Source organism: Glycine max, chromosome 15 (assembly GCF_000004515.6).
Source record: "Glycine max cultivar Williams 82 chromosome 15, Glycine_max_v4.0, whole genome shotgun sequence".
NCBI classification, from domain to species: Eukaryota; Viridiplantae; Streptophyta; class Magnoliopsida; order Fabales; family Fabaceae; genus Glycine; species Glycine max.
In genome coordinates this window covers 33,086,133-33,158,221 of record NC_038251.2, presented here as the reverse complement: position 1 = coordinate 33,158,221, position 72,089 = coordinate 33,086,133, and the positions used below count along the sequence as shown (strand labels likewise).

General features: G+C 33.8%; 2 protein-coding genes across 10 annotated transcripts in view; one reads left to right on the top strand and one right to left on the bottom strand.

The window, feature by feature from the left end:
* Nucleotides 1-1,940, top strand: part of LOC100785885 (trifunctional UDP-glucose 4,6-dehydratase/UDP-4-keto-6-deoxy-D-glucose 3,5-epimerase/UDP-4-keto-L-rhamnose-reductase RHM1) — a 3,457-nt gene extending 1,517 nt beyond the window's left edge. For all 3 annotated transcript variants that reach the window (XM_006597913.4, XM_006597914.4, XM_003546580.5), the window contains exons 2-3: nucleotides 1-1,059; nucleotides 1,139-1,940. The exon at nucleotides 1-1,059 is cut by the window's left edge. In XM_006597913.4, the coding sequence (XP_006597976.1) occupies nucleotides 1-1,059; nucleotides 1,139-1,582 (1,503 nt within the window). In that variant the 3' untranslated portion in view covers nucleotides 1,583-1,940. The remainder of the gene's footprint in view (nucleotides 1,060-1,138) is intronic.
* Nucleotides 1,941-21,458: 19,518 nt separating this feature from the next.
* Nucleotides 21,459-56,116, bottom strand: LOC100797320 (alpha,alpha-trehalose-phosphate synthase [UDP-forming] 1). 7 transcript variants are annotated; one of them, XM_041010114.1, is made up of 21 exons: nucleotides 55,961-56,116; nucleotides 47,048-47,145; nucleotides 36,846-37,240; nucleotides 35,883-36,015; nucleotides 34,743-35,162; nucleotides 33,331-33,428; nucleotides 32,638-33,026; nucleotides 31,319-31,433; nucleotides 31,001-31,102; nucleotides 29,526-29,676; nucleotides 29,033-29,121; nucleotides 27,779-27,827; nucleotides 26,674-26,774; nucleotides 25,593-25,780; nucleotides 24,888-25,005; nucleotides 23,773-23,940; nucleotides 23,575-23,697; nucleotides 23,404-23,497; nucleotides 23,191-23,321; nucleotides 22,992-23,090; nucleotides 21,459-22,366 (listed from the first exon to the last, which is right to left on the bottom strand). In XM_041010114.1, the coding sequence occupies exons 5-21, from the start codon at nucleotides 35,074-35,076 to the stop codon at nucleotides 21,968-21,970; spliced, it is 2,748 nt and encodes a 915-aa protein (XP_040866048.1). In that variant the 5' UTR covers nucleotides 35,077-35,162; nucleotides 35,883-36,015; nucleotides 36,846-37,240; nucleotides 47,048-47,145; nucleotides 55,961-56,116; the 3' UTR covers nucleotides 21,459-21,967. The 7 variants fall into 7 exon arrangements, with proteins under 7 accessions (XP_040866048.1, XP_006597972.1, XP_006597971.1 ...); XM_006597909.4 differs by lacking the exon at nucleotides 36,846-37,240; XM_006597908.4 differs by lacking the exons at nucleotides 35,883-36,015; nucleotides 36,846-37,240.
* Between the last annotated feature and the right edge of the window lie 15,973 nt (nucleotides 56,117-72,089).

The window sequence follows — 72,089 nt, the reverse complement described above, 5'->3', positions numbered from 1 at the left end:
CTTGTCATGGCTTATGGTAGGTCATATGGGTTACCTGTTATTACAACTCGTGGAAACAATGTTTATGGGCCCAACCAGTTTCCTGAGAAGTTGATTCCAAAGTTCATCCTCCTGGCTATGCAGGGAAAGAATCTTCCAATTCATGGGGATGGTTCAAATGTGAGGAGTTATTTATATTGTGAAGATGTTGCAGAGGCTTTTGAAGTTGTCCTTCACAAGGGAGAGGTTGGTCATGTTTACAATATCGGGACAAAGAAGGAAAGGAGAGTTATCGATGTAGCCAAAGATATATGCAGACTTTTCTCTATGGACCCAGAAATTTGTATAAAATTTGTAGAGAACAGACCATTTAATGACCAGAGATACTTTCTTGATGATCAAAAGCTGAAGGACTTGGGTTGGTCTGAGAGGACCACTTGGGAAGAAGGCTTGAAGAAAACCATGGATTGGTATATTAATAACCCTGATTGGTGGGGTGATGTCACTGGGGCATTGCTTCCTCATCCTAGGATGCTGATGATGCCTGGCGGGTTGGATAGGCATTTTGAGGGATCTGAAGAGGAAAAACCTGCATCTTTTGGCTCAAGTAATACCAGGATGGTGGTTCCACCGTCCAAGAACACCAGCTCTCAACATAAACATCCTTTTAAGTTCTTGATCTATGGTAGAACAGGGTGGATTGGGGGTTTGCTTGGGAAATTGTGTGAAAAGCAAGGAATTCCATACGAATATGGAAAGGGTCGCCTAGAGGACCGCTCCTCACTCATGGCTGATCTTCAGAATGTGAAGCCGACACATGTTTTTAATGCTGCAGGAGTGACTGGCAGACCCAATGTTGATTGGTGTGAATCCCATAAAACAGAAACCATCCGCACCAATGTTGTTGGCACCTTAACAATGGCTGATGTCTGCAGAGAGCATGGGATCTTGATGGTTAATTATGCTACTGGGTGCATATTTGAGTATAATGCAACACATCCTGAAGGCTCTGGCATTGGTTTTAAGGAGGAAGACAAGCCCAATTTCATTGGCTCTTTCTATTCCAAAACTAAAGCTATGGTAAGTTTCTTACATGTTATGGATTAATTATCTGTACATAATGAATTATCATAAATAACTTTGATATGAACATTCACAGGTTGAGGAGCTCTTGAGAGAATATGACAATGTATGCACACTCAGGGTTCGCATGCCAATTTCATCTGACCTGAGCAACCCACGCAACTTCATAACGAAGATTTCTCGTTATAACAAAGTAGTCAACATTCCAAACAGTATGACTATTTTGGATGAACTTCTGCCTATCTCAATTGAGATGGCAAAGAGGAACTTGAGGGGAATCTGGAACTTCACAAATCCAGGGGTTGTGAGCCACAATGAGATCCTTGAGATGTACAGGGATTACATTGACCCCAACTTCAAGTGGGCTAACTTCACCCTTGAAGAGCAAGCGAAGGTGATCGTTGCTCCTCGAAGCAACAACGAGATGGATGCATCCAAATTGAAGACGGAATTCCCAGAATTGCTTTCCATCAAGGAATCACTCATCAAATATGTCTTTGAGCCAAACAAGAAAACATAAGCAGCTTTATGTTATTTAGACAAGGCTGTTATGTGTTCAGGCTATATAGATCACTGACTCATTATTTCACTATTAGCTCCTTTCAGTTACTGTGTAGAGTGTGGCTAGTATTACAATTGGGTTAGGTATGTTCCCTAAGTCTTCAACTCTGCAGTTTTATTCATGTGTCCTCTGGTAATGGCAATGGTAGCTTTAGATAGATGTCTTGTTATCTACAAGCTTCTGATGGGCAACTTTTGCACCGTGCAAGGGCTGTATTCTTTTATTGCTCATCTAGAATGAAAATTTAAAATAATTTGTTACCATATTGAGATGTACTTGGATATTTATCTGTAATATAGAATGAAATCTTTGAAAAGAGAAATTATGTTATTTTTAAACTAATAAAATGATAATGTTAATTTCATTGGTCTTATTTAACGTAATTTATTTTTTATTCCTAATTGCTAAGCAAGAGCTCCAGATATTGGGTGATGATGTATATTGCTATATTATGTTATTAACCCTGTGATGTAGTCACATTCACACACACAGTTATATTTGTGTTCGAAAAATTATTTTGGAAGATAATTTTTTTATATTATTGTGAATTGAATTTTATTAAAATTATGTAGGGGATAGATCATTGTGGGATATTAAATATCATTTTCATTTTGCGCGCATAAAAAGGTTCTGATCGTGGAACCTTTTGTATGGTCTCTGGTACTCCAAGTTAAATATATATAATATTATCTTTGCTGAGAAAAAAAAAAAAAGGCGGGGAAATTTGCTTCAGCAGCGACCAAACTTTATGCAGCTTTTTGGGAGTTTGGATACTCTTGGTACTTGAGAGTACACGAGAGGTCCACTAGAAAAGAAAGTCACAAAGGAGAGTTGTGTTATTTTTTTTTAATTTAATAAAATTTCTCTCTCTCTCTCTCTCTCTCTCACTAGACTTCTTATGCACCCAAATATTATAATTTAATGAAAATTGAAGATTTAAAAGTTACTTGCAAACATACTTATATATTACTTAATAACAAAATACTCACATCCATAATGAGATTCAAACTCATAATATTTACTAACCGATCAATATTTATTGACACATATATTTAAAGAACTGCATCTAAATTTTGTATAAAAAAGTAAAGGATAAAATTTCATATGATTTTTGTAAATAAAGTTTTAATTATTTATTCTGACCTTTAATTTAATTATTATATGGATTAAACATGAATAAAATTGAAGAACACCAAAAGCACACAATAATAATGGTGTTATTATAATTAAAATCATATAATTTATTTATTTTTGTTACCAGTTAAAATATTTTAGTTAGCCAAATGAATCAAGCTTGAAACTTAGCTAAAAAAAGGTTAGTTGTTATTTGGAATAATTGATAAGATATGATTGTTGAAGAGATAATTTGACCAATTTTAAAAAATTTAGAGGATTAAATCAAAAGTTTCGAACATAAATGCAAGTAGAAATTAAAATTAAGTTAAGATTGTGGGATATTGGATATAAACGGTTATGTACGTGAAGAACCCCATCATCTAGGAGTAGTTTAGAACAAGGGAGGTGCACTACGTTGCTACTTAGTCAAAATGCATGTAAATTAGCCGAAGTAGTTGAAAAATAAAGTAGTGTATAAACGTGAACAATATACGATTTTGATTAAGCTAGTTTAGATTTTATAGTATAAATGTCTATTCTAGAAACGTTTGTAGGGACCTTTAACTAAACACCACCAATCAATGCAATTATATTCTAGTTATCTTTGTCGAATTTACTTTTTTTTTCGAATTGAGCTTTTATTTTAGTTAGTTTGTTCATATTTTGTAATTGTGTTGAAGCAATTATAGCTGAATTCAATTCAGCTTGTTATTAATTATTCTCAACAAAATTGGCACCCTCGGTGGAACTTGTGTGGGTGAATTGATCAAATAGTTTGAATCACAGATAGAGTTTTACCAGTCTATGCATATGCACTCCAGTAAGACTACTACACGTGAGAAGGATCAACAAGCCAATAAGAAGAATGGTTTGAAACAAGGGGAGAGTTCATTGGGAATGCCCGTTGCCTTAATGACAAGTCACGTTGCAACTTTTTTGCCTACTCCTTTGATTGGCACTACGTCAACTATGGTGCCTATTGTTGCTAGTATACTTGAGGAAACACCCATTGTGATAACTACTTCTCATTCATTCGACAGTAGATAGACTTGGGATACATGATATCATGTATCAACTATCTGGACAGTTAGTCGAAATAGTCAAACCTATGGTGCAAAATGAGATATAGTAGTCTAAGGAATTGTAGGCAAGAAAGGCACATGTTGGCGAGAATTTTACTACATCTGTGCCTAGAAATCCAGAAGTGACGAATCACGTAACTAATCTTGATTATACACATTTGACTAGGCCAATTTAGGCAAGATCAATCCCATTGGTCCAACCGAATATGGATTTTATGTCTACATGACTGGCAACTTTGCCGAATACAGTGTCGACATGAATGTTTAATTGATCTACTCAATTGTCGTACATATGGGGTTTATCCCTAGACCCTTGATAGTCAATAGAAGTTATATGCCCGCCAATGTTGGTTTAGCCGTTACCCTTGGGGGGCAAGCAAGTGCAAATTATTATACTAACTGAGGTTATCCTGCATAGGTAGGTTTAGCCAAAAGGCCTCCAAATGTTGTTAGCTAAATTGGTTTGTTGAATAAGACTCCATTTTTACCTCCTTTTAGGGGGAATCAATCAGGTCATAAATGGAGAAGTTAAGAATCGTTCCAAAAACAAATAAAACTAGGAAACTATGCAGTACATGATTAACCTAGGTCAACTCAGAAATACGATTCAATTTGGTTCCTACATTCATTCACTTATAAATAGCAAGAAAGGGTTGGGGGGTTCATCGAATAGTTTGTAGGCGACTGTGAAGGAATGCAAAAACACAAAAACCGAGATAAAGAAATAGAACAAAACAAAAATAGAATACAAATCAAGATTAATAGCATCAATCCAATTCACCAAACCAATACAAATCGAATTATCACAGTTACTACGAATGATGTTCAATGTAAAAGTTCAATCAAATACATTAGAGATAGTTCAATTGAATCAATCCCTAAATTGTTTGAGATCACAAATTAGGTTGGAAAATCATCCAAACAATCTGTAATTAAATTTAGAAATTAGGAAATGAATCCATAACCTAATTTGTTTTCAATCCTAAGCATAACCATAATCATGAAAATCGAAAATAGGATTGAAGAGAAAGATGAACATTCACAAATATTAGAAATACTAAATCAGAACTCAAATTCAGTCTTGCTTGGAGTGGATTGATAAGTGTCATAATTTAGTTATTTTTGGGTTAAAATGTTATTACTTATCTTTTGATTGTAATAGTTTTCTTATAAACTTCCCTTCTTTCTAGTTGTTCTATATATTGTACATTTACTAATGCTTTTGTTTAAATATGGAAGATTCAACCATGATTCTGTAGGTTTTGATGGTTGTTTCTTGGATCCAGAAACCAAGTTAAAAGGAAGGACAAAATGGTCATTTTCCCAAGATTTCAAACATCCATTCGCCCAGGCTAGCAACCAGCTCATTTGGGATGATCAAGTTTATTCAGGCATAAGTAACCAACTCACCTGGGCGAGCTACAACTCGCTTGGGTGAGTGAGTGCCTTCAGAACTAAGCATGAAATTCGCCTGAACGAGTTTAGCTTTCCTGAGCGAATTTTTCTGCACCTCTTGGCTCTTTTCTATAAATATTCATACCAAGTAAGAAGAAGGAGATCAGAAAGCAGAGACCTGAAGAACACCAAAAGGAAGAAGAAAGGGGAAGGTGGAGCCTGAGTGTTGCAGAGTTGTGATTGTGGATCACATCCTTCGTCATTTCTCTTGTTGATCTTTTGTTCTACGCAATGATCGGTTAGTTTCTCCAAAGGATTGGATGTAATCTTCATACCCTTATGTATCTTTTTTTATATTATATTTATGTATGAATCTTTTGTACTCATTATTGGTGATTTCATTCTATTCATAATGTTTGATTCTATTTGATAACGAGTTTCATGAAATTGGATTTTAAGTTTGATTGGGAAGTACTCTTAGAATTTGAAACTGAATGAATTTACTCTTTATGTTATGATTCTAAGAATAAAGCATAATATTTTGATTCCAAATAGCATGAGATTGTGATTGTAATGATGGGATATTTACTTCATATGCGAGGGATCAATATTCAGTAAACATTCTTAGGATTCTCAAGTGCAAGGAATCGATTCGGGATAACTTAATATGTGCATCAATAATGTTAGAAAATGATTCATATATGTTAACCTTATTAGAACACGGAGAGTATGAACGATGAAATCTAATCCTATATTTTTCTTGAATTAATTGAATTCGTTATTATTGTTTTTGTAATCTTATGTATTTTTGAGGCACTAAATTTCATTATTCCTATTATTCCGATACTTTAGTTATCTTTCATTAGTTAGACAAGCCCATGACATCTCAATTAAATTTGTCCATAACAAAGGTAAAGTTGTAGTAAACCATCCACCAGTTGAGCATCTTCCTTATCTGCATGCTCTGTCAAAGAAATATAAGGAAAGGCAGTACAAGCGTTTCTTAGACATTTTCAATGACTGCAGATTAACATTCCTTTTTCTGAGGTGTTGAAGCAGATGCTAACATATGCTAAATTCATGAAGGATTTGCTTACAATGAAGAAAAAAAATTATGGATGATGAAACAGTGGAGCCTCGGCCATAAGAAGGACATCCATCTTGAAAGATGTTAAAGAAGCGTTCTTGGGAGGCAACCCAATGTTTCTAAATTTTGTCTTAATTTGTGTTACTTTAATCTTATGTCTTATATTTTTGAACTTTACTTTTGAGTATTTATTCGCAAATTATGTTTTGTTAGAGTTATCATTGCATGGCCTGGGTCAGGTCTATTTTTTTAGGAGGAGGAAGAATAGATGAGGATGAAGACATGGCAGACCCCATTGATTATTACATTGGAGGAGATTGAGCTCTTCAGGCATGATCGTCAAGGAGACTGAGCTCCTCATCCATAATCATCAAAAATTTATGAACTTGTCTTTATGTTTATTTATCACTTTGTATTAAATTTCAGTACTTTATTATCTTATGTTTTTTGAATTTTTTGCTTGAAAACTTATGCGAGTTTGTGCTTTTGACTGATTTACACATGCTTTGATATATTTTGTTCTATTAGTGTAGCTGTAGATTATATATAACATTTTTTGGGACTTAAACAAAATTTTTATCTTGGACATAACATGCTTTGGAAAGAATCAACAACCGATGTTTTTGAAACTTACTTTTGATTGGATCAGAACACAACAAAAGGACTTTTGGAAACATTGAGAATTAAAACAATGAATGGCTTTCCCAAATACCAAATGAATTCATATGTTTTTGCATGAACTTGATAAAAAAACAACTTTCAAAACACTGATTTATTTTGAACATGGAAACAGGCTTTAAGCTTTAGTGACTGTGTGCAACCACATATTTTACATTGAGTGTCCTTATTGATATGTTTTATAGTTGATTTTGCATGAATTTCTGATTGTCATAACATATGATTTATGGATATGAATTAGACATTCTTTCTTTCTTTACATTTTAAGTCATTGGCCAAAAAGCTATCCTGATGTATATTGTTTTATCATTTGCAAGCCCTTTGAGCCAAACACTTCATATTTTGTTGGAACACTAGCCTAGGATAAAAGTTTCCTACCTTACCTCAGGTTAGTAGAGCAAAGGTGTTTTGTTAAAGATTTCTATCATTTGGTGGCTAATGTGATGTAAATACTCTATTTTTAAATGTGGGTATTAAGGGAAATTAAATCTTTAACAGAAAAGAAAAGAAAAAATAATAAAAATATAAAAGAAAAGAAAATAGAAAAGAAAAAGAAAAGGGAAAACAAGTTCTTTATGGATAAATAAATGTCTGAATCATGTGCATTTTATCCTAAACTATACAGAGTTGTTATAAATATCTGAGTAGAAAGTAGTGATAACTTGGTTGAAAAGAAAAGGGACAGGAAGTGATCATTCATTTGAGTTACTAGTTGGTTTTTATGTTTGTTTTCCTATTCTCAAGGTATGTTTGAATATCCAAAAAATTCAAGATTTCCTTCAAAGTCAAACCCAACCCTAAAAGCCTTAATGATCCGTGATGATTATGCAATTTATCTTTGATTTGATGAGAAATGACTTGCAAAACTGATTTATGACATATGAGTGATTGGAATTGAGATGAAACACTTGCCTGTGAGAGCTATACACCTTTGAGAGGTTTTCCTCTGTCTAAGTGAATCAGGTGTTTTTTCTAATGTTCTTTAGAAACAAAATGCGATTTGATCTCAATCTCATTTGGTTCTGCGAATTTCATCTTTGTGCTTTCATTTCTCATTGTTGCATTTTGAAAAAAACTGTTGTTCTAATCAGTTTGGAGGTTGATTCTTTACAAAGCATGTTCATAGTTTTTTTTAAGCATATATATATATATATATATATTATACTTATACTATTGTTATACATAATTTTCTTTCTATACTTTGCTTGAGGACAAGCAAGATTCTAAGTTGGGGGGAGTTGATAAGTGCCATAATTTTCTTTCTTTTGATTGTAATAGTTTTCTTATAAACTTCTCTTCTTTATAGTTGTTTTATATATTGTACATTTACTAATGTTCTTAGAAACTTGTTAGACTATTGACAAGCATACCAATGTCATCTCAGGTTATAGATTTATAAAAAGAGATCGTCTCTTCAAGGACTCGAGTTACTCAATTCCTTTGAATAAAGGTTATGAGTTTAATAGTTATGTACAAATTCAATCGAAATATCATGGGTTTGTCTAACTAACAAAAGATAACTAAAGTAATGGAATAACAAAAATAACAAAAATAATGGAATTTAGTTCATTAGGAATATATAAAATTACAGAAACAATAATAATGAATTTAATTAATTGAAGAAAAATGTAGGATTGGATTTCATCATTCATACCCTTAGTATCCTAATAAGATTAACATATATGAATTATTTTCCAACGTTACTGATGCACACATTAAATTACCTCAAATCAATCTCTCGCACTCGAGAATCCTAAGAATATTTACCGAATATTGATCCCTTGCATATGAAGCAAATACCCCAACATTACAATCATAATCTCGTATTATTTGCAATCAAAACGTTATGCTCTATTCCTAGCAACGTAACATAAAAACTAAATACATTCAGTTCAAATTCTAAGAGTACTTTCCAGTCAGACTTAAAATCCAATTTCATGAAACTAGTGATCAAATAAAATCAAACATTATGGATAGTATGACATCACCAATAATGAGTAGAAATGATTCATTCATATATAATATCAAAAGAGATACACAAGGGTACAAAGATTTCATCCAATCATTTGGAAAAACTAACCGATCATTGCGTAGAGCACAAGATCAACATGAGAAATGACGAAGGATGCAATCCAAGGTCACAAGTCTACAACACTAGGGCTCCACTTTCCCTTTTCTTCTTCCTTTTATTTTTCTTCACGTTTTTCTCTACTTTCTGATCTCCTTCTTCTTCCTTGGCATGACTATTTATAGAAAAGAGCCAAAAGGTGCAGACAAATTCGTCTAGGCGAGCTATAGCTCGCCCAGGCGAGTTGGTTACTTATGCTTGAAGAAACTTGATTAGCCCAAGCGAGTTGGTTACTAGCTTGGGCGAATGGATGTCTGAAATCCATGAAAAATGACCATTTTGCCCTTCCTTTTAACTTGGTTTCTGAATCCAACAAACAACCATCAAAACCTATAGAATCATGGATGAATCTTTCATATTTAAACAAAAACATTGATAAATGTACAATATTTAAAAAAAAAACTAAAAAAAGGGAAGTTTATAGGAAAACTATTACAAGCAAAAGATAAATACTAACATTTTAATCCCAAAAATAACTAAATTATGGCACTTATTATGGATCGTTGGATTGATGAAGTGTTTAGCCTTCCATAATCATCACTAATAGGAAAGGCATGAAATTTTGTGCAAGAAAATTAAATAAAAAGGTAAAAAGCGAAAGAAGAATGAAGAACAGTTTAGAGAAAATAGTTTGATCCTAAAGCTTGCACAACAAAAATTAATTTTGTTTTTTACAAAATGAAGTAACTAACTATCTAACTGATTAACTTCCACTAATATATAGAGTGAATACTCAGAAAGAATGGATGGGCCTTGATTAGGCCCATCTAATCTACCTAATTACACAAAACAAAGCCCAAACTTGCAACCTAATTATTCAAGTGCAGAGGTTCTGACTTCTAAACTTAATTTGACCCTCGAAATGGAAGAATTGACCAAAGCTTAGTTTTAACAAAATTGAAGATCATTTTCTTATCTTTCTAAGGATTACGCACACACCCCATTTGGAGTTTTGTAGTGTCCTCTAGACCTTGGACAAGGCAGAGAGGTTAGGTAAGCACAAAATCCAAAAATGTTCAATCATATTTCCCCACACTTTATCTTTTACACTCCTAGGCAAAACTAAAAGAAAGACTAGGAAGAAGAAATCAAACTAAAAATAACCACAACTAAAAAAAATGTATGAACAAGGCACACACATTTTTCAATGGATTCTAACAATGCACAAAAATGAGAGAGATGGAAAATGGAAGAACGGTCTCAAGGTAACAAGTAATCCATGAACACATGATCACAAAATGTAAAGTGGATAAGTAATCAAGTCAAAATTAAGAATGTACCATGGTAATAACAATCTCTCAAAGAACAACACTCAACCTTACCAAATGTTTATGAGTTTGTGTATACACTCAAGCACCACATGTAACTAGCACATCCAAATTTTGACAAGATTGTAATCTATTCAACTTGAAATACACATGCATCAAAAGGTCAGAAGAACTTTTATTGGTTTGTAGTGTATGACTTAGGTAAGGGTGGATATGAGAAGGATATTTAGGCTAAAACTAAGGGAATAGAAGGGCAATAGGGAGTAAGTCAACAAGTAAAAAGAGGGTTGTAAACAAATAAACAAAGTGGAGAACAACAAAATTAAAATAACAAGAACTTGCAAGAATGAAAATGAACCACAACACATTTTTTTCATTCATTTTTCTTTCTTTGTTTGTACCATTTTTTTTCTTTTTGAACTTTTGCTTTTTATACTCCCATTTTTTTCTCTTTTCTTTCATTATGTTTTTTTCTTTTCTTCTTTTTTTTCTTTTCAAGAAGTCACAAGAAAATAAAATGACGAAAACAAAGGAACTTTCATAAAACAAAGTACAAATCCCCCACACTTGTTTGAAACCCACTCCCAAAACAATTTCAAGTTCCCTTTTCTCCCAAAAGTTTAGGACAACATGATTTTCCATTTTTTTGACTTGTAATGAGCTACAAAATGAAGGAAGGGGTTAAAGGCTCAAAGAGGGTGACAATGGATATCAATGCAAGGTAGGTTTATTTGACTAGTGGCTAAAAGAAAGAAGGCCTAAATCATCTCAATCAATGCATGTGCAACAAGGAATGACAAAAGAAGCAAGGCAAAATCTAGAGTAATCTAGCACAAGGGTGAAGTCACACATAAAAAAACATGAATGGAATAATACAACTCATCCACAAAATCCCAAAACTCACAAGGCATTATTCTATCACACACGATCCACCTCAAAAATTCAAGCCTACTTATCACTTCCACAATTGCAACAATGGTTCACATCAAGCATGAAACCTCTCAACTAAAAATAATACATCTTTCACAATTTATACAAGTTAGAAATCCTATGAAAAACATGAAAAAGTGTCTAAATTCAACAAAAACATTAGAAAACAACAACTACAAAATCTATATTTTTTATTTTTTGTATGTAAAAGCAGTAAAACAACAAAACAAAACAAATACAGTAAAACAGAAAACAAAAAACAGCAATAAAACAAATACAACATACAAATACAAGAAAACAAAAAACAACAAAAGAGTACAACTAAATAGAAATAGAAAACAGAAATAGAAACAATAAAAACAAAAAACAAAAAAACAGAATACAAACCAATTTTTTTTCTAAGCCCTCCCCCCACACTTGAAATGCACATTGTCCTCAATATGAGCAAGTAATGAAATATAAACAAAGAGACAACATATAAAAGAAAAAGAAAGAAAACTCCTCAAGTGTCATTCAAGGCACATTTAGACTAAAGCACAAAAAAAAAGTTATTGTAAGCACTATCTTATACTCTAAAGTGATGGACAAAATATTATAATGTATTTTGAGGAAAACAAAATTTAGCACAATACATGTACTAATTTCAGTTCAAAGATCAACATGTAAGATTTTTTAAATTGAATACTTTTTTATGATCTTAATGATATATACTTTTTGGTGAAAATAAAATTAACCAATTCACAAAGTCAAACACATGGAGAATCAAAATATAAGAATCAGACAAGTACATAAGAAAATATGAATAACATGAACAAAAGATACATCCCGACAAAAAAATAGGTTTGGAATTGAAGCCAGGAGCTAAAGAAAATCTTTTCTAATTCAAACATGTGCCCGAATAAAAAATAGATCAATGAAGGAAATACCAATTATGTATCTTTTCATAAAATAAAAATGACTCAAATATATTTTTAATTTACGTAAATGAGTGAATTTTTATTTTGGTTCCTGTATAATAAATTTCTTTGCTTTTAGTCCTTGTGAATTCACATATTGTAGTATTCACTTAAAAGAATACAGCACCCCTACAGCAAGACTTGAACAACTCAAAAGTTCCTTCATTAAAATATTCCAACCAATAAAAAACAAGCTAAAGGAGCAAGACACCATCCATAACACATCACATCATCTAATTTCCAAGTAACTGTCTTTATATGTATTATGATAGTTAAAGGTCCACTAATTGTGCTGGACTTACTCTAGAAATTCATTCAAACGCCACATCATATATATGACAGAACAATCACACAAATTAAACATGAGAAGGTTGCAACCAAACCCAGAGAAGCAAAGGCAAACCCAGACAAAGGTTGCAGAGAAACGAACCTATACAAGAAACGCTAGAGAGCAGAGAACGACGCAAGTGAAGATCGTGCGTGGTGGACGACGGTGCAAGCACAGCGGCTCGAGCAGGAACGAACGTGAATGGAGGTCTTGCATTTGAGCGTTTTCGTGCTTGTGGAGGGTGGTGAGCAGTGACACGCATGACGGTGACTGGTGCAACCGGTGGACGTGGAGGGTTGGAAGCTGCAATGGGGCTAAGGTTTCAAACCAAAAACATGAGACGTGAGACGTGAGAGGGAAAGGGAGTAGAAGATGGTGATTGAGATTGGATGGGATCCTTTGAATGTGTCGGCTTATGATTCGTTCTTGTGTACACTTGTTAGAGGGCCTGATGGATTGCTTGAGGCTATTTAGTTTGTTAATAAAATTATCCTTATGAGATTGAGAGATCTTTGAGTGACTTTGAGATGCTTTATCATTAGATTTAACACAGGTTTCTTCTTAGCAGCCCTGCTTGAAAACATGAACTCCACTTTCTAAATTGACCCATTTTTTTTCTCTTTGTGGCATGTTTGGTTGGAGCTGATGATAATAAGGTAATTTTTATTGGTTATGATTAACTTGTGCTTCTAGTATTGGACCATTGGTGTGTAATTGTGTTTACTATTTGAGATCATAATCTCGGTATCTGAATGTTAAAAAGTAATAATAGTAAACTGAAAGTGGTCTGTGTGATCTTCAAATTTCCTATGTATGTACTATGTAGCTGATAGGATACTGCTGTGAAGAAGAGCACAGGGTTTTAGTATACGAATATTTACCAACAGGAAGCTTGGAGAATCAATTATTTAGAAGTAAGAATTTTGTTATAATTAATAAAGTACTCATTATTATTAATGTATTCATATGAAATAAGCCTAAATTATTCTTGAAGAACTAATTAATTAACCTTTTATTATATTCTTTATTCTGGCAATTAATTCAGGATTCTCGGCATCACTTTCATGGTCAATGAGAATGAAAATTGTTGTTGGAGCTGTGAAAGGTTTAGCATTTCTTCATGAAGCTGAGAAGCCAGTCATCTATAGAGATTTCAAAGCTTCCAAAATCTTGTTAGGCTCTGTAAGTCTCACTTTCATCCTCCTCTACTGTTCCATTAAAGTCTCTTTTTCTCAATTATATGTAGAAGTTCATAACACCTATCTATATGTGTTTATTTGATTTAATATTTTATAAGGGGTGTAAAGGGATTTTTTTTATATAAAAGGAATAATGTGAAATGGATATAGTTAAGATATTCTTATTTAAACATTAATGATACCTTGAAAACTCATACTATTGGAATTTTTTTTTTGAAGGTGACATACTAATTGAAACTTGAAAGAGAAAGAAATAGAAGAAATAAAAAAAATACATTAGGATGTTCAAATATTATTCTTATTTTTAATATTCTTCAACGATTTCTCTTCTTGAATATAATGTTGTTCTTAATACTTACTCTTATTTAACCTGAGTTATGGGTACACACGGCTACGCAGCTCTAGAATATATCATTACTGGTAACCTTACAACTTTATATTTCCCATCAATCCAGTTTCATCTAATAATAATAATAGCTAAAGATTTAAAAGTCATTTTTTATTATAAAAAAGTGTAATATAGAATGTTAGCAATGCACTAATTTTCAATAAAATTTTATAACAATGTTGTACCCTTAGTGAACCCATAAAAATAATAAGAATAAAATCTGTTTTCAGTTTGTATGAAACTTAGTTTTAGTTTTGAAATTTTAATTTTAATCAGTCTGATCTTTAAATTTTATAAAAGTTAGATTTTTGTCCCTCTTCGATTCACGGTAAAAAAAAAAAGATTTTTGTCCCTCATTTCCACAGTTGTATGTACTGTTGAACTAAGCATGAGTCCTCCTTCCTGATAAAGTAATTACTTTATTTCCTAAATTCAGCTTAATATTTAATTTACTTTATCTCCCTGTGAAGGCAAGTTCGATTTTTCATGGTACTACTTTTTGCCAAAGCTTGTTAATCACCCGTTTTCACCTTTTAAAGTGCTTATAAACTAATTTTCTTTTAAAGGCATGCATATATTTTAATTATAAAACTATTAATTATATATTATTATGAAAAAGTAGTTTTTCAGAAAACAGTCTCAATTTGAAATATAATTGTGAATTCATTGAAGTAGTCTCTAACACTTTGAAATACAATTCTGGATATAGTTACAAATATTAATACTTTCTTATTATTTAATTAAAGTGACAAATGTTTGAAGACATTAAAATATTGAAAGAAACATAGACTATGACACAGGTGGAGTAGTCTCTAACATGTATATACATACTTTTAATTGTTGATCAAAATTTATTAAAAATAAACCATATGAGACTTCTTAGATTTGAATGTGACTCACATTACTTTTTTTATTTTCAATAGATTTAGATAATATAATAAACAGTGTATAACTATCATTTATCATTCTTTTAATAGTTTATAAAGAGAATATTAAATTAAGAAATTAAATAATTTAATATCTTGAAAATATTATAAATATTTAATATTTTCCTTTAGTAGGAATTAATAAAAACAAATATTGTATAAGGGCTTAAAGTAATTTTATATGAGGCTAATATAGAATAATAGAAACCTATACATGGGAGAGAGGCCCGAAAGATGGGAAAATAAAATATTATAATAGAATCCATGCCTTTTGACATGGAACAAGCGGTCTTCAACGTATATATTGTGAGTTTGTGACTCTGGATTAAATTCTACCGCTCAATGTATAAAGTATAAACTAATCAAACCCCATTATTATATAATGTTGTTTTGCCTTTGGTTATTCGTACAACATTAGCTTTAATTAACTTGTTTTGACACTGTTGTTGTACGTATAATCAGTTGTAATGTTACTAGATACTAATATCTGAGTTGCAGTATAAATTTTGAATATAATTTCATATTTTTACCACCAAATATTGAACAGAGCTGAAGCTCGGATTCCATTTTGGCCTCAATGTGTTAAGCTAGCTAGCTCAGTTCTTTGCATTCACCTCCCCTTTCAACAAATACAATGCTTTTGTAACTTTTCTTATTTATCTATTATTTACTTTTTAGTAATTTATGGTCATAGTATATAAGTATGGACAGATTTAATATGTAGACCCTATGCTCCGGGTGAATACCATACTTCCTATTAATTTTTAGTCTGCTGCCTCATAACAACAAGACTAGTTTTGGTGATGATATATTTACTCCAGTGCTAGAATTGGAGTAAAGTTATATTAGAAAAAGCCAAAGGAGAAATTGCATTGGAACTTGTGCTTTTAAGTGGAAAGTGCTAGAATTGATTTTCTAATGGTTAAACAAACAGGCCAAAATCCTAATTCATATTTACCAAGTGGTGATGATGACATTCTGAATTGAGCAATGTTATTGCAATTGTTTAATTTGCTGACTTTCTGTAGTATTGCTTTCCTGATATAGGGAAAAATGAGTTGTTTGATGATCAATGATATTGATGCTGGCCTTGGTAGATTTGGTAAGCTAACATCTGATTTAGAATGGAGAAACATAACTGTGTACATACCCCCTTTTTTTTCATTTGATTTAGTTCTATCAAAGGTGGGGTAGACGCAAAAGAGTTGTTCCATTTGTATATTCTTGTTTGGATACAAGATAAATGTCTATCTTTGCTGGAGTTGTGCAAATTAGATAAGGTATTTATTTTTAACATATCACAATAATATTGTCATAGCATGGTGAACTTCTTGGAATTTGGATATGACCCCTGTTTCATGGTTCTTTGCATTGGATACTTGCATGTACACTGGGAAAAAACTTCAAAAATGGAGCTTTAATTATTACTGTTTGTGCATGTCAAGTAAATATTATCTTGGGCACATAGTGTATTAAATTTGATACATATATCACTTATAAAATTATCTAGTCAAATGACTGAGTCTACCTGATTTCTTTATTTTTTCCTCTAGATTATTTTTTTTTTCTCTTCAAATTTCTTCTCTGAACTCTATAAACTCCCACTACCTATGTTGCTTAGTTGTATCCCTCTACCTATTTTGCTTAGTTGTAGTGTTGTACAATGCTGATAATCGTCTTTGAAAGTCAACTCTGACACTTCATTCAATGACGATTATTATTGACACACCGTTCAAAGACGGTTATTAGCAAATAACCGTCTTTGAAAGTCACCTCTGACATAGCATTTAAAGACGGTTATTAGTTAATAATCGTCTTTGAATCTAAACGCTGACACAGCATACAAAGACGGTTATTAGCTAATAACCGTCTTTGAATCTAAACGCTGATATAACATACAAAGACGGTTATTAGCTAATAATCGTCTTTGAATCTAAACGCTGACACAACATTCAAAGATGGTTATTAACTAATAACCGTCTTTGAAAGGTTCCTACATTCAAAGACGGTTGTTATAATAACCGTCGTAAAAACCAATTTTATTTTAACGACATTTTAAACAATGACGGTTATTAACCGTTGTTAAATGTAATTATTAACCGTCGTAAAAAGTCCTTTTTTTAGTAGTGCCTCCTTACAGGGAAGGCTAGTAAGAAAAGCATTATGATCATTAGCAACCCGTCTTGGGATAGTTTTGGCATTCAAATCATTGGGAGTGCAAATATTTTCAAAAGCATAAATATTGTGGAAAAAATCCAAAACAAGCTACTCTAGATCTTGTTGTAGATCAAGGATGACATTACCATTTCGGAGGGTAGACATTTGCTTTGTTGCATGCCTAATGCGAGCCATTTTATGAAAGAAAGAAGAGTTTCGATCTCAATAACATTGCCAATTGATACAAGCTTCTTCCAAAAGGTTTCCTGAAAAGCATTAAGAACTTCCAATTGATCTTAAAGAACAAAATGTTTTTTATGCTTAGTATCTTTAATTTGGTTTGCATTTGTATTCACTCAGTCTTTTATTCGAGTACTTTTTTCTAGATGAAATTGTCTGAAGCCTACGCATTCTTGAATCCATTTGTGGATATTATGTCAGCCTATACTCTTTTTTCTTTTAACTGTTGTTTGACAACCTGTTGTAAGTTTTGGATGAGCCACTAATTCAGTATCCCAATTAGAATTTTGAATTGCCTAAGTTTTGCCACGACCTTGGTTATTCTAAGGTAAACATCCCCAAAACACTCTTAATCCATGATTTTAATTATGTTTTCAGCGCTTTAAGCTTCCGAGACAAGATGAACATGGGTATCTCTATGACTTCATCCCTCCGCAATCTAAAGTCACTATGCTTAATCCCTAAAATTTAATTTAGAGTGTGTTTGGAAGAGGGAATTTAAAATTGAGAAATTTTAAATTCTAAGAATTTCAAATACTTCAATTGAAATTCTTTTATTTTCAAAATTTTGTGTTTGGACAAAAAAAATTAAAATTGTGAGGGTGAAAAAAAAATGAATGCAAATAAAAGAGAAGATATGGTTGATGTGGTTCCAAAAATAAGAATATTGATGTAGCATGGGAAGTCGCAGGAGAACCGGGACACGGTGATGTACACCATCACATCCGACCACACGGCGCTAGGCATGACCCAAGCCCTTCACACCGGCGAGCACCTCCGCTGCGTGATGGATAGCAACGACTACTCCCCTGACTAGCGGGTGAAGTTCTACGTGGCCCACTACGCCCACACCCGATCAATGCTCCACGATGTCATACCCTAATTTCGTCCGGAGATTATTACTTGATGACATGCAACCTTTGGTTAGCCGCTTTGAGATACTTGGCGTCCTTTGTTGCACAATAAATAAAGTCCCGAGATGTGTCAGAAATCAAAAGGAAGCAGGTTTGCGCGATCTGTGAAATTCCGTAATGTGGCGGAAATCGAAAAGAGGTGTTTTTGCGCAATCCGTGAGTTTCCGTAACTTCTTCGAAAGCTAAAAAAGAGTAAATACATAATCCGTAAGGATTCGTAACCTTGCGGAAGGAAAATAAGTATCGTTACGAAAGTCGTAAAGTTTCGTAACGTTACGGAAAAAGAATTACCAAAAAAAGTAGAGGGGGTGCATTTAGTAAAAAGGGGGGTACAAATAGCAATCTGGCCCACTTGGGCCTTCCAGATCTTTCCTCCAGAAGGTTGTTGCTTCTGGAGGAAGCAATCTTGCTCGCCTGGGCGAGCTGGGTGGTAAGCTCCTCCCCTATTTTGCTATAAATAGGGGGAGGAGTGAAGAAGAAAAGGGTTCAGCCTTCTTGGCACTTCTCCCTCTCTCGAAATTGCTGAGAAAAATTATTTCCGTGAAGAAAATCCAAGCCGAGGCGCTTCCGTAACGTTTCCGTGAGTAATTACGCGAAGATTCTCGACCGTTCTTCGACATTCATCGTTCGTTCTTCGTTTTCTTCAGTCTTCAATGGGTAAGTACCTCAAACCGAGTTTTTCAATTCATTCTATGTACCCGTGGTGGTCCACATTTTGTTTCATGTATTTTTATTCTCGTTTTCATTTGCTTTTTATACCCCCTTTTGACGTGCTTAAGTCATTTATTTAAGTCATTTCTCGCTTAATCTAAAAATAAAATAAATTTCCACCGATCATTTGAATTGTATCATCCGTTAATTTTGGTTAAAATGAATTCCGACCGTTCGGTCGTGCCGTAACCAAGTTGGAAATCAAAAAAGAGGTAAAATAATAATATAATAATCAAAAAATACCTTTTAGTAAAATAAAGCGAAAAAATCAATCAGACGTTTTCTCTTTGGGATTTCTCATTCTTAATTGAATTGACTAATAAACTAAATTGAAACTAAGGCTAAAATCAACTCGCCTAGTCAAGCTCGTCCACAAAAAATAGGATTTTGAAAGTTTATCATTTCAGTTTCTTACCAAGTAAAATGGATCATTTTTAAGGTCCAATGCCTTAAAATGATCACCTTTCAAGTAAAAAGAATCACTTGATTCACGCATGAGAAAGAACTACGTAGGTCTGATTTCCTCTCCAAAGGAGGGTACGTAGGAGCAAAAGCCCCGCTTTTGTCGACCTCAAAAAATAAAGAAATAAAGTTAAGGTAACACAACTTCCACAATTCTAAAAAATAGGTTGTTGTCCTTTGAGACAAACGTGAGAGGTGCTAATACCTTCCTCAAACGTAAATACAACTCCCAAACTTAGAATTTTCATTTTGACCGGTTTCCTTCGGTTTTTTTGACGTTTTCCACAAATAAACGTTGGTGGCGACTCCGCGCATCTTTCCTCATTTGGAAAGCGCACCCGTGAGCCTCGCCTTCGCTCGCCCGCAAAAGGGCACGTTGCGACACACGAGCTCAAACAGTATTTCTTGAAGAAGAGAATCATCGACGTGAGGAAAGAGTTACGAGTTCGAGAACAAGATTTCGGGAACTTTCAGGTGGAAGAGAGCATGAAGGTTATAAAAGAAATATGCCAATATTTTAGAATATTCTTATATCAAGAAGAGAATTTCAATTTCTCACCTTTTAGAAGGAAATTGAAATTTCACATTTTTAGTTGTTTAAAATTTTATTTTAAAATTCCAAAAATTTAAGTTCATAAAAAAAATATCCAAACAATGAATTTTAGATCACAAAAATTTAAATTCTCTGATAAATTAATCTTCTCAATTAAAATTCTCTATCCAAACGCACTCTTAAGGTTAATAAATAACATCTATTTTAAGTATCAATAAAAAAATTTAGATGACCAATTAACCTTCCATTAAAGACTTAAGCAGTTAATGTGTATCACATTATAGTAAAGACCAATAACAGTGATTTGATAATTTTGGGAAAAAAAAACTAAAAAAATACTTTATATAAAAGGAGAAAAAGAGTATTGAGTCATCCTAAACTTTATTCATTTTATAAATAGATATTCTAAACTTTAATTTTATCCCAATTAATTCTGAAACTTTTTTTCTTTAGAAAATAGACACCATGAATTTTAAATTTATTATTATTGATACTTCAACTTTAACTATTTTGTAAATAGAGATCTTAAACTTTGATTTCATTTCAATTGATTTTTAAAAAGTATCCTTTTTATAAAAAAAATTCAAGTAATTTATCTTAAATGTTAATCATTCATTATTTGTTTGTTGCAACTCAATTTTCCATATTCTTGATTATTTATAATATATATATATATATAAGGGAAATAATGGCATTAATAAAGAAAAATATATACTTTTTAATGTTTGAAAATGTGATTTATAAAAATAAAACTAATAAATAATTTGGATTAAATAAACAAACTGCTGAAATTTTTTGTTAGTAATTTAACTCCAATTTAATATAAGAGATTATTTATGAAAGGGGCAAATTATAAGAATTAATTGAGAGAAAATTAAAATTTAGGTGTGCAAAATAGGTAAAGTTTAAGGATTGATTTAAATGAAATTGAAGTTCATAGTGTCTATTTACAAAAAGAGAAAGTTTAAAGATCAGTTGAGATAAAATTAAAACTTAAGAGTGTTTATTTGTAATAGGAGTAAAGTTTAAGTTAGCTAAATATTTTTTTCCGTAAAAGAAATCAAAACTCGACAAAACATGTTTAAATCAAAATAATATTATATTTATAAACCCGCGTACAAGTAATCTAGTACTCAATTTGGGGGAAGTAAATGGCTATTACTCAAGCACTGCCCTAGGCTACTATATGGAGTATTATAAACTGTTGATATTATTATTGGCAAAAAAAAAAAAACAAGCTAAAATTATAAGGAAAAATAATGCTACAGTCACAGTTCACAGCCATACAAAACTTCCTATGCACACCATTAAAATGATTATTTATCAACCGTTTAATAAATTTGATAACTCAATTGGGTGTTTCTGAAAGGTAACAGCCTTGTGCAGAAAAGAAAGATAACCAAATGAAGCACTATTATACAAGACTTAGTTGGACTATAGAAAGCCTTACATTCTTTCTTTATCTTCCAAATATAGATCACCATCGATCTTCTATATATTTGTTTCTTTCTTTCATAACTTTATTCTCGTTTCCACACTCGTATTGTAGAAGTTAGAAGTAGTCTTCTGTAATGGGAGTGAAGGGTGAGCCGAATTCGGATTCGGATTCACTCTTTTCCCGCATTTATGCATTCAACAACTTGGAACTGTTGGATGAAGATGTCATTTTATAAGCAGTCTAATTTGAAAAACTTATTCGAGATATCAGCAGTTCAATTTTCATCCAACAGTTACAAATACACTGAATACATGAATGCGTGAAAAAGTGACTCCAGTGAATCCAGCTCGGCCGAATTCTCCCTTTGCCAAGGCACAGTATTTAGACTCAGTGGTAAAGGCGGGAAGAAGCAACTGCTAGTTCCTTCAGAAACGAAACGACATCGTCTGATGAATCGAGTATATACCGAGCATTTGTTCTTGTTCGTCCAATAGCACAAGAGAAGTAATTCTCTTTCTTAAGGTCAAGCACGTTCCATGATTCCTTTTCGGGCGCTGGCCTTCGTGGTGTACTGCATATATGGTTATTTGTTTTCTTCTCAGAATTTGACACTGATCGTTGTGCCTTATTTGGAAATGATTTTGGTCCACTCTTAGTAGCTGGAACATTCAAAGATGGTTTCCTCTCAACAGGAAACTTAACTCCATCAGTTGTTACCTTGCTTCGAGGAAGACCCACACCAATTGAGGGAAGATCCGGCTCAAAAAATGAATACAGATCCTCATCCTGTTACGATTAATAATGTTAAATTCGGTTGCTCCAAAGTATTTAACTATGTAATTCAAAGTAACAAAAAATTTATGCAATTAAAATAATAATCAACTGTACAGTAGTTTATATAATTTTTTAAAATATCCTTGCAATTTGTTGCAAAGAGTGAAACAAGGAAAGGGTTAGCAACACATTCGCTAACACACTTGATTATTGGTTAAAATTTATTAAAAATTACAGAATCACAGAAAAGACACTCACTAAATAAGTAGTGAAACCAACAAAAATTTAAAAAATCCAATATATTTCAATAAATAATGGAATGTATTCGAAAGAGTATATCAAAGCGTGTTGCTAACATGTCTCTCTAAAAAAATGTCCACTACTACTACAGAAAAACTTTTTTGAATTTTATCCTCCAATATTCACAGTTTAAGCCTTAAACTTCCTTTTTCTCCCAAAGAAAAAATTGTGCAACATACAGCTTAATAATAATAATAAATGAGCAAGCAGATGCTAGACATTATTCATGTTATATGAGAAAATTTACAACATGATCAAAACAATACAAAAACATGAGAAACAATAAAATAAAAACAATATTCCAAACATATTATCGATGCAGGAAAATTCAATTTACCTTCCCCAGAAAATGTCCTATGCAAAGAACATAATCAATTGGTGATGTCATGGACTTACTGTGCACTATCTCACCCAAGATGCGGTCAATGGCTGCTCCCTGATTAGAAAAGGAATGTGGTGTAGACATTTAAATATGTATGAAAAATTTTCAAGTGAAAATATAACTGAGAGGTCAATTATTGGAAACAAGAGGTCACCTTTGTAACACCAACAGCTCGCACCTCAACGGATCGGCTCCCTTGAACAACTTCAACTGATGCATTAGAAATTGGACCTGTCCAGAGATGCTGCAGCATGTCCCTTGCTTGAAGTTTTCCAAACTCAACATCTGGTAGAGATCACAGGATCAGTAATAAAAAAAGACAGCCAAAAAAATGAAAAAATCTCCATAAGAACAATTTAATAAGCACCTGAATATTTGTAATTCCATACAAGTGAAGTTTCCCTTTCTTCAAAAACAAAATGTGACCGAGGTGTTCTTTCTGTGAAGTACTCAAAAACATGCTGAAATGCAAGACCGGAAAGGTAAGTCAATAACGCAAGAAAGGACATCAAACAAATTGAAACTTCAAATTGAGTACCTTCACACTATCAACCCATTCCATATTCAGATGCTCTGGCATTGTAGTCATCCACTCACCCTTTGAAGGATGTAAAAACATTCCATTCTCAGCTGCCAACCACATGTCGTATTCTTTGAAGTTCTGTTATAGGAAATATGTTAAAAGTGGACTGATAAAATATTTTACGAAGAAAGGAAGTGATGTGGCAAGAATTACATCATCTAGGACTTGTCTACCGCTTCCACTGAGCACAACAACTGTGGTATTTGGATCACTGCATAGTGCTGTCAAAGGTTGTCTCAATTTTGGATGAACCTTCAGTTCCATTTCTTTAATTTGATCACCTGTTTTCTCAACTGGTTCTGTTAAAGTTCCACTGAATCCCTGTTTGTGTATAGTGTCGAAAGAGAACATCAATACAAAATTTGTTAACACATTTTATAAACGTAAACCAATGCTAGGCCAGTGTAACATTGTAAAAACCCAAAATGATCCAGTTTTTGAATGATAACGGTTTTGCTTTAGGGGTTGTGGACTCAAATTTTGGAATTAAAGATCACTGTGAGAAAGCCTTATGACATTGTAAAGTGTAAATACAACATAGACACTCACATATATTACATTTGTTAGACATAAAGCACTCATGAGCCTTCATTTAGACAAGACAAGCACACACCTAAAAATGGTTTTACCACATCATTCATAAAAAGGTGAGGCTGGCATTGGTCAAGCCAAAGGGTATAACAAGGAATTCATAATGCCCCTTGTGTGTCCAGAATGCTGTTTATTCTATATCTTCCTCCCTCATTCTGATTTAATGGTACCCAGACTTCAAATCCAGCTTCGAAAACACGGAATTTATTTGGTACTGTAAGTTGATTCAAGGCCCTGTAATCTACACAAAAACTCCATCCTTCTTTTAGACCAACTTTTCAATTTATGCTTTTTTGATAATGAAGATACCTTTATGGTATCCAGTTGGGTATTTAAGCTACCTCCTTTAGTTGAATTGCATATTCATGTCTTCTCGCAGGAGGTAATTCTTGTTGGCTTTGGAAAACTACAAGTTCTTCCAAAGCACTAGCCACATATTCTAGAATAGAATCATAACTAACTAACAATTAACCTAACTACCCCTAGAAACGAAGCAGTGTGATTGGATCTTCAGCTATCAAAATATCTTAGTCCTGTTCAGTTGCACTCTAGATTTCACTATATCTATTCAGAAATGAAGCAGTATCCTGTAGAAAGAACTCAGATAAGGAGTAAAAGACAAGGAAACAGAAAGATGTATTCAGAGAAGTCTCGAGCTTCATTGTGAGACAGCATACCAAAATGAGCAGTCGATTAGTTGACTGCTGATAACTTTCAATTGCAGTCTTGGTTGGAAGCCGAGGTGGAACTTGTCTTGTCCTTAGTTGTGCCTCAATAACAGTATCATTTAGTTCACTGCAAATATTCAAAGATTCATCATATGTGGATCTCTGCTAAAAATCAAAGCAAGAATGTATTATTTACTAGCATATTTTAGTTGATAAATTTCAATCACAAATCACCATGTGTTTTTACTATTCCTAAAGTACAGATGTAACAAAAATAACCATCATAATTAAGCATGGTTAAATCTTCATAGCTTTGCAAACTTATCGCAGGAAACAGAAGCTTCATGATAAAGCATGGTTAAGGCAAAAAGATGTGAATAGATTTACAGACAACCATCAGAATTACAAAAGGTTCGTAGTCTAAATTCTAGACTCTTGAAAGTTTCACACTCTGAAAGGATGACTTACATCCATTATAAATGACATACTCCTAAGAAATAAGAAATGTATTCTAAATACCAAGGGTTTTCTTAAGAAGGAGAAGAAAGAAGCTATTAAACGAATTCTATTAAGTATTTAACATTTTGAAATATAAAAAGAATGTTTAATATTTTCTTCTTTGAGTAATTAGGATACGTAACAAATGCTATTTTTATTCCTTTACCTCTGATTTTAGGGCACAGATCAACAAAATCTAGATACTAGTATGCATACCTTACGAAAGTTCCTGCCCATTCTTGAGCAGTATGAGATATTACATGATTAAAATTATGCTTATGTCTCTTTTCTCTTTCAGCAGATGGCATATTAAGAGCCCGAGCAATTGCAGCAGCAACTTCTGTAATGTTCCAAGGATTGACAAGAATTGCCCCGGCACCAAGAGATTGTGCTGCACCAGCAAACTACAAGCAGCATACCAAATATCAGGCATCAGATCAACATAATACATATCTAGTTACAAAAATCAATATGAAATGAATAATTTATCCATATGACACATGAAAGCTATCTATAAACCAAGATGGGAACTATATAAATCTATGATATAGACAGGGATAAAGAAATGAAACATTGATACCTATCATGAATTCAAACCACATTAAATGGTAAAAGTTTAAGCACAGTGAAGAGTTGTAGTGTAAGAAGCTCAATATTTGAAGTAAAAAAAAATTGATGTGATACTTTGATTATGATGGTATGATGGCATATCAAACAGACACTATAATACCGATCAAATTTCTTCTCTGGTGTTTCACTCTTCTCCCTGAAATAGTTATTTTCAACAACCTAAATGATAACTGAAGTTAGAAGCAAATTTTGAATTCATTTTCCTCTTGGAGAGGGTTATCACTTGTCATGACTGTTTGGGTGTCATGGATTAATTCTTCTGAAAGCTTAAGCTGCTAGGCAAGACTCAAGATTGATTTTATAGCTCTTATACAATCCCTCACAGAAGTCCCTTTTCGGACTTGAAGCATGGACAACACACAGACTCATTCTACCATGTGGGTAAATTCAATTTCTGTTTGGAAAAATGTAAGTAGTGAGGTAGTACGGATTCAAATCTTTATCACTTGGTCATAGTGGCACTCATACCATGTCTAGAACTAACTCTCCTGAAAGCTCAACTGTCAAGACTTAGCATCAGTCTTATATCTCTAAAATGGAGCATTGTACACAGTTTTTTCAGGAGCAACTTTTCCAATTTTTGAATCTATTCTCTTATTATACAATAACTCAACTTTAACATAGCCTGAATTGATAAATTGAAATAAAAACAAGTTTCCATAATTACTTCACTAAGAATGAGAACCCCTTTCTTTTTCTCCTGGCAGGCCACAAATTCATAGCTGACAAGATTCATTCCATCCCTCAAAGATGTGACTAGTGCTACATCTGGGTAAGAAATAAGGAGTATAAATAAAAAATTAGCAGAAAACTTACAATATAATAAACTGATTATCAGAAATAAAATTTAATGCTCCAAAGACAATAAAGAATTCAAGAAAATGTGTAATGAAGTAAGTATAACATACATGAGGATGTGTCCTAGACACATTGAACATGCTTTCACCTTTCCCCAACATAATAGTCCCAATTTGTCTTAATGCTAGAGTTCATTTCACACAAAATGCATTAAATTTTTCAGCACTACTGCATGTAGATATAAGATAAATAAACTTGGAAACAAGTCTTTGATAGTAAATTTGGCATGTGTGTCGTTTGAATCATTAAAAATGGCTTACATCTCTTGTATGGTTATTTGCATGAAACATTTTGTTTTCTGATTTTGCAAATAAGGCATCAAAGGCTAGCAGCAACTAAAAATGTTAAAATTGTTGCCTTTTTATAAAACATATAAGCATAACTAAATGTCAATAAGTGAATAGGAAACATCATGACTAAGTGAAAATTGCATTTTATTAATTAGAAAAAGTACATTGATGCTAATCAAGACAAGAAGCACATTATATTATGGATGCTTCAAAGAAGCAAGCGGATTTTAAGACTATTAGGTAATACACGGGCTGCAGATTGGATGCTAGAGCATGAGCAACCTATCTTGAAGCAATTTCCAACCCTTTACATTTTCGTGTGCCGGACAAATTTATACATAATTAACAAAGAAAGGGTAGAAAAATGTATACAACATTTCAGAGTAAAACAAAAGAAGTAAAAACCTGATCCCCAAGATTTCCCCTTTAATTTCATAACATACAAAAGGCTTTAAGAGCCATTTCTAGATGTACGCTGAAAAAGAACTTTCACCTTTAAATATAGAATTTTAAATGAAATAAATAATAAATTGGTATATGCTGACAACTGGCAATTTTACAAAAAAATTATTCACCGAATAGTTTGGTCAAATTAAAAAAAAAAATGTAAAAACACAAATTTACCCGTAACAGCATACAAAGCACATAGTGCATGAAAGTCAAGTGAGCGATCCTGTAGAGACAAAAATTGTTAGATTATCAAGAATAGGAAATTCTTCAGCCAATATAATATTAATATTAAGAACAGATGTAAACTAATGGTCAATCATTAGAATAATCATATAAAAATATTGAATCTCATTTATATATGATATCATGACCAGTATAACATTCGACATTCATATTCATGAATAAAACCTCTAAATCCTCTCTCGCTGCTAACTTTATACTAAAGGAAAAAGAAAAGCTGGGCATATAACCAATTTGTTTTATCATCTGTGACTGTGATTAACTTGACCTTACTCTTCCTTTTCCCAATAAGACATAAGCATGTTTAATTTTAAGTCAACAACAATAGGAATCTTAAATCTTGTTTCAATATTCATATCAAAATGACTATTCTCTAATTTTAACAGTTTCAATTGTTTTCAAGTCAGAAAATTCATGTCAATTTTGTGAATTTTTGTGAAGTCAACCAAAAATTTTGTGCTGCTGATTCACATGAGTTTCATGCAGATACATCTTTTGTGGTCGTCCCACATAGGAAAAGATCCCTCAATTCATATGTTGTTTTAACAATTTCTACATTTGTTTTATTGAGAACCAAGCTTGAAGGAAAAATTCTAGGACAAAGGCATGAAAATCAGTAAGTACAAAATTTAAGGGTGTTTTATTTGAATTTTTTTTGGTCTTTTAAATTATGAAAAATGGAGTAAAATAGAATCCAGACCAACACCCCCCCCCCCCCTCCCTCTTTATTTTCCCTCTCCTATTTAATTGCATAAAAATGACAAGAAAAATTAAGAAGAAAAAATCAAATTTTACATATACAACAGTAATTGCCATTGTGATGGCATTTTAGGAAGGATAGTTGTGTAACATAGGACGCTGTATAAGATGTGTGTGTGTGTGATTTTATTTTTCTGTCCACTTTTTTCAGAGATTGTTTTTGATGCATCTAAAATTTTCTTTATTTTCATTCCTTCAATGTATCCTTTTGTTTCATAAGCAAGTTAATGTGACTTCTGATTTTCCTTCTCCAAAAATCGATAGCTCCCTTTTCACCCATCACAAAGGAGTTAGGATAAACATAGAATGAAAGAAACTAACAAAATTATGCACAAGCAGGATTAATGAATTAGATCACTCAAGGGAAAAAGAAAAGAGTGTGTCCTTGAATTGTTTGTGACGCTGAGTCAGCATTCGTATAATACTCACCAAGTGATGTATAGGAACAGCAGTCAATGTTCCAAATCTTCCGTTGATTCGACCAACTATTTCATGAACCTGGCTTGTAAGCTTTTGATCTATAAATATGCAAGAAATAAAATCAATCAGTCATGATTCCGAAATGAAAAATAAGACCATAATCCAAAATGTACGTAACCAAACACTGCAGTATATATACTACTCTAATGTACAATATATCTCTGAAATGATTCCCATTGATGATAGCACCTTAAAGTACAACAAAACAAATTCTTCTTGTCCAACATAAGATTCTAGCAAGTACAAGTACAAATAAGAGTAAAATAGAAAACATTATAACTTACTTTATTTTTGAAAGAAATTACAACTTCCTTGTATTTTTTAAAGACATAATCTTTGATTGGTAGAAAACAAAAGGAAAATTGAAAGTTAGGAGCCTATTTTGAAGGCAACTATACAAAAGAAGCCACAAGAAAAAATAAAAATAATGTGAGTAGCATACACTCAGGAACATCTGTTCTTGTCGGGACAGCAATTTGAAGCAAAACAACTTTATCACGCCAATAAGCATTTTCCTCCAAAAATTTTTCAAATGCTAGAATTTTCTGAGGGATTCCTTTAATCATATCAAGGCGATCAACACCTAACATTACCTGTCAAGGCAGGAAAAGGTTGTGATAATTCAATCAATAGAATCAAATCAAATAAGCACTTCGATTGAAAAAGAAAAGAAAAGTGGTTGTCATGGACTCATGGCACTGCATACCAAAAAAATACAACTTATACAGTGAAATGCTGAAAGCAACATCTTCACTAGGCCAGACCCAAATTAAGTGCCCCATTACTAGAAGAATGTGATATTTATTAAAAAAAAAGTAATATTTTCTAAGCAAATTAAAAATAAAATAATTCAATATTAGTATCACACAGTGATAGCATGGTAAATGCTTTGATTGCCCTATAATGACAAACTCTTCCTAAAAGCTTAAGCTATTAGGTGTTCATGAATAGATTTAAATGTAACATGCCCCCTCATGCAAGACGCCTTTTGGCCAAAAGCATGGAGTTTGACAATGCATAAGGCCATTGGAGCTGAAACTCAACCCTTTTTAGAGAAGAATGCAGGGCCAAGTATTAAACTCTTGACCACTTGGTGACAGAGTCTTTGATATCATGTCAATGACCGACTTTCCTAAGGCTATAAGCCAACATGAAGCTCATGAAAGACAATAATGCAGCTTTCTACAGACATATAGATTTGAAGAAGGACCTGAAAGACATTACAGAAGATTATATGCCAAGACTATCAGGCAGCCCTCCAAAATTAACAATAAGAACATGAGTTTTCTTTTAAGAATAAAAAAATTTGAAGAAGCAAAAGATTTATATGCTTAATTTCTTACCCCAAAATCATTTTTTTCTTTGATATTGTTAAAAGAGGAACAACTAAAGCAACCCCTGCAATGCAAACCTAAAATTTGTTTCCCAAAATCAACCAGTGAAATTTAAAATTTTATTAAGATATTTCAGAAATTAAGGTACAGAATATAAAAAATAGATCCTACCATTGGTTAGTAAAGGATAGACTAGTAAGTTGGAGGTATAGTTAAAGAGTGATCGTAATTGTGGGAGTAATTTGCACGGTATAAGAGAAAGGGAATTCTATACAATTTTCCCATGCTTTGATGATGACAAAATATTATAAAGATGACTGCTCATAGTGGCCAGCAATAGTTTCAGTGTTTTTAACACCAGTTTTCTTCTCTTTCCATCTTTTATGTTTTCATCCGCATCATCTAAATTTTATCTTGGCAATCCTTAAAAGCCTTTCACATAGTAAAAATAAGAATAAAACCCTTAATAATAAAATACTGAAAAGCAAGAACCATAAATCTAAAACAATTCCAAAATTCATAAGAACAAGTAAAATAAGTTGCAAGATATAAAGAAGTGTTTGCTACAAAGTTAAAGAAGCACCTTTCTGCCTTTAAATCTTTCTTGTAGTTCTTTGATGTGATCTTGTACTGGAGGAAGGTCAAGAGCACGTATAAATCGTTCTGAGTCTATCCCAATTGGAAACTGACATTCAAGGGGAACAGAATCAAATAAGCAATTTTAATTTTAAGTTCAACATTGCAATTGGTTAAATCTTGAAATGAGAAGTTTCATATAAAAATGTTTCTTTTTTCTTTTTCTGTCCTCCCTTAATAGGAAAAAGTTTGGAGCAAAATTATTAAACAACGGTTCAAATGACCAAGCAAGATTGAGCATGCACACAAATTACGTGGCACGTACTGCAGCAACTCGAGTTAGCTTCCCTTGATACTCAACCCCGTAAGGTGTACCTTCAAGTCCAAGGATGCGAGTACAAGCACTAACAAAATGTCTTGCATAATCATAGGTGTGAAAACTGCACAAGAAAATTTACACCAAACCAAATCAAAACAAGAATGATAGAAAAATGAAAATGATTAAACCAAAGAAGACAATATATAAACGGAGAAAATTGCAAGGTAAGAACCTAAAAGAAATATATTGTCAAACTAAATAGGAAATGTTTGCAGAATCAACTTCAATTATAGCAGCATACCTTCACCATTTGCTTGATTAATACATAGGTAATAATACTCTCAACAGTTCAAATATTATTAAAATTTTATCATGAAATATTATCACTTTAACTTAGTGGCATGTATTCATTTGTATTCTGTTTCTTGTGTTATGCTTTTATTGGATTGTGTAAGACTCTCATTTCCATTCAAACTCATAGGCATGGTCATCTATATTCACTACCAGGACTATCAACTCTTTTCAATCCAATGATTTGCAGTCACTTTGACCAGTTGTTTTTCCATCATCCCTCAAGGAAACTGATAACATTTAGACAGTAGTCAATATTTTTATCCACACAAATTGGGTTTACAGTCAGGTGACTGCAGTTGCTAGTTTTATGTTTGTGTATGAGCTGATTAGTGGGAAAGGAAATTGTTTAAGATTGTCTAGTTTCATGAAAATTTCAAAAATTTAATAATGTTTATATTCTCCAAATATGCATTTATGAAATAGAATAATAGATACACAGAAGCTGGAAGGTTATTGACAATATTTGCCAGGGTCAAAAGCAGCAGGACATCAAGTCCCCTTCTTTACAAACAAGATGTACTGACACAGCACCAAACATATATAACACATTAGTTCAGGAAACTGGATTTCCTATCAATAGCAGTTTTGTCTGGAGATATAAGGTTGGTCTAGTGGTGAAGGGAGAAGACAAGGAGGGAGAGGTCACGGGTTAGAATCTCCCGCTAACAAAAACTAACAATACTAACGAGTATCATTTGCTGATAATAATAAAAAAAAAGGGCAGTTTTGCCAGCCAAATCAATGCACTTGGTATACTTAACTAATGGTTTATTACAACTTGCCCAAACAGTCAATGCATACTTGGTAAACTTTTATAGGAAGAATCTAATGCATAGCATACTGTATAACCACCCAAATTGTCGAACACTCCCGTGAAACAATTTTATTACAAAAATGCAGGTACCCATATGAAATTTAAAATAATGATATGAAAGCCTTACTGCTAAGTGGAGGAGCATTTTGAGACTTACCCAACTAAATCGGCGGCAAGAACGGAATGCAGGAGCTCCGAACGAGACGGCAGTGTCCTGTGAATTTCAGAAGATGGAAAAGGGGTGTGGAGAAACCATCCAACTTTCATTTTCTTGTTATGTGTCTTTAAGCATTTGGGAAGGAACATAAGATGGTAATCATGACACCAAACAACATCACCCTCTTCATAGTGCCGGTTCACAACATCAGCAAACATCTGATTTGCTTTCTCATACGCCTCAAACTGAGACTGAAAACTGCGTGTGGTGGCAAGGCGGTCTTCTTGTGGAAGTCCAAGGTAGTGGAAAAGTGGCCACAATATGTTGTTGCAATAGCCATTGTAATATTGATGAACGATCTCTTCATCAAGAAATACAGGAATACACCTCTGCAACACAGATATGCTATCAAGACAAGCACAGCAATTTTCATAAACTATTTACCGCATTTTCTTCCAAAAATTGCAATACACCGTGGAAACAACATAGGGGAACATGTGGCATACTAATAATTGCAAAGGGTATACAAAAATGTTTAAATAAGATCTCATATTGAACTTTTTGTGAATGAAAAAAAAATAATTAGGACAAAAGGCCTCACACTAAAGATAAATACTAATTAACTAAAAGATACTTTACACAAATGTTACTGTAATTCAAAAAATAAATGCAAAAAGGTATTTAAGGACAAACCTTTTCAGCCAAGGCTTTAGTAAGTGCCTTCTGTCCAATCTCATCTGGCACGTTCACACCGGCCCAACCTATCCACTTTGCCTCAAACTCCTTCACACCTTTGTTAAACAACATACTCATGTTAGAGAATATCAACCGAGTTATTAGCTCAATTATACACTCATGTCAGACCTTGCCACACATAACTTATTTTAATAATTTTTTTCTAAAATCTCATCGAAATAAAATTTATAAAAACATATATAAAGGTTATAATTTATAAATCACTTTTAGAATATAATTAAAATATATTAACAATATAAAATAATATCATCCTATCCTCCATCTACAAATTGTCATATACTAAGTATCTTAAGTTTTATAACAATTATTTTAAAAGCCATATCTATAGCAAGTTCAAATAAATTTCACACTCAAATAAGCTCCGTATAATTTTTTTCCAAACTATTGGAAAATAAAAACAAAACATGGGAGCAGACAAAATAGATGTTACAGTTACACCACCAACCACACTCAAGGTGTATATAGCTACCCATTGAAAAAAGCCGCAGCACACGTTTCGGAAGAGAAAACACAAAAGGATTAAACTTCTGAAAAATGTTATATATACCCCCCATAACCTAAAAATGAAGTAAAATTTGTCATAAATTAAAATTGACTTATACAATAAGTTAATTTGTAAAAATTATTTCATATTAATTTCTTTAAAAGATTATTTTTAACTTATAAATAAATTAATTTTAATTTACGAGGAAGTTTATATCACTTTTTATTTATTTTTTCTACTTAAAGTACATATGAAAATTTTTATCAACACATACCCATATAAAAAAAGTGTTATTCGTATGTACAACAAATTTTATAATTGAGAGAAAAAGAAATTGAGAAAAGTATAAACATCCAAAATATTGTGTGATACATATTCAAATCCCTATATTAAGAATCTTCTCATTTTGTTATAAGGAAATGAGAAATAGTCTAGAATATTTGTCCGCAAAAGTAAATTCATCCCCCAATTATCTAACCAGAATCGAGCTTGGTCTCCCTACCCAACATGCCACTTAATTCTCTTATCTACCTAATATATAAATTATTGTATAAATAACATTTATATAATTAATAATGCCGTAGAAAAGATATAAACAAAATTGTATAGTTGTATAAAATGTTGTCACAAAGAAAGATAAACACAAAGGATCTTGTTAATCAAAGACACAGGTTGAGGAAATAATAGAGAAGAAATTCTCCTTTTCTTCTTTAACCAGCTTCCTCGTAACGGGTTAGCATTTGTCAAAAACAAGTTGTATTGTATATAGGACGTGAAGAGCACAATTCAATTTTTTTTTACTTAGACACTCCCCTGTTCTAACAGAAAAATGAAGCACATCATGATCATGATGACCGCCACTTACCTAACAACGCGCTGACGAGGCCACCGGCACTCATCTCCAACGACCACGCGTCCTCTCCTTTCCGCACCGCCGACACCGGCAGCCTGTTAGCCACCACCAGCAGCCTCTGCCGAAACGGCTTCGTTTCTTGCCTCTCCTCCCCACCACCGGCCCCCTTCGTCGCCGCCTCCGCCGCGCTCTCTTCTTCTCTCAACCGCACCACCTCCTCCTCCATCGCTTCTCCATTGTTCTCGCTCGCCCTCCCACTCTTCCTCAGCTCTCTGTCCCTCAACAACCGCTCCAAACGGCTCGTCGGAATGTTGCTGGAGTTGCCGTTGTACTTGTTCCCAGGCATAAGCACAAATAATAATGACCGTTTAGCTAAGTTTGTTAAGCAGATGTGTGAGTTGTTTTGTCTTCCGAATTATATCTGTTTCAAAGCTGCATTCCAAAAACACGCCTCAATTCAGCAGTTGCCAATAAAATCAAGAAATGAGATTGATAAATGAAAAGACAATTAAATTAACCACATAAAAATATAAGAATTATGAAAAGAAAAAAAAAAGCAGGGAACGGGTTGTGGTGAATTTGTTTGGCCTGATGAGCTGGAGATTTTTCACATTCGAAGTTTCTGTTTTTATATAGAAAGAAAACATTAAAACAACGCAAGGGGTTGGGAACAGAGTTGACAGAGAAGCATGGCATTTAAATGAATGCAACAACAACCACACACTGCATGAAATAAAGCAAAATCCACAAAAATTTAGATGCAGTTTTTAGGCGTGTTTGGTGATATGAATCTTCTTCCGCCAGGATTATAATTTCTTTTTTTCTGAACCTATGCTAAACTTAATGTTAAATGTTTATTAAACATGTTATTAAAGTGAAACTTGAATTACCACCATCTCCATGCACCGGGATGAAATGGTGAGAGATTATTTTAATTGAATTAAAAGTATCGAATCAAATTTTAGCTGTACATTCGAATAAAATTATTTCTAATAAAAAATACATGTTATCTCTCTCAAGAATAACATTAAGCATATGAGAAACTTAGTTTTATGTAATAATAGAACTTATATATGTGTTGAAAAATGAAGAGGACAGGGGAAATGAAATTAGATGAACAAGTTTGAATGAGCAATTGAGAAGTGACCTCACCTCGAGAAGTCGCGTCCACGAGAAGCAACAGACAGAGAATCCTGTCCGCGAAATCTTTGGGAAGTGTTTGGACAGCGAGTTTACAGCTGTGTTTGTTTGAAGAGGTGGGGAGTAAGTGGGAAATTTGCAGAATCTGAATGGCAGAGAATTTTTCAAGTTAATGGTGTAGGAGTGGAGTAATCACTTGCAAGAAAAGAAAGAGCGTAGAAGTGGAATCCTCGTGTAAGCTTCAGAGGGCACTTTAAAGCATCCCATCCATGCAGGTGAGTGGTGACACACAACAATCATTTGAAAATCGGAGCCAAAACGTTTATTTTGATTTACGACCAAGTAAAAATGGAGCCAAGATCAAAATTTCCAAGAAGAAACTCGACTTTTTTATTTTATTTTACGGCATAAGACTTATATAATATCATTCAATAGAAAGGTATCAATATAATTTGAAATATGCTTAAAATAATAAAGATTGACATGAAATCTAGATATTCTTCCTAAAACATGAGCGACTTGATTGGTTCGTCGTTTAATAAAACTCCCAGAGTTAAGACTTAGATACGTTTAGTAGTATTGTTTTTTAATAAATTTTATATTTAGAAAATTAGTGATTTTCATATTATTATCATAAATTTACTTTTTGGTCAATTATGTATCTGAAAAATTTTATAATATTTCAACCTAGTGTTATTCTATTAAGTAATCACATGATAAATAAAATGTGATATCATCCAACCTACTTATTAACACATCAGTTATATATCATTATTTATTATTTAAAAAATTGAATTCTCTTTCTTCTGTTTCTCCAACAAAAAACAACCTCGCGCCACCACCGATCGAGTCTGTCATCGCCGTGCTCCTCCACCACTGATAAACATAGACTATGCAGATATTGATATGATAATAACAACATTAAATATATTGATATTATATGATGAAACTATAAACTAAAAAAAAAAAAAAAACCTTTGTTGAAATAGCCCACCGAAATGGCAAACATGGCCCTTTGTTTTGTGATTTGGCTTGCAAAAACCTCTTGTTTTTGTCACTCTCAACTAACCCCTTTGTCAGCGCCTCTTCCTACCTCTTTTATATCAAATATCAATCCACAATCCTTACCCACCTCTACTTCACCCTCACAATTTCCCATCATTTTTTTGTAGAATTTTCACACCTTTTACCCATCAATACCAGTACACCTCTTCGATTCTCTTCAATAGTTCCTCGGTTGGCTTGTTCGTCTTCGAAGTCAACATTAAGAGGTTGTGATAGGCCTCCACGTGGAACGGGTCTCCGTGAAGCAATTCCTCGAACATGTTATGCGGCGAGCTCGTGCTCGCATAGCGCATGTGCAGGTGTATCTTTATGTAATCCGTAAAAAATAAAGGGGTCAATTAGTTACTAATTAGATAAGATTAGTAGTTAGTTATGATTAGTATTTTATTTTAAAAAGACAATTAGATAAAATTAGAAAGTTATGATTAAAATTTTATCTTAAATAATTAGATAAAATTAGAAAGTGAGAATATAAATATTAGTGTGTACTCCTAGAAGACCCTAGAAGACATTTAGAAAATAAAATTTATTTACTTTGTTTTCTCTTTGGCTGTGTGAGTAAAGAATGAGTGAAGTTACATTAGAAATTTATTTCTAATTGTAACAATTGGTATTAGTTTGCTAGGTGACGATGGTAACAACAAAAGAGCTTGAGACATGCATGGATTCTTATGAGAAGATCGTCTCTTATCTTCAAGAATCAATGCAAAATTCATTCGAGATGATGCAGAAATCTATCGAGGGACTGATGGTTTCGATTACAACCCAACATAAGAGACCTAAAATCACAACTGAGGATGAAAATCATAGTGGGACTCATGAACATATTCTCTCGGTGGTGGATAGGGCACAAATCCTTTTTTTCCTCTTTTGATGGTTCTAATTATCGAGAATGGGAGGCAAAATTCGAACAATTTTTTGAATTGGAACAAACACTGGAAGAGCAACGAAGTCGTTTGTTGCTATTGTCCACGGATGGTAAGGCTTTTGCTTGGCAAAGGCATTACATGCAGAATGTGAATAACAAACACAAGATGTGACAACAGATTTTCCAAGACGCGAGCAGTCGATTTGACACTGGTGCATTCGATGACCTGGTGGCAAAACTTGCGAGACTGAAGCAAGAAGATTCCTTGATTGAGTATCTTGAGAGGTTTGACACACTTTTGGCTCGTATTGCTATACCAGAAGAGTTGGCATTGAGCTTCTTTCTCTCTAGTTTGATTGTCGAATTGGAAAAATCTGTCACGGTTCATAGACCTTCTTCAATTCAGGAAGCTGTTAGAATAGCCAGACTTCAAGATGAGGTTCTTCATGAGATGACCAAGAAATTTTCTCCAACGAAACTGATTCAAGCATATTCACAAGCCAAGTATTCAAGAAACTAGTTTGTTACATCACAACATCATAGAACGATTCCAATTACAACTTTGCATCAGCAACAAACTTAAAACCCAACACATCCAACTGATTCTAAGGTATCTACTGCCAACAATAATTCCAGGAAGCAGGTTAGTGATAGGATTGTGAGAGGGTTGTGTCGATTCTGTGGTGAAAAATGGGATCGAGATCATAAGCAAAAATGTTAGGTATGGGGTAAGTTAAATGCTATTTTTTTTCCTTGCAAGATCAAGAGACTGTTGACATACAATCCAAATCTTATGAGGACCATGACAATGATCTCATAAAGCGCAGTTTAGATATAGTCAAGGATGCAGATGTTTGTATTTCCCTTAATGCTCTACAAGGTGTGGCTGGTGGTAGTACACTACAAATGCAAGGCATGATTAAGAAACAAGTTGTGCCATTCTTGATGGACACCGGAAGCACACACAATTTTATCAGTGCAAATTGGGTAAAAACATTAGGTCTCAAATCTCAATATATTCAAGGTTTTCCGGTCATGGTTGCATCAGATAAGCAACTTGTGATAACTAAGAAGTGTAGTCGAGTGCAATGGAAATTTAATGATCTTGTATTTGTAGTTGACTTCTTGGTGTTGCCGAGCAGTACTTTTGGTGTGATCCTAGGAGTGCAATGGTTTAGGACACTAGGGGAAATAAGTTGGAATTGTGCTCAGCTAACCATGAAATTTGAACATCAAGGGCAGATGGTTTGCTTACAGGGTGAGCAAGCATCAACAAATATGAGTGAACTTACTGGCAAGCTGAAGACAACACAATGTCAAGTTATGTTGCTTGCAATAAGAAGACCATATTGCTACAGAGATTCTTCAGCTGCTGATTTTCAATGCCTAACTCAAAATCAGCAATCTGAGTTGGATGCTCTATTAGCAACTTATCAACAATTGTTCAAAGAACCTACCACTCTACCTCCCAAAAGAAGATATGATCATAAGATTTCATTGCTCAATGATAAACCATTTTGCTTGAAACCTTATCAATACCCGCATGCACAAATATAAGAAATTGAGAGGCAGGTGAAATCATTACTTAGCACTGGATTTATTAGAGAAAGTGTTAGTTGTTATGCATCTCCACTAGTACTGGTTAAGAAGAAAGATGGTTCTTGGAGGTGTTGCACAGATTTTCGAAAATTGAATGCTCTAATAGTCAAAAATAAGTTTCCCATGCCATTAATTGAAGACTTATTAGATGAACTTCATGATGCATGTTACTTTTCCAAGTTGGACCTCCGGAGTGGTTATAACCAAGTTCGAATGGTAGAAGAGGACATTCATAAGACAGCCTTCCAAACGCATAGTGGTCACTATGAATGGGTGGTTTTGCCTTTTGGGCTGACCAATGCACCAGCTACATTCTAGAACTTGATGAATGACATTTTTAAAGAATATCTCAGGAAGTATATCCTTGTATTTTTTGATGATATTCTGGTATATACAAAAACCTGGTCAGAGCATATTCAATGCTTGAGTACAACATTACAACTCCTCCAAGACAATAGCCTAGTTCTCAATCACAAAAAATGCAGTTTTGGGAAGACAAAAATAGATTATTTGGGCCATTTGATCTCAGTTAGTGGGGTGTAGCCAGATGAAGATAAAATAGTGACAATTAAACGCTGGCCTAGGCCAACAACAGTTAGAGAACTCAGAGGCTTCCTTGGGTTATCAAGATATTACAGGAGATTTATAAAAAAATATGGGAAGATAGCTCAACCTTTGACACAGTTGCTTCAGAAAGATACTGACTTCAAGTGGATTGGGGACACAGAAAAGGCATTTTCTACACTAAAGGAAGCCTTGATCTCAGCTCCTGTACTGGCCTTACCTGATTTTGGTCAACCCTTTACTGTGGAGACAGATGCATCTGGAATTGGCATTGGGGTTGTCTTAATTCAGCAAGGTCATCCAATAGCTTATATCAGCAAAGCAATGGGGCCAAAATACCAGCTTTTGTCTGCATATGAAAAGGAGTTCTATGCCATTTTGTTTGCAGTCAAGAAATGACAACATTACTTTCTAGGGCGACACTTTATAATCAAAACTGATCAAAAGGCACTCAAACACTTGCTAGAAAAACCTCCAACAACTTTAATGTAGAATTGGGGACTTGAAAAGCTAATGGGACTGGACTTTAGCATCGAGTACAAGCAAGGAAAAGAGAATGTGGTAGCTGATACATTGTCGCGACAACAACCAGTAGGAAGCTTAGCAACAATCTTCCAGGTAACATCCCAATTGATGATGGAGGCTAAAGACTCATGGAAGCAAGATCATATGTTACAAAAGATAGTGGATAAAATAAGATTGTGTCAACAACCTTATAAGCAATACACATTTGATGGCCAATTCTTGAAACGCAAAGGTAAGGTAGTCATTGGAGCAAACTCAGCAATTAGAACCAAAATACTACATCATTTTCATAATTCTGTGATTGGAGGACATTCTGGAAATGATCTAACTTACAGACAAATTAAAGACCAATTCTATTGGAAAAGGTTGCAGAAAGCAGTAAAAAAATGGGTGCATGAGTGTATCACTTGTCAATAGAACAAGCCTTTATTAAGGATGCCAGCTGGATTACTTTAACCATTATCCATTCCTGATAAGGCTTGGAAGTCTATTTCAATGGACTTTATAGTCAGTCTTCCTAATTCAAATGGCATGACTGTCATCTTCGTTGTTTGTGATAGACTTACAAAGTATGCATATTTCTTACCATTAGCTGACCCTTTTGGAGCTGTTAAGGTGGCATAGTTGTTCATGGATAACATCATGAGGTTACATGGATGGCCAAGTGAAATAATATCAGATAGAGATAGTATATTTATGAGTGCATTTTGAACAGAACTAATGAAGAAGCACGCAGTCAAACTTCTGTGGTCAACTTCATTTCATCCCCAGACAAATGGGCAAACAGAGGCCCTCAACAAAGCACTTGAAGTTTATTTAAGATGTGTCACTAGTGACCTGCCCAAGAAATGGTCAGAGTATATTTCTTCTACAGAACTTTGGTACAATACAAAGTTTCATAGTGCAACTCAGTTGACCCCCTTTGAAGCTTTATACGACTATCCCCCACAAATGCCAAATAGTACTCTAACAGGAGATTCTTTGGTGGAAGTAGTGGATTATACCATCAAGACAAGAGAGCAAATAACAAAGTTACTTCACCGCAACTTGCTTCACGCCCAGGAAAGAATGAAACATTATGTTGACCTCAAACGAGTGGACAAGGAGTTCAAATGTGGAGACCTAGTATATTTAAAAATTCAGTTGTACAAGCAGCTTACTTTAGCAAACCATGCTCTCCACAAATTGGCAACTAGGTACTATGGGCCTTTCAAGGTGTTGGAACGAATAGGGAAGGTTGCTTACAAACTTGAGTTACCCACTGGAACAAAAATACATGACGTGTTTCATGTATCTTTGTTAAGAAACATCATGGTGCCCATACGGTTTCAACTAATTTGCCTGTGTATAATGAGGAAGGGGAAGTTCAATTGCAGCCACTAGCGGTCTTGGATGGGAGAATGAAGAAGAAGGGAAACCGAGCTATCACTGAAGTACTTATCCAATGGTGACATACCAATCCCAAAGATGCTGCTTGGAAGGAACTTTATGCAGTACAACAACAATTTCCAAATTTTGATTGGAATTCTAATCGGCCTTGAGGACAAGTCCGTTTCAGTGGGAGGGATAATTGTAATAAGTCAAAAATAAAGGGTTAATTAGTTAGTAATTAGATAAGATTAGTAGTTAGTTATTATTATTATTTTATTTTAAAAAGACATTTAGATAAGATTAGAAAGTTATGATTATGATTTTATCTTAAACAATTAGATAAGATTAGGAAATGAGAGTATAAATATCAGTATGTGCTCATAGAAGGCATTCAGAAAATAAAATTTATTTAGTTTGTTTCTTCTTTCACTGTGTGAGTAAAGAGTGAGTGAAGTTACATTAGAAATTTATTTCTAATTGTAACACTTTAGGAGCGAGTACTCAGACTCCTCGAGCTCGAGCTCGACCAGACAGTCTAAAACATGAATTGCTTTGTCGATTTTTGGGGCTCTGATCTTGGTTTATAGGAGCGATTGAAGCGCATCGGCACCGGTGGTGCACAGTTGCTCCTTGGTGGTGCTTTCGTTGCGGATAGTTTTTGACTTGGCGGATTCCAGTGGAACAGCCAACTTCGATGCGAATGAGACGAGAGAGAGTGGAGGTGCATGAAAAAGAATGTAGAGAGGTGGTGGCCAGAGAAGGGGGGTAGTTTGGGGTTGTGATGGAGGAAGGGGTTTTTGGAAGAGGGTGAGAAGGGGAGAAGAAGAGAGTGACGAAGAAGGAGAAGAGGGAGACGAGGAAGGAGAAAGGGAAGATGGAGTGGTTAGGCGTTGATGACATGGAAAATTTGGGTACGTGTCAGTGATTAAGTTTGATGATGTGACACATAAAAATTACATTGAAACATCATCACTTAACAGAGTGAGACTATAGCTAGTATTACATTGAAACATAAAAAAAGGTACGTAATTGACTAGAAGTGAATTTGAGGTAGTAATCTAAAAATGACATATTTTTCAAGTATAAAAAATATATTTAACCCTTATTTAATTTAATGTCGTGTTGGAATCTTTTTTTATTATTATTCGAGGAAGTATGAGCTAATCACATATTTAAAGAAGGAAAAGGCAATTTTTCTTTGATTTATTTGTGTAATTATTACTTGAATTATTAAAATAAAATAAAAATGCCTATCTACTAACTCAACAACTTGGGCATTATCGGCGACAACACATCTGTGGATATTTTGGACTTTCATACATAAATGAAAGAAAAGCAATAGAGATTCTTTATGTTTAAGAAGGCACTATTTTAGTATTTTTTTTAATAGTTAGAGACAATATTGTTGAACCATTTAATGCAAGTACAAACACGGGATATAAACTCGAGACCTCTGATTAAGCTAAAGTAATCTCATATTAATTGATTTACACATTCAGTAATGTATTATTTTAGTATTAGTATTTAAACAAAGGAATTATTTATGTTTAATTAACATATTATCTAATAACACACGTTAAGTTAGTGAAGAAGGCTTAGAGGGGCATGGAATTCCAACGATGGGATCATATGTTTTGAAAGAAAAATGAAAGAGATAAAAAAAAGTTGAAGAGTTGGAACAAAGATCATTTTGGCAATAATTTGGAAAAGAGAATTGGACATTCAAAGAGAGATGAATAGCCTTGAGTTGAAAGGGGAAGATGGCACACTAAGTGAAGAGGAGTTGAAAAGGAGAAAGGATTTGCAAGAAGAATTTTGGAAAGTGAATAACTTCAATGAATCTCTTCTAAGGCAAAAAGGCTTCTATGAAGTGGAATATGGAGGGGATTGTAACACTAGATTTTTTTTTTCACAATGTTGTCAATAGGAGGAGGAAAAAGACTATGCTTAGAGGAGTAAATATTAAAGGTGCTTGGCTTGATGATCCTATAAGGGTGAAAGAAGAAGCAAAGAAGTTCTTTGAATTGAGATTTAGAGAAGATCAAAGGTGGAGGTATAGGCTTGATGGAGTGCCTTTCAACCAAATCTCCAAGGAAGATAATTCATTTTTGTTGGCTAATTTTGGAGAATTGGATATTAAAGAGGTGGTTTGGGATTGTGGTAATTTAAAATGCCCGGGATTGGATGAATTGAATTTCAAATTCATCAAGCAATTTTGGTATTTCTTCAAGGATGATGTGAAGAGATTCTTAGATGAATTCCACCAACATGGAAGGCTTCTGAGAGGTACTAATGTTTCATTTATTTCTCTTATTCCCAAAATTGATGAGCCACAATGATTTTAGGCCTATTTCACTAGTTAGTTGCATGTACAAAATTTTAGCAAAATTTTTGGCTAATAGGTTGAAAAAAGTGCTCAGTGATATGATTTATAAAATAAACAAAGTGCTTTCTTGGGAGGGAGAAACTTGTTGCATAGTGTGCTAATTGCAAATGAGGTGATTGATGAAGCTAAAAGGAAGAGGAAAAAGTGTCTTGTGGTTAAAGTGGATTATGAAAAAAACATGACTCTATTTGTTGGAGCTTCTTGATCTATATGGTTGAGAGATTAGGATTCAAAGAAAGGTGGCTCATGTGGATAAGGAGTTGTTTGGTCACTAGTTCCATATCAGTTCTTGTAAATGGTAGTTCATCAAATGAGTTTAATTTGCAAAGGGGTTTAAGGCAAGGAGATTCATTGGCTCATTTTCTTTTTGTGGTAGTTGTGGAAGGCTTGAATGGATTGATGAGACAAGCAACCTCAAAAGAAATTGTTATCTAGCTATTGTGTTGGAAAGAAACAAGTTGATATTAATTTGTTGCAATATGCGGATGATACAATTTTTTGGGAAGAATCATCACTATTAAATATGGTTGTCATCAAAAGTATGATGAGATGTTTGGAACTAGTATCCAGGTTGAAGTTGAATTTTAATAAGAGTTGCTTTGGGGTCTTAGGGGCAGAAAGAAGTGAAAGCATAAAGTTTGCTAAATTGCTTAATTGTATACTAGTATCCTTACTTTTCATATACTTGGGGATGCCAATAGGAGTCAATCCGAGAAGGAAAAAAACATGGAATCCGGTAATTGCAAAGTTTAAAAACAAATTAGCACCATGGTAATTCAAAACTTTGTCCTTTGCCAAGAGAATATGCTTGATAAATTTGATACTATCCTCTTTTCTTCTTTTCTTTTTTTAAAGAACCATATTGTGTTCCTAAAAAGATTATCTCTATACAAAGGAATTTTCTTTGTGGGTGACGAGGAATAAAGGAAAGTGTTGGGTGAGTTGGAATCGAATTTGTTGTCCTAAAAATCATGGGGCCAGGTATTAAGAATGTTGTTTTCTTCAATGATGCGTCACTAGCTAAATGGAGATGGGCACTTTTTGCACGTGAGGAGAGCTTATGGGTGAGAGTGTTGGATTCAAAATATGAGGGGTGATAGCAAAGCATCTATATGGTGGAGGGATTTGTGCGTGTCTTGTGGAGGGGCTAGTGAGTCTAAGTGGGTAGATAAGAGAATTAAGTGGCATGTTGGGGAGGGAAACCAGGCTCGATTTTGGCTAGATAATTGGGGAATGAATTTACTTTTGCGGACAAATTTCCTAGACTATTTCTCATTTCCTTGAAACAAAATGAGAAGATTACCAATATGGGGATTTGGAGGGATGGCTCTTGGGGGTGGAATCTAGAGTGAAGGAGAGATATGTTTGAGTGGGAAAGACAACAATATTTGGAGCTTCAACAATGCTTGGCTGAAGTACAACTCCAACTTAACAGAAAGAATGCATGGATGTGGAGTAAAGAAGCTTCGGGAATTTCTCGATTAAGTCGGCATACAAGGCGATTCATGAGGATGTTATAGGGTCACAAAATCTGGAGTTAATGCAATAAATATGGAGCCTTAAAATACAACCAAAGGCTCAATTTTTAATTTGGAGGTTGATGTTATCTAAACTGCTAACAAGAGACAACCTAAAAGCAAAAAATATCTTGTCAAATGTTTAGGCTTGCCTCTGTTTGATTTGTGAAAAAAGAGGAAAAATCATCAAGCCGTTTCTTCTTTACGTGTGAAAAGGATCATCAAGTGTGGAGGAGTTGCTATGGATGGTTTCAAGTGTCATCAGTTCTGCCAAGCACACCAGATCAACATTTTTGGCCACGCAATCAGCATTTTAAGACTAAAAAGTAGAAGGATTTATAGTTGGTTGTTTGGGTTGCCATTATCTAGTGTATATGGAGCCATCGAAATAATTGCCTTCATAATAGATTATCTTTTGATCACATAACTCTAATGCATAAAATTTCGTACACTGCATGGACTTGGCTCAGGGGTAAAAATAAAAACTTCATCTCTTTTTTCAATCAATGGTCACTAGACCCGGGTGCTTGAATTGCGGATAGAATTCGATCAATGGGATTAATAGCTCATGTATTGTTGGGAGGGATCACTTGTTGGGTTTGTCAGGAATTGGTAGTTTAGTTTTATCGAGGTAATTGATGTTGGGGAGGCATTTAGATGAGGCTTTGTACTTGTTGGGGTAGATAGATGTCTTACCTACACATTTGGGACCTGATTAGTAAGTATTTTGATCTAAATGTAGGCCTAAATAGTATCTAACAGGTGGGTGGGTTATTACTGTTTTTATCATTTACTTGATTTCGGTACCACTGGAACCTATCTTAATATCATATTAATTTTACTAAAAAAAAAAATGAAGGTAGTGATAATGGTATGGTGATGACAAAATATTGATAGTGACAATCAAGATAATAATAGGGATGATGACAAATAATTGTAGTGATTATACTAAAAGTAATGATAATAATAATGATTATAAGATGATGATCACAATGATAATAATAATAATTAAAGTGACTTAACAATGATTATAATTATGATAATAGTTATAATAATGATCACAGTAAAATTGAGATATGAGAGGAGGGAAGGAAGGAAGGAAAGAGAGAAAATAATTATCTTATCCCATTAATTTTTAACTTAACTCTCGTTTAAGAAATATACTACAATACAACATGCATAGAAATAATATACTCCAATAGAATAAATAAATTATTCAAGAAAAACATGTTTGACCAAAATAAGGAGGAAAAGATAACATTACAGTCAATTACGTAAGTACCTTAGCGGCTAAATTTGTGGTCAACACTGGAATCCGCACTTGACGCAAACATGAAGGGAACAAGTGAACATCACCTTCATAATTAATCCTAACCCGTGCTGTCACATAAGAGTACCAACATTTATAATAATGAGTTTTACGTTAAGCACTTGATTCTCGGGCAAAAAGGAACTACTTTTACCTTTACCTATTTTTCCTCACACAGACACAAGCTGGTTGTTATACAAGTAATAGTGAATCAAAAGGTTCTTTCTGATTGGTCAAAAGTCCAAACTAATAAAGATATGTTTAATTTATAATATTTGTTTCCTCTAAAATATAGATACACTTTAGCAGATGATAGTGCATTTGGCTTTTCTTTAGTAGGGTCAAATCTTAATTTATATATATATATATATATATATATATATATATATATATATATATATATATATATATATATATATATATAAATTAAAAAGTAAACATTCTTTTCGGTTTCATTTATTCAACGTGTTAACTACCATATTAAACGTCTTTTTCTTTTCCTTACCTGGTCAAGGATGTACACAGAGTGCATTAAAGGGGAGGTCTTTTTTTTTTACATAATCATTAAATATTTAAATTTTAATAAATAATTATTTAATAAATAATAATTTTAACAAAAAATATTTAATTTTATGCGTAAAACTAGATATGATTTACGATTAAAAAATTAAGTAAATAACAACTCAAAGAGTTATTTTTAATAAATAATTATTTTTCTTTTATATTTCTTACCTGGTCAGGGACACATACAAAGTGTATTAAAGTGGAGATCTTTTTTAAACATAATTATTAAATATTTAAATTTTAATAAGTAAATATTTAGTAAATAATAAGTCTAACAAAAATATTTAATTTTATGTGTAAAACTAGGATCTACTATTAAAAAATTAAGTAAATATCAACTAAAACCTTATTTTTCTTATATATATCTCTTTAATTGTATTTTTATTTTTATTTTTATTTTATTTCTCATATTTAAAGCGCCCTAAGGGAGGAGGGGAGGGGGCCAAGGACCCCGCTGTTGTGCATATTCAACTTCCAGGGCTAATTAATCAGGGTTAATATGTAATTCATTACATAAAGACAAAGGTTCTGTCTTACTTTATTTTTAATTTTGATGTGATAATTTTCTAATTTTTACTTCATTTTGCAGAAATAACTTAACCAGCTTTTGGAATCTATTTCAACTCCATTTCATGATATTTCCATCCTATCTCTCCGTCATTCTGTCTTTCATGATTTCCAATTTTCAGTTGATTGTTTCTCTATTTCTCTAGTGTGTTCTAGGTTTGAACCATATGTTTCTTTGTTTGCCTCTAATTTCGCTGTTGATCAAATCTATTCGGTGGATATATATTGTTTTTTCGTTTTGTGTTTGACTAGGTAGCTCCCCAAGAAATTGCTGCGAGACTAACACTCAAGCTCTATCACATTAGGAGGCTCTCCTAATAATTATATCTAAGGTTTGAACTTGGTCCTCCTTGACAGCATGATTTACTTTTCTTTGTATCGGTGAAATTGTTCTTCTAAAGTACAGATTTCATAATGTAGGAAAATGGAAAATTGTAAACGCTAATGAAAAGATCAAATGAGCACATTTTTAAACATTTCAGTTGGTTTTCTTGTTGCAAGGTCTTTGTCGTTAATTCGTTGTGTGGTTGATCTTCACAGCCACTAATTGACACTTGGTTGTTAGGCTCAACAGCGACAGTTGGTAAATGGTATCAAGATAATTATAACAAAATAGTAATAACATGCAATCATGCATGACTTTTTTTTTAGTGTAGGCTTCATTAATTTGTTTTGTTTTTATCGGGCTCTCCATAACATGACATTTATATTATTTGTTAATGTGGTGATGCTATTCAGATACTTAGATTTTATCCTAATTCCAAGTCCTCATACATATCGATCTTTCCGATTCTTTTCAAGTAAAGAAAAGTGTTAAGCACAAGCTTGTTGAACTCAAACTCACTTGTGATTTAATGAGAAACTTAGGATCTACTAATTTTTCAATGGCAAAGCTTTGGGGGGCAGCTACTGTACTATATGTTGTTTGGCATTATGAGATTCGTATATTATGGTTGGAATGCGATTTCAAAATTGTGGCAGAATTTGTCGCTTCTGGAATTAATGGAGTATCATCATCCTTATTGGTCCATTCTTAGTTCTATTTGGTTTTGGTGGGACAAGGAATAGGAGATTCGTCCTCATGTGTTTAGGAAAGCTAATATGATTACGAATTATTTAGCTTCTATGGTTCATTTTCAAGACATAGTTTTGCATCTTATTACCACAACACCTCTTAGGTGTAGTCTTTTATTGACTAAAGATATTATGGGGCTTTCTTTGGCTTATAAGATTTCTTTGTAGCCTTTGAGAAATTAATCCTCTTTAATACTAAAAAAGAAAAAAGAAAAAAAACTTAGTTGTGATTTAAGCTAAGTCAAATAGAGTAAATTTTGGTAATGCTTAGCCAATGGATTGAACATATTTATAAACTTTTTATACTATACCTAAAGTTATGGTAAATATTATATTTCAGTGTTTTTAATCCATGAAAATTTAGATGTTTAAAGATGGTAAATATTGATAAATACCCTCTCTCTAAGGCCATAAAATACATTGGATGAGGTAATTCTAATGATGTCCACAAATTTAAGGTCGAAAAGCCAAACATTATAAGAAGAGGCTAAATCATTCTTGCCCCTTATCCTTAATCGTAGGACTTGTTCTGGTCTTTCAAAAGGTCTCACATCACTTATAATTTGAAACCAATGGTAGTTTATAAGCACCCCCCCCCCCCTCTTTAACCTACCGAAACACCTTTTAATGAGGACAAAATCATGACAGATCATCAAACATCAAAGAATAAGGTGCCTCTAATGGTATATAGGGATTTAAGATTGGAATATTGGAACAATAAGGAGGTATTAGTACCAATATAAATAGCCATTAAAATGTATCAACAATTAAATTGTGGCCAATGTATTTATGGTCACATACTACGTAAACCCTCTACTACGATCTTAACCCTAATAAATTATCATATTATTTTATTTTATTGTGTATTATTGTGATCAATGTTAATTTTTGGTTGATTTATATGAATTGTGTTGTTCTTTTACTAGCAAAGATGTTAAGTATGTGCCTTCTAATTTTTCAAAAATGTTGGTACAATTTACTTAGTTTGATTAGTATTCATAAAATGTTACAATTAGTTCCTATTATTTGGTTACTTTTATTTAAGTTATCTAGTTTATATGATGTAGTTTATGTTATTTGTTAGGAAATATGACGGAGTTTAATACCAAAGATATCTCTATTCATGAGTAACGAGTCAATTATATAAGTGAACATAATATGACATTCAACCCAAAATTTAAAAGTAATAGGTTTGGAAATCCTTCTCACGAGTATGTTACTCAACTTATTCATTTTTATCCAATGTGTCAATGTAAAACTTCACATCCACATTTGCACATTTTATAAATAACTTTATTTTATATAAAAATACGTCATATTCTAAAAAATTACTTACTATAGTAGGTAGGGATGGATCCAAGGGGGTAATCTATTAGGATCCTTTGTGTATATATGAGAAAAAAAAAGAAAATTAAAAATTAAAAAATATTAATAATATATATATATATATATATATATATATATAAGAAAAACAAATTTTCAAATTAATATTTACTTAATTTTCTTTAATAATAAATCATATATTTAGTTTTACACATAAATTAATAATAAATATTTTTTTTAAATTTATTATTTATTGAATAATTATTGTTGAGAAGTTAGATAAATAATTGTATAAAAGAATTGGCTTGCCTCTAATACACTTCTGTGTCCGTTCTCGTATCGGATAACCTTTTGTAAAGGTAAAAAAAATTTAAAATTCGCGACCACCGCGACCGAATTGAACCTACATGTAAAATAATGGAGTAAAGGTGCAATTAAAAGCGACAAAAGCAACATCATTAAAAAAAAAAAAAGATTTTGCAATGCATGCAGCCTCGTTATTCTATTTTTTGCTCTTAATGGAGGCAAGTGGAGATCGCAATGTTGTCATTGCGAGGGACGTAGGAATCGAATTTTAAAAGGTAGGGGACCCGTGAAAAATATAATTTTCTATTTTACAAATCATATGATATTTTAAGAAAAATAATCTTATTTGTGAGAGATAAAATTATTATATATTTTTATTCACGTCAGAAAATAGAAAGGAAAGAGGATGGAGGGCTCTCGCTCAAAGTCAGCATTAACGTCTCTCATTAGCTCCTAATCATGAACCTCAGGAGATTCATTAAGTTCACCCCTATTTATATACGATGCTCTCCAACATTATCGTCCACGTGTCACGGTCTTATTGGTCCTTTTTTCATGATATTGTGCGTTCTTAGTCCTATCCCCTTTGTACATGGTATAGGGTGCGTGATTGTGCACCCTGACATGTCAGACCGCAATGACCCTAACATGTCTTATTGAACAGTGTACAACCCCTCAAGCATTCAGTCTTGTGGCACAAATGCTTAATGGTGAGTCGTCCTTGCCTCCCGAGTAGATGTAGTTGGGATACAGTGTACAACTCCTCAAGCATTAAGCCTTGTAGCGTAAATGTCTAAGGGTGAGTCGTCCTTGTATCTTGAGTTGGCATCTCCAAGATATCCATCTTGGTCAGTGTGCAGTCCCTTAAGTAAGCCTTGTGGCAAAAATGCTTAAGGGTGAGTAATCCTTGTCTTTTGAGTCAGCATCTTGGGGATATTCATCCCATCGGTGTATAACCCTTCAAGCATTAAGCCTTGTGGTGTAAATGTTTAAGGGTGATTCATTCTTTATTGACAAAACATCATGTCTCTTTAATTGGGTCGCCTCACAATTCTTGTTTACGGCTGAACGTGTTGCTTCGCAATTTGTGTTGATGGCAGGGCGTGTTGCCTCATTTTGTGGCATTTGTGGGAAAGCGATGATTGGTATTTGTCCTTTTGATGTGTCTTTCCTAACCATTAGATTGATTTATTGCAACTGATCAAGATTGTCAATTTTCTTCCAAGATGGGCCTAGAACGTTTGGCTCATGACCCTTCTTTCTCTATAAAAAGGTGGTTGTTGTCATGTCTTCCCTTCGTTACGTTGTCCCAGTCTTTTCCAGAAGTTTCTCCAAGAAGAGTGTGAATTCAAACTTCATTTTTAGCGAGCTTTATATAGGGAGGATGAAGAAATTCGTGATAGGTATTGTTCTCTCACCATTCTTTGTTGTCATTTTTCTTTTATCTATGTTTTCGTGGTGCCTTGGTCATGGGCTGCTAGCATTGTGTTTAAGTTCCTTGGGTTTTTTGTTGAGTGTTCTGGTAGGTCTTCTTTTTATTTTCTTTGTCGTTGTACGTTGAGTGAGAATATGGTGGTTAGTTGTTGCCTAAATCAGGGTGTCTTTTTCCAGAGATGATGGTGATAACTAGCACATTCGTTCAAGTGAAGCCACCTAGCAGGCCTTGTCCTCTTCTGATGTCGACCTGTTGTTTTCGGTTCTTGAATCAGACTCCATGGAGGATCCTAATGGGTCATACATGGTTTTGTTGGTCAATTTGGGGAAGGTGACATCGAAAATGCCGATGAGGGGGATGCCTCTGAAAGGTCTAACGATGATGAGGTTGTTGCTGATATTGACAAAGAATGTGCCTTGCTAATAATATACTTTAATGAAGTTCAAGATGCCTCTGATGAAGAAGTGAGGTCTGAGGGTAATGGAGTAGAAGATGTCGAGGGACCAACGAGGATGTCCCTGTTGATGCTAGGTATAGTAAGGTAGATAAGAGGGCCTTATATACCCAATCCATGTATCTAAATCCCAATATGGTAAGCATGTTCAAAAAGACTGTGTGTAGGGTAGGTGGTAACAATTTGGTTGAAGTGGAGACGTGTAGTGCAAATGAAAGGATTTGTGAGTCACCTCTAGTAGAAGTGGGTGAGTTTACTTATATATATGAACTTCTTGTTGGTAAATTTGGAGTCCAGTGTTGTGTTAGCTCTGACCGGGCACAAGTTAGCTCTTAGTCCTATCCCTTTTGTACATGGTATGCGATGCATAATTGTGTGCCCTTGACATGTTAGATCGCGGTGATCCTCTTATCTTGTTGCCATGTCTCTAACGTTCCACACTGTATTGTATCTTCCGTCATTGTACCTTCTCAGCCAAGATGGAAGTCGGGTGTTGCTTCTTCTACCTGGTAATGTTATGATGAGTCGGCCATTCATTTGGCTCTTTCAGCATGGGACCTTGCAGCGTAGACACACAAAAACTAGTCTCCCTTTTTGCTTAGGTCAGTTTTACTAGGATACTTATTCCAAATAGTGTACAACCCCTCAAGTATTAAACCTTGTCTGCAAATGCTTAAGGGTGAGTTGTTCTTATCTCCCGAATCGAAGTAGCCAAGATACGGTGTACAATCCCTCAAGCATTAAGCCTTGTGGCGTAAATACTTAAAGGTGAGTCGTCATTGTCTCTCGTGTCGGCATCTTCAGGATATTCATCCCAGTCCTTGTAGAATAATTTTTCACACCTCGTTTTTCTTTTTACTTTTTATCACATTACTCGTTTTATTTTAATTTTTCACATTATATCACTTAATTATAAAATAAATTAAAGAAATAAATACAAACTAAGCCTTCCATTGATCAATAAATTAAAGGAGAAAGAATTATGAGCCGACCAAACTGCATCTTAGGAAATTAAAGGGTGTGAAATTGACTTCGTAAGAGAAGTATGCTAAACAAGGCATTCATTTGATACTTTTCAACACGGGAGTCAACCCATTTCATATATATTATTGGTATCATTTTAGTTTAGCTGATCATATGTTGGTAACTTTCACCTGGATTTCCAAAGAACGAGAAAGTTGTTATCAATTGTATTTATTATGGTAAAACATGTTCATTGTTGGTAGCTTGCTTTGTTTTCAATAATTTGTTTTGTTTTGGAGAAAATCAATACAAAGGTAATATTAATGTTAGAAGTTAAAACTTTTAATTATTGTGGAGTAAAATGTATTCTGATCGTGAAATTTATAATCTTATTTATACTTCAAAAAAATGTAATTCCTCATAAACAAATAATTCTTCGTAACTAGTTATTTTGTTAAAAAGTAACTTTTTCATATCATAAACTTTATTTTTTAATTTTGAATATTACTTTTAAATTATGTATGTATAAAAATCATAATTTTATTTCTTACTTAAAGAACACAAAGTTCCTATTTTTATATGTGTGTTTCTTAGAGGAGAAAAACATCCATTTTAATTATAAATTTTCAAAATGGTCATTTATTTGTTTTAATATTAAGTTCATAACACTTGTATTTTTTTAAAAAAAAATAGCATTAACTCGTTTAAAAAAGAAAATCTATTAAGTATATCCTCTACTTCAAATTGGTAACAGGAAAAGGCAGTCCAAAAAGAGGTGGCGAAAATAAGAAATTAGTATATACATCGAATCTTTTATATATCCATAGTCGCCATTCTTTATTTGATATGTACCCTAGTTTTTTAATTTAATAAATTTTTTTAATAAAATTCAATTAAATATTACATAGAGTTTGACTAGAAATATAGAGATCCTTAAATCATGAAACAATTTCTCCTAAAAAACGTAGGGTTATATTAATTGACTAAAAAAATGTAATCCATATCACTGGGCCAATCACACAGGAGGTGCTTCATGAAATTTCATTTTCAAATTACTAAGCCACGCAAATCTTAAACACTTGAACGGGGACAACCATTGTACACGGCCATTTTGTCCTCTCTTATTGTGTTCCAAAGCTAGACAGCCGACGGCATAACCTTGTCTGGTATAAGGTCAACTTTAAATTTGACTCTTTTTTTTGGCATGATTAACGTGGTTCAAATAGTGATGATGAATATCTTTTGTTCTAAATCTAGTCATAATATATACCCTACATGATATATGATGAGCAGTAGTTTAATGCTGAATGACCATAAAAGGCTGCTTACTTTTTTTCTTACAGTAAAAAAAGGCTGCAAGAGAATTCTTAAGACAAAATTTAAACTCAATATGTACCTTAATTAGTGTTTTTGTGTTATTCTCTAACATCTTATTTTGAACAATCTTTAACTTAATGCCAATTAATCAATTTATTGTATTTAAATGTTGTACTAACATAACTATTCTTTGTAAGACACATATATCTTTATCAAGAGTAAGTTTGGTTGTGGAGAAAAAAAAAGAAATATTTAAATTAAAGTAAATCGAAAAGGATGAACCTATATTATTTTTAATTTTTTTTGCTTTAACAGTAACTTTTTCCCTTTCAACCAAATCAGTCCTAAGTTTGGGAATGCACGGAATTTGACCAGTCCACGTTTAGAGAGAGAGGATCATTTAATTTCTGCGATCCACAATCGGTGCCTGATTGTGTGTTTCACACGTGTTGCTTGATCTACATAACTACGAATATATAGGTTTTATTATTATGAATATGACTTTTGTCTTTTAAGGTTGAAGACGAGTCTATCTTAATTCTAAAAGAATAGTGTGAGATCAAATTAACAAAATATAATAAGAATAAAGAAATTAAAGAAAAAATACACATTTCATCTTCTTTTTTTATTTATTGTTGAACTGTTTCACTCAAATTTTCAGTAACCAAATAGAACTCATATCACTACACCAAAGATTCAAAGCTCATCCAAATTAAACTACAGAAAAGCATAACAATAATATCACAGTCTAAAACCAGAAACCAAACATGGGATATTATATAAATCAATAAGCACTCAATTCAATCAAAACAAGCCAAACCACTAAGTTCATCTATGGAAGAAAGAAGAACAAGAAAATTAAAATAAATAAATAAAAACTAACCGGAAGGATGCTTGAGTGTGATAATGCTTCTTTGGCCGTGGAACTTGAGAGAGACAGATAATTAAAGCGTGAATTCTTAAAGAGAAAGAAAGGAATTGGAAGGGTTTAAATAGTTTGGAGAAGAATGTGAGAAAAAGAGCATTTTGGGAGACATGGTATCTTTAGGCAATAGGCACGGAATTCTTTTAGCGAGGAGTGCCTAGAGGGAATTTGTTCTAACTTTTTATTCTTTTCCAAAAAGTCTAAGAATTTTATTTTATTTTTTGTTGCAACACAAACGCACGGTTATGGTTTAAAATGCATGTTCCCACTTACGCGGTATATTCTCCAATTTCTAGGGGGCGTGTAATAATATAAATGTAGATGAATCCGTTTAAGTGTACCACTCTTAAGCTTTGTTTTCTCTAAGAAAAAAATTAAACCCGTGAAGCCTATAGATGAGATGGCGCGGTATTAGTTTGATTTAATTAGAGATTTTGAGATAAGTTTTAGATACAAATTAAAAATTATATTTGTATTGTCCCCCAGTCGTTTGCCGATTGCCTTAGAACTTGAAGCCTCATCATGTTCACAAACTCGAGACTAGAGGACTGTGTATCACTCCGGTCTTTTGTCGACCGCCTCGGGACTTGAAGGCCTCATCGTACTTACACACTCAACACTGGAGGACCATGTATTGATTTGGCTATTCGTCGACCGTCTCAAGACGTCTACCATGTGCACATTGTCAATTGGCTCTAGTCATCTAATGATTGTCTCAGGACTTTAAGCCTCATCGTACTTATGCACTCGAAGTTGGAGGACTGTGTACTACTCTGGTCGTGCACCGACTGTCTCAGGACTTCAAGCCTCGTTGTGCTCGCACACTCAAGGCTAGAGGACTATGTACTGCTTTGGTTGCCCATCGACCGTCTATGACTTCTCCCATATGCCCATTGTCAATTGGTTACTAATGGACACCACATTAGTAATGTTACACCATCTATGTAACTCCCTCTGAAGCTATAACAATCACCTAACAAATGTTATTACAAGGTTCCTATATTAGCAATGAATAGGGAGTTAAAGGCAAGGATAATTGTTACTAGGGATATAGGAAGGCTTGAGAATAAGAACTCCTAAGATAGAACTGAGAAGACAAATTACACTTGTCTCAATTGAATGCTTTTGGGCTAGGTCAGCTAAAACCTAGGTGTGATCTAGTTACAAGAACATTTTGGCACCCATTAAGGGGCTACGGTAAAACTTTTCCCATTGCCCTTGTTTTGCATTGTTTCTTTGACAAAATGAGTGGAATAATGAACAACCATTCCACATTGGGGATTCCCGTTGTACCATTGATGTTGGAAACTTTGATGGCGGAGATGAGGAGAAAAGGCAAGGATTTTAGGAGAATAGCAAATGAGGCATTAAGAGCCCGGGACTTCCTATGCCACTAGAATGAGGAAGCAAAGAGGGTTGCAGATGAGGCATTACAGGCACAAGACATTTTACGACAACAAAATGAGGAGATAAGGAGGGGAGCAGATGTCAGCCAAGCAATTATGTAAAACCAAGTGTCAAACTAGAGGTGTTTAGAAGGAAAGGCGATAGGGCAGCCACCAAGGGGTTTCCAACCTCTTGCTGAGGCAGTGATGAATAAGCTTGTGCCTATCCATTTCCTGGTCCCAAAAATACCATCTTTTGATGGTACCATGTACCTCACACAACATTTGAAGAAGTTTCGTGCTCATTTGATAATGAATGGTGGTAATGATGCTCTCTAATGTATGTTTTCTGTAGGAACCTTATCAGGTGTTGCATTGGATTGGTTTAGTGGTTTGGTTGATGGACCCATTGCTCGTTTTGATGAGATTTTGAGTTTGTTCACTGTCAGTTTGTAGCTAACAAAGAGAAACCACCAACAATAACCAATCTATTTGACATCCATCAACAGGCAACCAAGTCACTAAAGAACTTTTTAGCTCATTTTAACTCAATTGCAGTACAGATTTTAGACCCAGATGAGAGAATGGTTGTGGCATCTTTCTACAAGGGTTTACATGTAGGACCGTTTGATGAGTCTTTGGTTAGACAAAAGTCAAAGACGATGGTCGACATTCAATCCTAAGCATCATGTCACGTAGAAGCGAATGGGGCTATGGTGAGGAAGAGGATCCTGGAGATTAAGGAGGCAAGCTCAATTCCCATTTCTAAATCTCATCAAAAGGATTTTCTAAAGCTACAAAATAGCTGGAACAAAGGTGGAGGTGTTGGCTACGAAGCAAGGTATTAAAGAGGCTGAAAAAACTATGATTAGGAGAGAAGACAAAGAGAAGGAGAAATTTTTTATTCAAGCCTTTTGACCATTCCTCATAAACAAAATTTGAAGGATGTATACCATACAAATCTAATCCAATACATGCCACCGACAGGGAGACAGCTGGGGGTCGATCGATCCAGATGGTGTGAGTTCCAAAAAACCAATAGGCCTGATATGAAAAAGGGATATGCACTAATCCAATAAATCAAAAAGTTGATAAGGGAAGGACCTATGACCAAATATGTTCGTCCAAAAATTGACCGAGAAGGAGTGAGCTATAAAGACATGGCATATCAGAGAGATGCCCCTTCCTTATACAACATTCTCCCTAGTCATGCCTCTCTAAACAACATCTCAAAGTAAAATACCCTTTGGATGATGGCATAGTTGGCACAACCAAAGTAAATCAAGTGGTGGCTAGAAAATGCTTCTAAAAGAGTCTAAGGGCTAGAAGAAATCTGCACAGCCAACCCTCATAGTACTAAAGATCTAAAAGAGCTGGAGATAGCTAAAGGAAAATAGGTATATATATGATTGACATTAGATCCTCATCTAGAATTTGAACTAGTGGATGTTCTGAAACATAACATTGGGATTTTGCTTGGAGTTCATACAACATGTTGGGTATAAATCTAGATTTCCTGTGTCATAGATTGGCTTTGGACCCCTTGGAAAAGTCATTCATCCAAAAAGGAAGAAAGTTTGGAGAATAGAAATGAAAGAAATTGCTAATGAAACAAAAAAAATTTATTTTTTTCGTCCTTGTTAGAGAAATCCAATATCTGGCCTAGCTGGCCAATGTTGGCATGGTAAAAAGTCGAGTAGGAAGTAGAGAATGTATGTTGACTTCACAGACTTGAATAAAGCCTGCCCCAAAGTCTCATACCCGCTTCTGAACATAGATTTCCTGATTGATGAAGCCTCGGGTTACCAATTGCTCGGTTTCATGGATGCCTACTTCGGCTATAACCAGTTCAAGATGCACCCCATTGTCGAACAATCCAACTACTGCTACAAAGTGATACCCTTCGACCTGAACAATGATGACATGACTTACCAATTCTTGATGGATAAGATTTTGGCTAAATTAATAGGGAGGAATGTGCAAGTATACGTTAATGATATGGTCATTACATCTTTAGAGGTCAACCATCACATAATCGACCTCCAAGAAGTCTTTTATACACTAGACCAATATCAATTGAAGTTAAATCCTGAGAAGTGTTCCTTTGGTGTCCAGACCGGAAAGTTCCTTGGTTTCATGCTCACAATTTGAGGGATAGAAACAAATACTAATAGATTCTCAACTGTGATTAGCATGTGAAGTTTGAGCAACATCAGTGAAGTTCAATAGTTGTCAGGTTTGCCTTTGCTTTGTTGTTTGAGAAAAAATAAAAAATTCATATGTTAGACACAAGGGGAGCAGCATGAAGACTAAGGTTTGGAGCTTGAAGAAGTTTTGTCTTTTTACATACCCAACTCTTTAAGTGGCATTTGTATTGATTGTTCCATCTTAGTCTATATCTTTTCATATGTACATCATGCATCATCATGTAGAGGTAGGAAGATTGTTTCAAAAGTTAGAAACTTCTTCAGTGCATAAAACTCTTTGTTTTAACTGATTATAAGGTTGATCGTAATCGATTACACAAGTGTTTGTAGCTTGCAGAGAGATTCTAGTTTCGGTTTAATCGATTACCAGTTAACAATAATTGATTACATAGTTTAGTTGAGACCATGTCTAGTTTTCACGAGTCTCTACTTTAATCAATTATCGGATGATCATAATCGATTATTTCGTTCTTAAAGGTGTTCCCATAAGTGATCAAGAACACTTCAATCGATTACATCAAGAATCTAATCGATTACATTGTTCTTGAAAGTTTTCTAGATGTTGGGAAGAATACTTTAATTGATTGAAATGATAATATAGTCAATTACTTCTTTGAAATAATCAATTACATTGGATATTTAATCGATTATAGGCAGCAATAACTATTTTCTCTATAAATAACCACCTTGTGTTTTCACTTTTATAAAGGAAAAAAAGAGAAGAAAAAGTGTTTAGAATAAGTGTGTGACTCACAACTTCTAGACTTTGTTTTTTCTGAAGCTCTCATGGTAAAAAGTGAATTGTGAATTTCTTGTGAGATCAAGAAGAGACTTATTCATTCAACTAAAGGTTCTTGCTTGTGATTGATCAGGTTGTGTTTCTCTTTTACTCAAGTTTTTCATGTGTTTTACATGTTGTTAGCATATGCATGGATTTCTGAAGGCGCTAAAATAGGTTTTTCTAATTTGGGTTAAGGGTAGGTTTCTCTTAGGCTCTTATTCACAAAGGACCCTTGGGTTGGGTACCTTAGTCTCTTTTTTAGGGATAGGAACTGAAATTGATTGTGATTGCTTGTAAGAATTCTATATGCATAGTGAAAATCTAATTCATATTGGATTAGATAACTGGAGTAGCTTCTCTAGAGATAAAGAGTGAACTAGTATAAAAATTGGCGTACATCTTCTCTTGATCTTATCTTTCTTTCTCATTGTATTCTTGATCAATTTGTTGAAGGTTAAAAAAATATCTTTTTGAATAAGAACTTTAACAAAAGGATTTTTTGTTAAGGGTGATTGATTAAATATTGGTTTTAACAAAAGTTTGTGATACGATCCTTGGAAAAGAAAGTTTTTCAAAACTCTATTTTTTTTTTGTTTGATTTGATTTAGAACCAATCCACCCCCCTATTGGTTTGTGAGTTGCATCATCTTTTTTCATCATATGATTAGAAGAATGTGAAGAAGCCTTCAGTCGGTTGAAAGACTTCCTTTCCAATTCTCCAACCATGACGAAATCTAAACTGAGAGTACCCATCATTATTTACCTATTGGTATTAGATCATGTTATTAATTCGATCCTGGTACAAGGATTTGGAGCAAAATAGAAGACAATCTATTTTATGAGCCAAGTACTTTGTGGTGCTGAGATATGGTATCAGGAGTTGGAGGAATTAACATTGGCATAATAATCACGGCTAAAAAATTAAGGCATTATTTCCACAACTACTTGGTTATAGTATGAATCAATCAACCTATCAAACAAATTCTTCAAAAATTGGATCTGACTGGTGAAAAAGATAATGGTACTCACAAACCAAGAGGGGGGAGGGAAGGGGTGAATTGGTTTCTAAATTAAAACAGACTTTTAAAATCAGAGTTGAAAGAAAACTTCTTTTTCACAGATCGTATCACAAACTTTTGATAAACCAATATTTAATCAATCACCATTTACACAAAATCCTTTGTTAAAGTTATTTCTTTCAAAAAGATATTTTCTTTAACCTTTAATAAATTGATCAAGACCACAATCAGAAAGAAAGATAAGATCAAGAGAAGATGTACTCTTATTTTTATACTGGTTCATTCTCTATCTCTAGAGAAGCAAATCCAATTATCTAATCCAACCCGAATCAATTTTCACTATGCATATAGAATTATTATAAGCAATCTCCATTCTTGTCCCAGAAAAAGAGACTAAGGTACCCAACCCTAGGGTCTTCTGTGGATAAGGGCCTAAGAGAAACCTACCCTTAGCCCAAAGAAGAAAAATCTATTCTAGCATGCCTTCAGAAACTAATGCACAAACTAACAATGTGTAAACCACATGAAAAGTAGAGTCAAAGAAAGACATAACCTGATCAAACATATGCAAGACCCTTGCTTGAATGAATGAGTTCCTTCTTGAACTCAAAAGAAATTCACAACTCACTTTTTACAATATGATCTTCATAATCAAAGATTTAAAGTTGTGAGTCATACTATATCTAAGCATTTTTTCTTCTCTTCTTTGATTTACTAATATTAGCTCGTAATTCTAGCTCATTCAAAAGTTGTTAGAAATGAGAACACAAGGTGGCTATTTATTGAGAAAATAATTATAATCGCATGTAATCGATTAAATACAAAATGTAATCAATTATTTCGAAGAAGTAATTGATTATATTATCATTTCAATCGATTAAAATGTTCTTCCCAAAAACTGGAAAACTTTCAAGAATAATGTAATCAATTAGATTCTTGATGTAATTGATTATAGTGTTCTTGATCATTTCTGAAACACTTTTTAAGAGAAAAGTAATCAATTATATCTCCTAGTAATCGATTAAAGCAGAGACTCTTGAAAAATCAATCATTGTCATATCTGAATTGTGTAATCGATTAAACCGATACAGGAAACTTCTCTACAAGATACAAACACTTGAGTAATCGATTACGATCAACCTGTAATCGATTCAAACAAAGAGTCTTAAACACTGAAGAAATTTTCTTACTTTAAAACTTTTCTTCTTACTCCTACATGATGATGCATGGTGCACATATGAAATGATAGAAACTAAGATGCAACACACAATACAACAATCAATACAAATGCCACTCAAGAGAGTTGGGCATGTAAAAGACAAAACTTCTTCAAGCTCTTCTTCAAGTTTCAAGGCTAAGTCTTCATGTTGCTCCCTCTATCTCTAACAATCTCCCCCCTTTTGGCTTTGATGATGCCAAACCTAAATTTCCATTAAGTGCATTTGGAGACTAGAGACTTTTCTTAGGAAAACTTGAAAGTTTCTGAACACTAAGAGAAGTATCAATTCATATAATCATCATCATTAAGTAGAGTTGTATATGAATGTATGATGCAATGCTAATGCAATGTTTTCTCCCCCTTATATAATGCTTATGCAATACAAAAAAACAAATGCTAATGCAATGCACTATGCTAATACATATATTCTTCTCCCCCTTTCGGCATTAACAAGGCCAAAAAGTTATAGTTAATCATAGAACTACCACTAACGAAGAATATGAAGGGAAAAAGCCATAGCATTTCATTCATATAAAATCTTTTACAACTTAATCATTAAACTATTTAAGCGATATCATAACTTCTTAATCAAACAGAGACAAACAAAAACAAAAGAAAAATAGACCAACAGACAACAAAAATAAGCACTTAAAACATGACTAAGCTTCATCCTTATTGAGATAATGGAGGTTGCTAAGGGTTAGCCTAGTTTCTATGTTTTCCAGCCGGGTAGTGATGTTCTCCAACGAATTGTGAACTTCAACTGAGTGCTCTTGATGGAAGTGAAGCATAGTGTTCGTCTTCTGAATCATGAGTGACTCAAAATGACTCCATTGACATGCAAGCTTTTTTGGATCTTCAAATGCAACTTCTTCATCCATTTGTTCCAAGTTTCCTGTTGCTGGCTCACCAACCATAATCCACTCATGGTCAACAAACCTCATTCCAAGCTTCTTGAGACCCCTTTCACTAATCTCACTAGATGCTTTGGTAAAATCCACTATCTCATTAGATACATCAACATTGAAATGGTCAATGAATCTTGAGGCAAGCACAACATAAGGAAATTCATAGTCCACTAACCGATGACTCTTTAATATGATGTATTCTATCAACAGTACGTAATTCATCTTGATACCTGATTTCAGACCATATACAATCTGCAGTGTTAGACAAGTGGCCTCAATAACTTAAAAGGGGCGGTGAATTAAGTTTCAAAATTTTCCCACTAACAAATTTTAATCACCCTTTTAAATGACATATGATAGGCTCAGAATGCAGAAGAAGAAGCAACAATTAAATTAACCAATACTCTTTAAACGTGCAAGACAAAATCAATTGCAATAAAATAAATGAGATAAAGGAAGGAGAATTGCAAACTCGATTCATACTGGTTCGGTCACTTCCCGTGCCTACGTCCAGTCCTCAAGCAACCCACTTGAGATTTTCCACTATCTCTATAAATCCTTTACAGTCTTTGAACACACCTTGGGATCCCTCACCCTTGTGTTCAAGATTCTCACAAGCCAAGAGACAAACAGTCTCTTGATTACAACTGAGTTTATGAGATAAACAGAAAGATTTCTCTCCTTTAGAGTAGATGATACAAATTGAAGTTCCTAGAAGAATTCTCAATAGATTTGCAAGTGTTTGGCCATTAGTTGTTTAGAGAGAATTTGGCAATTAAGTTCTTTGAAAAACTCTCTCTTACTTTTTGAAGTCAGACACACACACACATATATATAGGCCCATTGTGCCTTTTCAAAATAGTCTTGAAGAGATGTGTCTTTTCAAAAAGTTTTTCTAAAATTTTCTCACCGGTAATCGATTACACAGTTATATTTTGAAGGGTCATGACTTTCCAAAGTATTTTCTGAAGTGTCCTTACTGGTAATTGATTACAGACATTTGTTAATCGATTACAAGATTTAAAATTCAAATTTCAAAACCCTTATTGAAAATCCCATTTGCAATCTTTCTCTAGTAATCGATTACCATGTATTGTAATCCATTACCAGCACCTTGAGTTGTTGAAAAAAATTGTTGAGGCCAAAACTTATCAACCAGTGTGAAATTCTTTTAACAAATAAACTAAGGCCTTATCTTTTTCTTGATCTTGTTTGCTTGACCTTGAACTAATCTTGAAGCAATCTTTGTTTGCTTAACCTTGAATGTTTCTTGAAGCAATCATGTTTGCTTATACTTTGGCATCATCAAAAACCTGCATACATACATTCACATGCAGATCATCGTCAGTTACCTGAGCGTGATTACTTGACCCTATAGTGAGAATGTAGGTAATGAGGTAGACAAACATTTGGTCCTTGGCAATCAAGCCACCTACTCCCAGGAGATTCCTCAAATTCCTTGCTAGGTCAAGAAGCATTCCCTTATAGGTCTGCATCTTGTTGTACCATCAACTATTTCTTTGAAATTGTAGACTCCACCCATGTCTAGATCGACTACTTCCTTCTATACTTCAATGTCAATAACCATTTCTACTCCATTAACAGTAGAAAGGAGATTACCTTCTAGGTCAGCGCGTGCACAAATGTAGAAGACTTCAACCAATTCCGGATAAAATGTTCCTTTCATCTTCACCAGTTTGGACAAACCTTGAGCTTTCAGCAAATTAGGGAAATTGAACCCTTGCTGAGAGAACCATTCCAAGTCCAAATACTTGGGGATTCTCACGTTCTTCATAATATAAATCATCTTATAATCATTCTTCTTGCTTTCATCGGTGAACCATGTATCCAACCTGTTGAGAGCATTCACCTTGCTTCCTCTTAGAAGTCTTGGCTTTCTTTTGAGCTCTTGAGGGGTTGCTCTCCATTTTTGGAAAGGAGACAGAGGGTTAGGAAGCAGAAGAAGGTTGGGTTCTCACATTCTTCACAATATAAATCATCTTATAATCATTCTTCTTGCTTTCGTCGGTGAACCATGTATCCAACCTGTTGAGAGCACATTGAGAGCATTCACCTTGCTTCCTCTTGGAAGTCTTGGCTTTCTTTTGAGCTCTTGAGGGGTTGCTCTCCATTTTTGGAAAGGAGACAAAGGGTTAGGAAGAAGAAGAAGGTTGGGTTCAGAGAAGGGTGTTTAGAGGAGGCGTTGGTGTAATTTGTGGATGGGTTGGGGTTGCCTTTTATACAGAGGTTGGGTGGTTTTGGTTGGCTGAGGTAGGTGGCAAGAGTAAATGCAGAAATAATGGTGGTTAATGAGGTGAAGACAAAGAGATGTAATATATTACACATAACAAACACACAAGTGATCAATTAAAGTAGCATAATAATCAATGAAATTGGCCCACATTTTCACTCAAAACCAAAAACTTCTATAAGTAATTGATTAAAATACAAGTGTAATCGATTATATATTCCAGAAAAAACTCCCCTAAGGCCATGGTAATCGATTAAAATGTTAGGTAATCAATTAAAATAGAACAAAATACCTGAAAAGGTTTTGCTATAAGGCATGTAATTGATTAATCAGAATAGTAATCGATTAAAACAAAAAAAAATTAAACCAAAACACCACAAACACTTAAATGGTAATTGATTAAACCACCGGGTAATCGATTAAAATAGACAATTTTCAAAACTGATAACACATAGAAAGACAATGGTAATCGATTAAATCAAGGGATAATCGATTAAAACAAAAAAATTTGAAAATTGATCATACACATAAGCACGTAGTAATCGATTAATACGAAGCGTAATCAATTAAAACAGAGAGAAAAATTAAATAAATAAGGTAAACATGTAATTTTAAGGAAACAAATAACTAAACAAAGACATGTCAACATATTAAGACAATTTAAGTTGAAATCAAGAGACATATAGTGCAATATTAAGCACAACATCATCCAATGCTAGATCCATCTAAGATGCCCAGTTCATTTCTAATAAAGAAGAACCTATCTCTAGCAAGTGGTTTAGTGAAGATGTCTACTAGTTGATGCTCTCTATCTATAAACTCAATGCAACAATCACCCTTTGAAACATGATCTCTAAGAAAATGATGTCTTATCTCTATATGTTTGGTTCTAGAATGCATGATAGGATTTTTAGTTAGATTGATCGCACTTGTGTTGTCACATTTTAAAGGAATCTGATCAAGGATTATTCCAAAGTCTTCAAGTTATTGTTTCATCCAGAGACTTTGAGCAAACAATTTTCAACTGCAATATATTTAGCTTCTGCAGTACATAGTGCTACACAAACTTGTTTCTTGTAATTCCAAGATACAAGAGAGCTTCCTAATAGATGGCAAGTCCCACTTGTGCTTTTCCTATCTAGTTTTGCACCCTGCAAAATTAGAATATGAAAACTCAGTTAGATTTAAGGAGGTACCTTTGGGATACCACAAACCAACATTGGTTGTGTCCTTAAGGTACTTAATGATCCTTTTAACAGTTGTCAAGTGAGATTCCTTAGGATTAGTTTGATACCTTGCACACAAGAAAACACTGAGCATAATATCTGGTCGACTTGCAATTAAGTAAAGAAGTGAACCAATCATACCTCTATATCTTAACTCATCAACTAATTTACCTTTCTCATCTAAGTCAAGATAGGTCGATGTTGCCATTGGAGTTGATGCTTCTTTGCACCTTTCCATGACGAATTTCTTAATTAGTTTTGTACAATAATTGTTTTGACATAGGAAGGTTCCATATTTCATTTGCATGTCTTGGAATCCAAGGAAGAAGTTAAACTCTCCCATCACAGACATCTCAAATTCTTTTAAGATCTAAGTGCTCATTTGAAACGGTATAAAGCCTTTTTCAACTTATAGACATGATTCGGGTGTTCGTAGTCCACAAAACTTGGCGGTTGGTCAACATGTACCTCTTCTTCAATGTATCCATTGAGAAAGGCATTCTTCACATCCATTTGGAATAATCTGAAATCCCTTATACATGCAAAAGCAAGCAGCAACCTAATGGCTTCTGACCTTGCAACATGTGCGTAGGTTTCATCATAGTCAATGTCTTCCTCTTGATTGTACCCTTTTGCAACCAATCTAGCTTTGTTTCTTACTATGATGCCTGATTCGTCAAGTTTATTTTGAAACACCCACTTGGTTCTAATTGACTTGTGAGAGGCTGGTTTAGGAACTAAGTCTCACACTTCATTTCTCTTAAACCGATTCAGCTCTTCATGCATGGCCATCAACTAGTGTTCATCGTACAAGGCTTCATCTATGTTTCTTGGTTCAACTTAAGAAACAAAAGCCATGCTATTATATAAAATCCTAAATCTAGAGCGAGTAGAGACTCCCTTTGATATTTCTCCAATAATGTTATCCAAGGAGAGGTCTTTTTGAGTTCTCCATTCTCTAGGGAGGTCCTTAGGAGGTGTGGTTGAGATTTCTTTGCATTGTTCAAGTTCTTCCACTTTGGTTTTATCTTCAAGAGCAAAATCCTTATGCTGAAAACCTGCATCTTCATTTTCCAAAGAATTTTCTTGAACAATAGAATTAGTTTCATCACACACAACATGAATAGATTCTTCCATACTTAAAGTTCTCCTATTGAACACTATATATGTTATACTTTGCAATGAGTAACCAAGAAAAATAGCCTCATCGGCTTTTGCATCAAATTTTCAAAGAGAAACTTTACCATTGTTTAAAACAAAGCATTTACAACCAAAGACCCTTAGGTGGGATATATTTGGTTTTCTTCCTTTATAAAGTTCATAAGGGGTTTTCTTTATAATAGGTCTAATAAGTACTCTGTTCAAAGTGTAGTAAATAGTATGTACAACATCAACCCAAACGTACTTTGGTAAATTTGTTTCATTTAGAAGAGTACTAGCTCCTTCTTCAAGGGATCTATTTTTCCACTCCACAACACCATTTTATTGAGGTGTTCTTGGGGCAGAAAAATTATGGTGAATTCCATTTTCTTTACAAAAATTTTCAAAAGACTCATTTTGAAATTCACCTCCATGATTCTTCCCTTATTATTGTCTTCAAAAGTAACATATCCTCCTTCCTCTGACACAAAGTCAATAAGTTTGGACTTGTCACCCGTCATGTGCCTAGAGCAGTCATTATCCAAGTACCATAGTGAGTCTCTTGCTTTTAGGCACACCTACAAGACAATCAATTAAAGAGAGGTGGTACCTAATTTGGGTTGGGTCCAATGGGGTTAATTTACATAATTAAATCTTTAGGAATCCAAACACATTTGCCTCTAGGAATGTCAAATCTCCTAACATAGCATTTATAAGATGTATGTCCTCATTTCATGCAATAATGACAGGTCTTTACATTTGGCTTAGAATGCACTATGTTCTTCTTTTTGGAGACCTTGTTTGGGTTCACCTTTTTGGAGGATGCAAACTTAGTTTTCTTAGGAAAGGTAGTTTGCTTGTTATACCCCCAAAATAATCTTATCAGTAGTATACTTTTGCACACTAAGCAAGTGATTAAGATCACATTTTCCTTTGTTCAATTTTCTATAAAGATCTTTAAGATAGGAAAGCTTCGTTTGCAACTTTATACGTTTTGCATAGTGATCCTTTTTTAAATTTTCAAACTCAGTTTGCAAAGACTTGTAATCATCCATATTAAGAGAGGTAGATGCACAAACACAACCAATTGCTTTATAGCTTGAAACAACTTTTTCATTTTATTGTCTCAGTTTATCTAGCTCACTTTGTGTTGAAGCCAATTTAGTGATATGCCGTTTTAGATTGCTTTTTCAGCTTTTTGTTTAAAACAACAAGCCTTTGAGCTTCTTCACGCATTTCGTTAAATGCTCCCAAAACTTCTTCAAATTCAGAATTTATCTCAGTTTCTTCAACGATTGATCAGTCATGCATTGAATCTGCCATCAAGCATACATTTGCAATTTGTTTTTCACTAGAAGACTCGGAGGATGTGGATGTATTGTCTTCCCAAGTTATGTAGGCCTTTTTCTATTTTCTATCCTTTTTTTCTTTCTTTTCTGCAAGTTGTTTTCTATGGTAGATAGGACATTCAGATTTCATGTGACCTTGCTTTCCATATTCGAAGCATGTGAAAGTATTGTTGTTGCTCTCTATTTTCTTTGAAGGTTTAGATAATTTTCTATCTTTGGACCTTTTGATAAATTTTCCAAACTTCTTTACCGTCAAGATAAAATTCTCTACATCTTCGTCATCATTGGAACTTTCTTTATTGATGCAATCCTACCCCCCAAGGGCATTGGATAGAAGACTCCAAGAAGATTGGGCCAAAGATGCAAGAGAAGGCCCAAGGGTTTTCATGAGCCTTAGGGTAAATTTCGGGCTCATGGGCTAAGTATGAGTCCACTTATCTTTGTACATATTAGATTAAGGTTTCATTAATTTTGGGCCTTATATTTAGGGCTCCATAATATAGGTAGGGTACCCTAGAAATGTAGGATTTTCCAGCCCTTGTATTTTAGGGCACCTAGACTAGTTTTTGTATTATGAGTAGTTTTGTAATTTCACATGCATTAAGTGAATATTTGATGTGTGTGTTGAGAAATAAATTTAATTGAATTGGAAGAAGCCCAATCCAATTAAATTTAGAGGGGGAAGTGAGCATTTGCTTACTACACCTTACTGCCACATCATATAGTCATACTTTGTGCAAGTCCTTCATGCTTTACATGCTTCATGACACCTAAGCACACTTAGTGGAGAATCTTGGAATTGATTTTGGATTAGTGGGCTAAACCATAACTTAAATTCACTAATCATAATTAGTGAAATTTTGGCTCCAACATTTGGCTCCACATGAATTGAAATTCAAATTTCCCTCCAATTTTGTGTGACACTTAGGCTATAAATAGAGGTCATGCGTGTGCATTTTTTTTAACTTTGATCATTTGAAAATTAAACTTCAGATTTCAGAGCTCTTTTAGAGCACAAAATTTTGTGCTCTTCTCTTCCTCTCCCTTCATTCATCTCTTTCTTCCTCCAAGCTCTTATCCGTGGCCTCCTATCGTGGTGAGCTTCTTCTAGACTTATCTTCTCCTTGAAGTGGCATCTCCTCTCTCTCTTCCTTCTCCTTTTGCTGCCATTCATCTTCCAACAAGCAAAGGAATCCATTGATGAAGAAGATCCTAGGCCTTCAAGCTCCAATGGAGCTTACATCATTTATGATCTTCCTTTGAAGAGTTAACCGTGAGTGTAATTCCTTTTCTTTTCTTTTCTGCTTCTTTTGCATGAGATTCTTCAATCAACTCGTGTTCACATGAAAGCAATTTTCTGAAGAGAGTTTCCATCGACATTGATGTCAAGTCCTTGGATTCCTTGATCGTTGTGATTTTTGGTTTCCAAGTTACTGTGAGACAGTTGAGGATTTTGATGTTCACCCTGAAGCGAGCTAGTTCCTTCACCCTGAAGTCATTTGGTGGCCCAGGCGAGCCAGGGTCTAGGAAACTCAAGGAAAAGACCTTTTTGCCCCCCCCCTTTTTGGTATTTGTTGCATTCTTGATCAAAATATTGAACGATCTTGTGTTTTGTGCAGTAACTGGTGTCAAACAACGCAGTTCGGCTAACGAGAATCAAAATATCAGTGAATGATAGTCCCCAAACAAAATTAGGGTATGACACACATGAAAAGTAGAGTCAAAGAAAAATGCAACCTGAGCAAACATATGCAAAACCCTTGCTTGAATGAATGAGTGCCTTCTTGAACTCAAAAGAAATTCACAACTCACTTTTCACAATATGATCTTCATAATCAAAGATTAGAAGTTGTGAGGCACACTGTATCAAAGCACTTTTTCTTTCGTTCTTTGTTTTACTAATATGAGCTCATAATTCTAGCTCATTCAAAAGTTGTTAGAAGTAAGAACGCAAGGGGACAATTTATAGAGAAAATGGTTATAAACACCTATAATTTATTAAATATAAAATGTAATCGATTATTTCAAAGAAGTAATCGATTAATTATCATTTCAATAGATTAAAGTGTTTCTCCCAAAAACTGGAAAACTTTCAAGAACAATGTAATCGATTAAAGTGTTCTTGATCACTTCTGAAACATTATTTAAGAGAGAAGTAATCGATATATCTCTTGATAATCGATTAAAGCAGAGACTCTTTAAATATCAATCATTGTCTTATCTAAATTGTGTAATCCATTACAATAAGCTTGTAATCGATTAAAACGATACGAGAAACTTCTCTTTAAGCTACAAACACTTGAGTAATTGATTAAAACAGAGAATTTTAAAAACTGAAGAAATTTTCTAACTTTAGAACTTTTCTTCTTACTCCTACATGATGATGCATGATACACATATAAAATGATAGAGACTAAGATACTACACACAATATAACAATCAATACAAGTACCACTCAAGAAAGTTGGGCATGTAAAAGAAAAAAATTCTTCAAGCTCTTTGTGTTGCTCCCCCTATCTCTAACAATTGGTCGGATGATGAAATGGTCGATTGAATTCTAAGAATTTGGCATAACATTTGAGAAAAGAGGATCCATCAAGGC

Excerpts from the sequence above, each read along its gene's own strand:
- LOC100797320 (XM_041010114.1), bottom strand. The coding sequence starts at position 35,076 with ATGCCTGGGAACAAGTACAACGGCAACTCCAGCAACATTCCGACGAGC. Across the intron at positions 23,498-23,574 it reads AATGGGTTGATAGTGTGAAG|CATGTTTTTGAGTACTTCAC; the intron begins GTACTCAATTTG and ends CTTGCATTTCAG. Across the intron at positions 23,322-23,403 it reads ATGGAATTACAAATATTCAG|ATGTTGAGTTTGGAAAACTT; the intron begins GTGCTTATTAAA and ends GATCTCTACCAG.